General features: G+C 38.6%; 2 protein-coding genes and 2 non-coding genes across 5 annotated transcripts in view; all 4 read right to left on the reverse strand.

The window, feature by feature from the left end:
- The window catches only part of LOC108040058, a 1520-nt gene extending 1021 nt beyond the window's left edge, over positions 1 to 499 (reverse strand). Inside the window, exon 1 of the mRNA XM_017117293.2 lies at positions 1 to 499. This exon is cut by the window's left edge and continues 767 nt beyond it. Coding sequence (XP_016972782.2) covers positions 1 to 430 — 430 coding nt within the window. The 5' untranslated portion in view covers positions 431 to 499.
- Positions 500 to 19949: 19450 nt separating this feature from the next.
- Positions 19950 to 60624, reverse strand: LOC108041863 (probable serine/threonine-protein kinase yakA). Of its 2 annotated transcripts, XM_044459089.1 has the most exons (5): positions 60412 to 60624; positions 59409 to 60294; positions 59205 to 59339; positions 26026 to 26673; positions 19950 to 23070 (listed from the first exon to the last, which is right to left on the reverse strand). In XM_044459089.1, exons 2-5 carry the CDS (start codon positions 60010 to 60012, stop codon positions 21020 to 21022), a joined length of 3438 nt encoding a protein of 1145 aa, XP_044315024.1. In that variant the 5' UTR covers positions 60013 to 60294; positions 60412 to 60624; the 3' UTR covers positions 19950 to 21019. The 2 variants fall into 2 exon arrangements, with proteins under 2 accessions (XP_044315024.1, XP_016975407.2); XM_017119918.2 differs by lacking the exons at positions 59205 to 59339; positions 59409 to 60294; positions 60412 to 60624 and adding an exon at positions 30925 to 31389 and having other exon boundaries at positions 19959 to 23070.
- Trnag-ucc lies at positions 44605 to 44676 on the reverse strand. Its single transcript has one exon. It is a non-coding gene; the product is annotated as a tRNA-Gly (tRNA).
- Trnag-ucc lies at positions 44986 to 45057 on the reverse strand. Its single transcript has one exon. It is a non-coding gene; the product is annotated as a tRNA-Gly (tRNA).
- Positions 60625 to 65101: the final 4477 nt, after the last annotated feature.

Raw genomic sequence — 65101 nt, forward strand, 5'->3', positions numbered from 1 at the left:
GAAATGGCCATTGTGGAAAGCTTCTGTTCTTAGTGCTCGGCGAATGACCCCCGGAAATCTCACAGGACTCCACGTTGACCAGACGTTCAATGCCCGCCTGTTCCAGGATATTCAATTCCTCCTGCAGCTGCTCACTGCGCAAATGGACGCTCCTAAACCCAGTACACATATCCTGCAGAAATAAGTGAAGGTTCGATCCGTGAAGTTTCCACTGCATTTGACCCAAGTCCAATCGGTCGTATTGATCCCGCCACAGGGAACTAAAGGCATCGGGCACTTTGTCGAAGTGACGGTGCAGCAGTGCTTGATCATTAATATTGAGCTTCCTGAGAACCAAGTGTACAAGGGCTAGGTCCTCATTATCTGTCTCCGAGTCACTGCTTCCCACCATGAACTTCCTACTAGAATCCTCCTTAGTTGGTAAAGGCATTTTCTTGCCTTAAAGTTGTAAATTGTATGCAAAAGGTAAAAAACTTTTATTGTGTTCTATGTAGATAAGGTAAAACTAGATGCCTACTACTATAGAATTTATTTTACATTATAATAAACGACATTTTAAATAAAAAAATATTTTTTTTTCTTTAGTTTATCTTGGGTATATAAGAGATTATACCTCTGTAACACCTGAACTTAATTTAATTAGAGTAATTAATTTACTTTAATTGGCATACATTTGAAGTCTTGATGCTTTATACCAGGTTCACGACTTGGTTAAAAATTATTTGTTTTTGAAAGCTCACAAAAAATAATGGACCAACGTGAATAGCGGAAATTTCAAGTGTTTTTCCCACTACAATTTATCTGACATTTTTTCCAGCCACATTTTCCTGCAGCACTCTCAATCTGACACTTATGGCATTGCTACCACCCTGCTGAGATCGGATGCTAACGAGCCATGGATATGTTTTCATTTCAAACTGATTTTGTTTTATGGACCCAGGCATGGGGCCCGACCTGATCGACGGGGACACTCGCCCCGATCCAGTTGGACTTTTCCTAATGCCGTCTGGGGCGGCTCTTCTTGAAGCTCTCCTCCGATGATAGGCCTTCCAAACTCTCCGCTAATGAGCCCGACGAGTTGTTTGGGGTCTTATTTATGACACTTGCCTGCTCATATCTCGGCTTTTGTTTCCAAAACATTTTGCTGTGGCATCAATTAAGCGATTGGCTAGACTTGGTATTGATATAAAAACAAGTTTCACAATGGAAATGAATAGGAAAACCACGAAAACAGAGTCCAAACTTGTTAAAAGTGTGTGCAGTGTGCGTTTGGCTGCTGGAAAATATGAAAATTGAAATGTTTTATTAATAAACTTCAACAACTTTGATGCAAGTTAATTAAATAAATGTTTCTGTGTTTCTGCGGTTTATTGCTGTTGTCGACAACCGTTGCAATTCTCGCTATTTCTGACAGTTTGGACACATTCGAAGAAGGCGAATAAGAAATAGTTGCCGTTGGGTGGCAATGCAAACCCCTCCCCAGATGTGAATGTGATTAGATTTCCCAAAGATTTCCAGGCTACCAATTTGTCGGATGCGGGGTGAAAAATTATTATTAAAATGGTATGAATAATTTTTAAATTATTGGTGGTTGAATTTAAAAGAAGAAAGAGTAAGTGATCGTTGTCAGATATGATTAATTTACTTATAATTTGAATTACACTATCCTTAAAAAAACTATGTAAAATAGCTTGATCTTTTGATTGTATTCACTTCATACAATGTTGTTAGATTGTTATTAACTTATAACGACTCAAATAGCTTACCGACTGTTTTATTTGCCTAGTTTATAAAATTTATGTAATTAATACTAATTGGTCCTATTAAAAACTATATACTTTTAAATCAAATGAAAAATGTTTGCTTTAACAATTTGCTACTGATAGATAAAAAATAAAATCTGGGGATCGTAAATTTTAAATAAAATCGCCAATAGACTTCTGTATGCCTAATGAATAAGTGCTTTAAATCCTTCGTTAGTGGCATATTTGTAATATATTAATTGATTATTTGGAAATAAATACTTCTTCATAATCATTTTTTCAATCAGTGATTCTAGTTTGTCCACGTTTGCATCTGAATCTTCTTTAAGCCAATCAACAAGTGCTTAACATTTTATTTCTACGTTTATTAACTATCTTTGGACCGTCTCCAGCAGCGGAAAAAATACCGTTTATGGCCTTGTCGGGTGGGCCTCAGATACAACTGCAGATACTCATAGATACACAGATACAAATTGTGCCTGCCCGCATTTGGGGCGTTTACATTTGGTTTTGGCCGTAACTCGTTTAAATGCCTTGAAATTCGGTTCGTTTTCGCTGGCGAGTTGGGTTTGTGCCTTTTGCCTGGCATTTTGGGTAAATATTTTAATTATTTTTGTTCAGCAACGCCCCCTCCGAACTAGATTTCCTCATACGTTAGATCTGGGAAAGGAAACGATAGAGGACTATGCAGAGGGGGGCAGACTATTTTGTGAACTATAACAGCATTTGATAGATGGGACCTGCAGCGATGCTTTCTCATTAGCGGCTCATTAGACTGCCCAATTGACGCCTCCTCGCCCGCAAACCAAATCGCTCAACACGGGCAGCTCGTTAATAAGGTGGCCTGGCCAACTGATTACAATGCGCAGCCAATCGCCAAGACAATCGCCTCAACTTGCCGGCCGCTGCAATTATTTGCACGCGAATAAACAATTCAAAACATCTCTGGGCGTTTATCACTGCCTCTCGACTTGGCCGGATCGGATCGACTTGCTATTTTCCAGGCCTGTTGGCGTTTAATTTTACGGCTTCATTAGCAGGGCCATCGGTGGATCGGCCAACGTGGGTAATTTGATGGCCCCCAGGGCTACCACCTGCATTCGTCTCGGCCAGCTTGAGCTACTGTCGGCCCGAAGTGTCGGCCAATATGAGAGGGCTCCTCTGCAGCACGACGGCTGGGAGGTCTTTGATGTGCTCGGCATTTAATTGGTTAAATGTCACTTATCGTTTTGCGGAATATCGCATTAAAATGTTGCCGAACTTTCATGTCTTCACAGTGTATTATGAATTCGAGTTTTTTTTTCATGTACCATAATTGTTGGTACGCTTAAATCAAGAAGAAGTTATTTCATTTTATTTTTATTAACGTGTTTTTCAGAAATTATAAGCTTATACATTGTGTGAAACTGAAATAAACATGTAGTTAATTATCTTTCAATTCTATAACTAACAAACTATGCCATATGAATTTAAAAAAAACTCTTAAAAAAGATGCAGATGCAAAGCAAAAGGCCTATAGAAACAGCCACCAAATTTATTTGTATTTTCAATACATTCAAAGCCAGGACACTTGTTACTTTGACCTTCTCAAAGTTCCTTTCTGGTCAGTCAACCCTGCCATTTTTTTTGTTTTTCATTACCTCTGCATAAGATTTATCAATCACGTTGAATCTCTTGCCATTTGGTTCGGAACTTCTTTGTTAGTAAAACTTCCTCTCGTTCTCCTTTAAAATGTCTTTATGCTCCCGCCACTTGTTGGTTTTGATTTATGCGCACAATTTGCATTATATAAAACACGTATTTATGCGGTTTGGAACATAAGAGCGGCTTACGGAATGTTATCCCAGATTATGAGCGGGAATTCAATCGGAAAATGCGAATGGACAAACATTTAGTTTGCAGCTTAATGATCGGTCGTTGACTTGGATACTTTATGCCATGCGCCAGTACCGAACAACATTCAATAATAATAATAATAATGATAGCAACTGTAGGCGCATCGCTCTATGATTTTATGGCTAAAAGTGCGGAAGAGGACGGGACTCTGGAGTTCCGAGTAGAAGGCCAAAAACCGGACCTGATTCGTACCACAGCAGGCAATTGGGATTGGCTGGGCGTGCGTGTGGCATTTATGTCGAACTGTCAGGTGAAGAAGACAGTCCTAAAGCCCAATGTCTAGTGACAATGTTGCCCTAGACGACAGACCAACCTCGTCCCCTCTGATTTCCCAGGTTGGTCCACTCTCATCACACTAATTGCCATTTACACCTAAAACCGCAATCAAACTGACATCAATTTCTATACTAATTTGGAAAAGAAATGCGGGAGGAATGGGCAATAGGTATTCATGGTACCCTGGAATATTATAGAAATATGTTGACTTTGTATACGTCTTGTTTTTCATTGAAGCTTTTAATTCAAAAGTTTTACAAAACTTCTTGGAAACTTCATGAAAGGCTTCTTAATTGTACATACAATTTTTAAATTTAATGTAACACTTAGAAAGATGTTGAATAAAGATAGGGTTTCAGTATACCCTACTGATACCTTAACTTTTTTTTCGATGATTAAAATAAAGGCATCGTCAAATGGTCAAGATGCCTTTCCAATGCTTCATTGTGTAGCATTTACCATTTTGATGGTTCCAACATTTTTATGAGCCTTGTCTTAAGGTTTACAATACGGATAGATCGTTAATTTCTCTCTGTTTTTTTTACTTCTGGGGATCTCCGCTAATGAACAAAATACCAGAAAAACGTTTTCGTGTCGCTCGCCATATGGATCTATTTTTATTGATTCCGATTTTTATTATGCAAATTTAGAAATTAAGGTAATTCGCATAAGTATAAAATAAAGGCAGGAGACAAAGGAAAAGACTTAAGGAAATTCTGGGGCAGACGCCTCAATTAATAACCATTTGGCGATAATATCGATCAGCGATAGTAAACTTTATCGCTGGATTGTAAAAAATCAACGGCACGCTGTGTTATTGGATCAATTATTCAGTCGAGGAAGATGGGAATGGCTATCGACTCTAATGAACACATTACATAAAATGTTGAGTTTTATGCCCCACTTTGAGAGCCGGGAATTTTTTTTTTTTTTATATTTCTTTACTGGACGCGCCAATTAGAAGGGCTTGGACTCGGAGACTCGGCTTTAATGGCAATGGGCCAAGCCATGTCTGGGCTTTGGTTTTATTGTCTTGCTACTGATCTGTATCTGTTGTATTACTCATGTTACCGTCGAGGAACGGCAAAAGAAATGTGGCCGCTCCTAATCAACCCGGTCATTACTTGATGAAGTTCATTTTGCGGCCCAGTTTGGTACTGTTGGTTCTCTGAATTGTTGTTGTGGAAAACCGATACAGGTAAGCGATACTCCCCGATTTTTCCTAACCATAAATGCAACGCGTGTGTGACAAGTTGCAGTTGAGCTACCAAAGCCTCATAAATCGCTAGCTTATGGTGTCTAGCATTTCCACCTGTTCGAAATGCTTAATAATTCACCACTTAATTGCATTCCAAAAATTATTTGACTGACGTATACAGAAGGAGTTATGACCAGTTACGAATCGAATTTCAAACAAACATTCAGATTTACACGGGGAAATCTTCGATCTCGGCTGCTGTCTCACCTCATCAATCAATGCTCGTAAACCGAAATCGAAAATCTATTTTTGCTAATATCGCATAATCTTGATTACTCATTTCCGGCGCACATCTCAAAACTTTATTGTCAAAGGCAATTGCAGGAAGACGAAGATCTTGAAACCAACTTCTGGGTACTCTACTGACTCAGACTCATTATTAATTCCTACTACTTTAGTGCATTCATCCGTTAGATGATTTGTTAAGACAAAAGAATCTCAAGTAAGCAAAAAAAAAAAGAAAGAAATTGCGCTCAGTCATTAAGCCGAGGAGAGACCTGATTCAGAACTACAGACAAACGGAGACCCACAGACCGTCAAGTACTCAATAATTCACAAAAAAAATATGAAAAAAACCCAGTGCTGGAAATAAAATGATCAATACGATGGACGTTTGTACAAGAGGGGGCCAAGCACAGCGGATCGACAAGTAAAAGAGCAAAACGCAACAACGAGAAATTGAAAAGCCACAAGTCATCTCAGCTGGTGGCTTAAAAGGCGCGTGCTAAGCCATTCATATTCATAAAAAGAGCCACAGCGAGAGACCCCAGAGCCAAGTCAAGCTAAGCTAAGCTAAAAAAAAGTGTACAAAAAAAGTGAAATACAAAAAAGGATTGGCCAGACTTGGACGGCGGGTGGGTGAGGGTGTGAATCTGAGGCAGCAGCAGCCGCAGCAGCAGCTTCAGATCAGGCAAGAAACTGGACTGAAGAACCCAACGAAAGCAAACGGACCTCAGGAGACAGACAGTTGGAGTCTGTTGGGGACAGCGGGATCACGGGGGAGTTCGAGAGACCCACGACCGAAGACCCAAAGACTGAATGTCGGCTACAGTTCCGCAATGTCGCCGGGCGACAGCATCAACATCAACTCAACATGCCTCTATATACTATACTATAGAAAGCAACTCACGGCGCTGAAGAAAACAGAAAGGGAAGGAAAAAAGAATGTGTATAAAAACTCTTTTACTCTTCTCATAATAATGTTATTTCTTTTATTTAATTTACCTTTAATTTGTATCTTATCTCGATGAGAAAAGATTGGTTCTTCCAGATTATTTCCAAAGTCACAACGCTTTTAGAAAGTACTTATTTCTAATATTTATTTTACTTATTCCTGAAGTGATTTATAATTACTATATTAGTAAATAATTAAACACGCAAAAATTTATTATTTATATATAAGCACATATACATATCTGTATAAACAGTTAGTAATTTATATTTTGTTATAAATTATTAGAAATTTGAGAATTATATTGGAACGTGCAACAAGGATTAGTTTGTTGTCACCGTTAATATTTATTTACCATATATCAATCACAGCTTAAAAGTAATAGTTCCCATTTAATATCATTAACATAATATTTACAGACCTAAAAATAAATCTTTTATTAAAGCTTTCTTCTGATTAAATTATCTATTATGATGACTACTTAGACTATGTTAAAAATTCAAGTGAATCAATCATTTTAGTTCATTTTTTAGTTGTTTAAAATTTTAAGCCATCTTATTAGTTCGAGATACATATTAAGGGTATTCAAGACTCTGACAAATGTGGCTTTTCCCTTTTCATATTTGTTTCTTTTGCCTTTTTAGGGATGGGCATATCCGATTTTTTGTTACAGCTAAAAACTTTACGGACGGACTGCGGCTGTGTTGTTGTGATTGTTGTGGCTGTTGCCGTTGATGTTTTTATCTTGTAGTCAGTCAGTCACAGTTGTTGTTGTCGTGGCCGTTGTTGCTATGGTTGTTGTGTTTCCCCGATGTTTTTTGAGTTACCTTTGGCTGGGCTTTTGGCTTTTGGCGTTTGGTTTCTATAGACTGGCTGTGTGATTTACCAGTTTGATTGATTGGATTAGGTACTTATGTTATTAATTTACTTCTATTTATAAACAAGCCCGTTGAACAAAGGCCTTTTTCGAGGGCTTTTGCCCCCGTTCCCCCGTGCTCCTCGTAAAATTTTCAATTTTCATTCAGAACTCGGAGACAATCGATGGCATCCAATCCATGAATGGTGAATAGATGCTCTCGGCCTGACAAATTGTGAACTGAGCTGAGCTGAGCCGAGTACAGTTGACTTGAGCTCGTCGATTAATGCTTCATTTCCGGCCAACAAGATCCACTGATCAGATCGGTCGCAGCTAATTAATTCAGTTTTCCATGTCAAGTGTAAAGAAATTAATATTTCAGTCAGTTGGTTTGACTCTTATCAGCTTCAAATGGTGTTGTGGCATCTTCCCCACAATATAAAACCAATCAGAGACCAATCAAACAATCAAATCGTTTTCAACACTTTAGCATAATTGTAAGTTATTTTGCCGCACAGACGGCATTTGCATTAATCGATTTTTTTTTCGGCATTTTTGCGATAAGCATCAGTCGAGTCGAGACAAGACCGAGATTTTCATTTTCATTAATTGAGGCAAAGAAACGGTACAGCCAAGCGATCAGATCTCGGTTGCTGCGGCAACAAAATCGCTGATAAGCATCGCCGGGGAGAGAAAAAACATCGGGAAAAGAAATCAACAGATGATCGCACTCGGCTGGTGGTCCCTCCTCTTTTGGCCTGGTCAAAATGTCAAACTTCTTCGGGCTTGAGGCCTCATTAGCGTGGCAAGTGTGGAGCAGTGTCAGCCGGCGATATCGACGCCTGGCCAGGTGTAAATGTAAATAATCTTGGCCACGTTGACACTGCACTAGACTGCACCACATGAGGGCGAGGGCCAGTGTCTCTGTCTGCCAGCCATAAAATGTCGGATTTTTAATTAATTTTCGTTGGGTATTTTTCAAATGTTTATTTCTCAACGAAATTATCTTTGGCCAAAGATCTGAGGTCAGAAATTGATTTTTGTCTTTAAAGATTGATGCAGAAGTTTATTTTTAATTTCAGAAATTATATTTTTTTCGAAAGTTAGGCGCATACACAAACAAAGACTTGTTATCATATTAACATTTAGCATTAAAAAATTGTACACACTATAGTATGTAATTTTAAACCTCTGTTTATAATTATGAGTACAAACAGAAGCTATTTTGTTTGTCAATAAAAAGTTGATTGCAAATATCTTAAAGTTAGTCATAATAAAAATAATAAAAGGCTGCTCCGAGACCTTTTAATGCGTGTCAAGTCTTGGCCATTAACTTGGAGCTATGTTCTCCACAAGTAACTTACTTTCGATGCGCTAGTAATGAACTTAGCCTGGCTAGAAGACAGAAAAAAGGTAAAAAGCACAAGCGTACACATTGGAGCGTTGCAAATGCATTTTAGCCATTTTGTTACCCGCTTTGGTGACGTGTCGGGATGTCCGCCACGCTATTCCCCCGTTGCCAGTTGCCAGTTATTGCCTTTAGGCGTCACTCCTTTGGGGATCAGCGGAAGGAGAACATCAGCATCAGCATCAACATCAACATCAACATCAACATCAGTTGCTGCAACAGCAGCACCCATTGCAACATGACTGGATCTCTGCGTTGGGCCAAACCCTTTTTCTATTTCCGCTTGGTTCTTTCTGGGATCCACAGAAAGATGGCAGTGAGCCCTTCCTATCTGATTGTTGTAATCGAAAACATCAGACTTTTTTGGCCGGAACGTGATTTGAGAACAGTAGAAAGGAAGTAAGAGATGAAAATCTTTTACTTAAGAAATGGATCATGTGAGATTCTGATTTTGGGACTAATGGAATAACTTGTAAAATCGAAAGTAAATAAAGTTGTGAATTTATGTTTATATTAAATAAACTTATAAATTTCCAAAAAGTAGATAATTCATTAAAATTTAACAAATAGGAACATCCCATACATAACCTGTTGCTATAGCTCATTAAACTCACTTTTAGCTTGTGATTTAAAGTAATTATAGTAATAATATAAAGTACACGAGTACTTAGGGTTAATGTAGGGAATACTTATAATAGCTTATATAACAGTCTCTTAAATCTTTAATTTTATAGCAAGCCCATCAAGTTTCTCAAAATATTATAAATGGAATACAAGATACACAAGACCTCCTTTTAACATTTTTCTATCCCCACCTTTGTTTGCTGTTTTGCTAAACCAAAAATTTGTAAATGAGAGCCTAAAACGGGCATAAAATTAAGGGAACAAGGCGGGAAAATAAGAATCGGCACACGGCAGTCGTAAAGTAAATGATCAGTTCAACCAGGGACTTCGTTCCACTGGTCAGCCAATTCCTCTGGCTAAAACCCCCTCCCCCCCCACACACACACACTTAAGAGACCAAAAGTTGGACCCTTTTGCGTGTCTCGCTTTGGTGACATTCTCGTTGTTGAATTGTTGTTATGGCTTTTCGCTGTTCTTGTTGCTTTTGTTGCCGCGTGTCATTTTCGAAATTATATGTCACACTTTTGGCGTTAAAACAGGCACACGACCGACCAGAGAGTCCGACCCGTTTCAGAGTCCTGATTTTTATTGTCATGTTTTGATCTTTTCTTATTTTTCCTCCTCTCCGACTGGCTTTTTTGTTTTATATTGTTTTTCATTTTTGTTCCTCCTTTTTTTTTTTTTTGCTGTCGCCCTGCTGGCTTGTTGAGCCTGGAATCGGAGTTGGAGTTGAACTTGAAGTCAAGGAATGCGCATAAAAGTTTTTATGTTGTCAGCCAAGTTAAGACGACGGCTGTTGTTGCTGGGCCAGTTCAGGTCGAGACGGTACTTACCCATGGCACAGCTCAATTGAACCGTTAAATATATATATTCAGAGAAATGATTTTCGAAGACAATGGAATCATAAATTCTTGCGTCCACTTGTTGCATTTATTTCGTTATATTTACCCTCTTTTTTCCCAGTGGCCAGTGAAGCGTTTAATTTAAAATTTGTCCCGAACGAGAGGCAGTAAATCAAAGTCTGTAAATTTGATGTGTGGGTGGTCCATGTTGCCTTTGTTTTTGCCTCTTTAAAACGTCCATCAATTTGCATCATTTTGTGGCTCACAATTTGACATTTGTATGAAGATCGCCCCCATATTTGAAATAGGCAAATGCTTTTTGGTTTCAGCTCGGGTGGCATATGCTGGTAGCTTTTGTTAACCCAAAAAACATTTAGATATGCAGTAAGGAAATCGCTTTGATTTCATTTCGTTGTTGTTTTGTCGACAACTCGTTAAAGTTGTCAATAAGTGCACCATTTTCGGCTTCTTATCAGCAAAGACACAAGATATGCACACCAGTCCCAAGAAATTTAAACCTCAGCCAAAGTGAACTCAGCTTCAAGTCTCAGCTCTCAACAATTTAAATGCTAATTCACCAATGCGGGAACTTCGTTTTGTTTGGGTATGTTGTGATAATTACCTCAAGTTATTTTTATTTATATTTCTTTAGATAGTGCTCTTTTACGCGGAGGGAGAGCCAGTTTTCTTATCTATGAGCTTTTACATTAAATACCGTTGGGGGAATTTGTAAAGAAATGCTAATTTCCTGACGCGTGTGTGGTCTCCCCAGCAAACTAATTGGTTTCAACGTATAAAAAGCGAAGACCAAGGCCCGAAAATAAATTTCTTCCTAAATGGTAGATAAGTGTAAGTAGCTCTGAAGCAGCCAAACGAGGAGGTGAAATTGGGAGGGCAGTCAGGGAGTCGGGGGACGGGGGACGGGGCCGGGGAGAGCTGCTCTTGGCCAGTCCTAAGCAAGTTATTAGAATTCTTGTCACCTGGCCCAAGAACAAATTTACATGGCAACCAATAATTGAACAGCAATTTTCCATTTTCGCCACAAATTGCCAAGGACGTGCGGCATGATGAAGGGGCGGAGGAGAGGTGCAGGTGGAAAAACTAAATTGATTTTTACACTTGAGGATTGTCTGAGTGTGTGTGCACTTAAACAAATTATTAAATTTGCATTTTTGTGGATTACATTTTTATTGAATTATCAAAATTATAAAACATTTTTATAAATAGTCTTACCTTGAACTGTTTATATATTTCCTTTTTTTAATACTCAAAAGTAATAATTTCTTTTAAATGGAATTAATAATAACAATATTACACACCCCTTTAAAGTATTATAAGTGATATGAATAATATATTTATGACCGCTTTTTAAGTTTTTGACATTTTCAAAATTATGCAACGATTTATACGAATTCAAATAGTAAAGAAAGCTTTTTTCTATCCCTCATGCAATAGGTCTTAAAGTATTCATTTGTTTGAGTGCATGGGTATGCGGAATCAACATTTGCCTAAGGACACACACCGAGAGTGGCTCGAGTTAAAGTCAAGCCAGATTAGCAGTGACCAACACATGTTGCTGCTGTTGCCGCTGTGGCAAGTGATGTTGCTGCTGCTTTTGTTGCTGCTGCTTTTGTTGCTGCTGCTGCTGCTCATCAAGGAACGACGCACGCAAGTTGTAGCTACAAGTTGTACATGGTAGCCGCCAAACCAAAGGGACAGGGACAGGACAAGGATTCAGCTCCAAGCGGCCAACAACCACATTCCCAGTGCTCTGTTCAACGGCATGTTGCAATTTTAATTGAACCAGCCATTAATTAATTTTAACGCGAAGGGATTCGGTTGGCCTTGAAAGATGATTTTTGGTAAAGGGAGCTTGAGATTCTAGACGATCACTTCTATAAACAAAACAAAAATTTAAGCTTACAAAAAATTTGATCTACGAATTAATACTAATGTATTTTTTGTTTAAAAATTCTTATTTTTTAACTGAGCTCTCTAAAAACAAAGCACATCAAAAAAATTAAGTTAAGATATTAAATTAAATTATGTTTTGTGTTTCGATAAATTTCACGCAAATCGAGCCAATTAAAACCACTATTTCTGCTCAGTTTTTAAGTCAAAAGGTGCGATTTTAAAATGACTATTACTACTTGCCGATCTGCCGATTTTCCTTTCTTACTTGAATGCAAATCCAAATCGAGCGGCAATAATTTCATGATTGATGGCCGCGTAGTTCAGTTAACGGCGGCCGTTGATCGTTGATCGTCGATCGCGGATCGCGGATCGGAGATCGCAGTCGTTCGATCCAGGCGATCGGAGCGATCAACCGTTGGCAGGCTTTCGCATAAATAATAATAGACTTCTGGACCAGTTGTGCTAACATGGCTTGTGGTTAGCGTAATAATTCATCGGCTTCTGCAATGGGGGCCATCATTAGGCAGTCGAAACGGCTACTGAATTTGCGATCGGGCCGACCGAAAATATAAATCGCCAGGTAAAGACTCATCATCGATATTTGAGAGATTGAGGATGCACCTGAAGATGAGCTCAATCGCCAATCTTCGGGTATACCTGTAAATTTGGGGCGTGTCATTCGATCGGTTGGGAAGTTTGGTCTATGCAATCACGATAATCAACATTAATTGTGAATCAATAAATGCACGCCTTGCTTTGGCCACTCCAGGGGCGGTGGGGGCGTGGCCCGGACTTAGGTAATTGGCTTAAACGTGAGCAGAACGCGTTGCCAAGTTTGTTTAAAAAACCATTAATTAGTGAACATAATTGCCGTAGCCAGATTTAAGATTAATTGGAATATGAAGATATGGGCAAACGATTTCCATGTGACAATCATTGGAAAAGTCTTGCTGAGGTGGTCGCCTTCGTTGATCATAAATTTTAAAGCACATGTTATATTTTATAGTGATAACAGCGTGACAATTACTTAAACCAAAATTGTCTAACAACTTTTAAGTATATACATTTTGTACAATAAAATAAGATCTCTTATAACAATCCTGAAAACTTTTAATAGTTGAATTGGAAATAACTTTTTTTTATATTTGGATAAAAAGTCTACAAAAGGTTGTCTTTTATGTTTAAGCAAATCAAAATACTTTGTCAATAATAATAATTATAAGATTAATTTTGATTGTAATTATACAACACTCTTCAAAATATGTTTATTTTAATAATTGCAATTATAATAAAAGGAATATTTAGATAAGTATAACCAAAACAGACGCTCAAAACTGTAAAAAACCTAATTTAAGAGTCCTGATTGGCCAATATCGTTAGCCAACCCACCAGACCATCTCTAGGTCTGCGAAATCACCGGGCAGGTATTGTTAATTGCCGGGGAGCGAGGCGATAGTGAGATGGAGTGAAAAGTCGGGGGCATGATGACGATGTGCTGCGGCAAGCAGGAGACTGAAACGATAGACAAATTTAATTGATGTCTGCGACGCGACTTGCGATATGTCAGCTATCTATTTAATGCTTCGATTTTAATTCTGTGCCACTTCCTGTCACTTTGCAATAATTACCCAAAGGAGCAGCCAACTTCGTAGTGCCACAACGAAAGAGAGAGAGGGAATCCACTAATATATATGTATGGCAATGTTGGGCATTTCTTTTATGGGAAATTATTGCTATTTTTAATGCAAATGCGCTAATTACAAACACTGATAAGGCAGGCGGTACCCGAAGGCCCGACCAATGCATTAATTAGGAATTCCAACGATCGCTGACCAGGAGCACAGTGCTGCCAGTTTAGCTTTTTACCAGTCGTTCCTTTTTTTACTTTTGAAGTTACCTTAAATGCTAAAATATATATTTTTGTTGGTATATTCGAATTTGTTTTATTTTAGTCATTTTCATAAATTTGAAAAAGTTAATCCGATATTGTTAAGATGGGAGTAACCCTATTTTTATTTTATAAATTTGAAATGCGAAAAAGTTATTCTGGGATTGTTGAGCTGGACGTATATTTTGTTCAAAAACATTTGAAGAATGAAAAAATTCTTTAAACTATTTTTTATTAATTACATTAAATGACTTTGAAAACGTTTTGAAAATGTCATAATAACGTCATGACAAATTCTGAAAAATAAACCTTTTTTGAATTCCTTATTTAGTTAATTAGTTTTTGTTCTCATTCCTTTAAAACAACTTTAAGTATTTGTCTAAAGAACTGGCATCTCTGCAGGAGTGTCCCCCAAGTCCACCAGTCCAGTATCAAGTGTCCAGCGGCGCCTTTGGCCAAATGCAAAACGCCCGCGGCACAATGCTCTGTGACAAAGTGGCACGCTTCCGCAAAGTGTCTCCAAAGTGGATCGAGCGCAGTCGAGTTCTGCGGCAAGTTGCCTCAAAAAGGTGTAGTAGAGAGTGGAGGCAAAAGGAAAAAGGAAAAAGCCGAAAAGAAATTAAATTGATCTAGTTTCTTTATGGCCAAGAAAGCTTCTGTGCATCGTGGAGCTCTCCGAGCCTGGAGTCTTTTCTGGAGTCGCGGAAGAGACAACGACCGATGACAACAGCGACGATGAAATATGTGGCCATAGATACGCGAACCGGGGAATACTTTGGGGCAAGGTAGTCGAGTGGCTACCTGGGCCGATGGCCCCCAGTGCCCGGTGCCCTTAGCAAGATGCTGCTGCTAATGCATCGGCAGCACCCATGATGAATTAGTTTTGATTAGGCCAGATGCAGATGCTGTTGGCCCGGTGTGTGTGTGTGTGTTTGTGTGTGGTTATTCAATACCAGCCACCACCGAAGCTAGTCGTCTCCTGGCTCTGCCAACTTTCGCTGATCTGACCATAATATATCAGGGCTTTTCAATTAGTCAAATGTCGCAGACAGTGCGATATGGCTGGGCTTATTAATAGCACAACGCTACTGACCACTGAGGGTCTCTAACCCCAAGTTGGCATATCTCTTAACGGGCACTCCCTGTGATCGAGAGTCAAGAGTCTGGGAATGCGGGCTTACATAAGTTATTAGAAGTTCTACGCATTAGTATTTTGTGGAATTTAGGTTTTAGCCTTAAAGGGATCTGCAGCGAATAACAGATTCATACATTTATGGGGATGTAAAAGATAATAGTGAGTGCATTGTAAAAAAAGCATTTTTAGTTTTATTAGCATTTTTAACAAAAAACTGCATTCCGCAATTTAAAAATGCTATATTTTCTAACCCCAACTAACCAAGCTGTTTTCACGACTCTATTTTAATTAGTTTCCAATTATAAATGCTACCAACATGCCAAATGTACCAACAACTATTCATGACTCATTTTATTTAAAGCCGTTAAATATGATCATAAAATTATATCATTGAACAAATTCATTTTAAATTACAAATTGCAGTTATATATATTTATTTAAAATTACCAGGCCTTAGGCCCTTACCAAGTTGGGAATTGCCAGGAGTCTGGCCGTCTGCAATTGCTATTCAACTTTTGTTTTGAGCCGATCAGTGTGTCAGGAGCTCGTGTCGATGTCGTGTGTTGCATGCGGCATGCAAAGTTGAACTTGGCTTAACTGCTGGCAATTCTATTTATTTACGAAATAAATCACTAACGGCAACTCATTAGCAGTTAAGCAAAGATATTACGCCGTGGCAGTATGGAGATTGCCTGCATGACATTCCTCCGGTCCTTTTTGTGGTTTTGAAAAAAAGTCCGGTTTCTGATAGTTTGCGGCCGGTTGTTGTTGTCGTTGTTGCTGTTGCTGTTGCTATTGAGTGACTGTTCAGCGACACCTCGCTGGCAGATAGCTGGTCCACTTCCACATCCTCGTCCACTTCCACCTCCACCTCCGCCTCCAAATCGCATGACTCTCACAATATTTGTCGTCTTCTTCGTCAGCAGGTATCTTGGTGGCGAGCGAGCGATAAGCCATATTGGTGCCCATATATTGAAGCTACCGATTGGCTAAGATGAAATGTGGCAGCTTATCAAATCGAAATCAATTTGGTGCATATCGGGCATGCCATCTAAACACCTAAACATGTCAAATAGCCGCACTTAAGACGACAACTACACATGTGCCTGGACTGCACAGTTTGCCGACAGTTCATCACCTGTTTCCCAAGGATTCACTTCTTCGGTCGGCAACTGGAACCCAAGAATGGGGATTACTGCCGCCTTCCCTGCAATATTCCGAATAATTTTGTTTGCGCCTGTCATAAGCTAAACTGGGCCCGGGTAACAACTGGCCATTGGTAGCCACAGCTCGCGGCTCAAATTGTACCGCAAGCCCACAAATCACAAGGCGAACCTCCAGCCCCCGATCTTCTCCAGCTGCTCCAGCTCCTCCGATCTTCTCCTTCTCCTCCAGCACCTCCTACTTCTTCTCCTGCTGCTGATGATGATGCTGCTGCTCTCGTTCGATGATGATTGCTGCGCAGACAAGAATTTCTAGTTTCGGTCAAGGCAGAACCGCCACAGAACCTTAACTGTGGCAGTCGAGAGGCCGAAGACGTGGAAGCCGCAGCCGTGAAAGCATTTTGCATTTCGATGCCCTGTTTGAAAGGGGATTTCGATATATTGATAGCTTTGTGCAGAGTGCTTTCAGATATCTATATGGAATATAACATTTTTTTCAAAATTATCATAGAAAATTCAATATAATTATACAAAACTCATTTGGTTTTGTACTCTATATATGTACGCCTACACAGATAAATTATAAAAAATTTGTCTTAAACTTCAAAAATAATTTATTAAAAGAATGTCTACCCATATTAAATATTCTACAAATTTTAAATTTAAAAACAAGAAAAGAGGGCGCTTCACTTTTCGTTTGTTAATTTATTCCCTTGAGTAACACTATAATTTTGTTCAGAAGCTGATATCCCATGAATTAATGAACAGAACTTGTTGTTATTTGATACACATGTTTGAGGTATTATACAAAAAACCAACTAAGCTCTGAAATGTTGATGAACGAGTTTAAAGTATTTCAACTTTGGTTATATTGATTTTAAATAAAAATTTAAAATAAATAAAATAAAATGATGAGTATACCGTTACCTTCTTTGATTGCGAAAAGAATATATTCAAATTCAAAATCCTAAAATGTGTTAGTAATGTACACTATTGGGTTAAATTTTTTGAAGTCTTTGGTTTTATTCCTTCTTCCTAGTTCTATTAATTTTTCGTTATATTGATTTTAAATATAAATTTAAATTAAATTTAGCTGCTTGGATTGTTTAAAATATGTGTGAGTTTGAAATGATGAGTCTACCGTTACCTTCTTTGATTGCGAAAGGATTAATTTAAAATTAAAAACCCTAAAATGTATTAGTAATTTACCCTGATTGAGGGTTAAATTATATTTCTCAAGTCTATGTGAGAGCATCTTGTATTCCTCTCCAGCTTCCTTAGTTTATATTGATTTTTTTTCGTTATATTGATTTTAAATATAAATTTAAATTAAATTTGTGTGCTTGGATTGTTTAAAATATGTGTGAATTTAAAATGATGAGTCTACCGTTGCCTTCTTTGATTGCGAAAAGAATATATTCAAATTCAAAATCCTAAAATGTGTTAGTAATGTTAAATCATATTTCTCAAGTCTATGTGAGAGCATCTTGGATTCCTCTCCAGCTTCCTTAGTTTAGCTTTCCTTTTTGCATTTTTACGATAGAATTGCGCTCATAACTTTTGCCGCGTCCCCGACATCGGCTGCTCGTCTTTGGCAACCAGAAAAACTGAAGAATTTTAGGCCCGACATGCGCCTGTCGCTGCTGGCAGCCCAGCCGGCCTTTTCCAGCTATATCGGTGGCAACAGGTGAGCGGTGGAGGATCCAGGAGAATCTCCACCAGGAAAGAAACGAGGAACCATGGATTGAGCGTTTCTGGTCAGTCGACTTTCCTGGCGCGCTTTTGCTGGTGGCTGCAATCGCTTTGGAGTTTGGAACATTTCATTAGTTTTGAGTGCTGGCATATATCGTCCGTGTCGTCGTCTGCTGCTCCGCTTCGGCTATTATTTTCAATTTTATTGCGCTTTTTATTGGGGCTGCATTTCGCTATATATGGCCACGATATGGCTTATTGAAACGAATGCCTAACTAATTTATATGACCAGAACGGAACCCATTCGCCGAGAGTGCGAGATGAATAAAAAGACGGGTCTTATGTTAAATTTTAAATTTCGTTTCTTTAATTTGTTCAAAAAGTGTTTTCGCCAAATTTGCATATTTTTTTTTGTGTTTATCTGTATAATATTTAATTTGAATATTGTTAATTTACTCTGACATAAAATATCAACTTATGCTTAGGGATATATTCCAAGTGATAAATTTATAAGAAAGAAATGATATAGTGGAGAAGCTTGAGCCTCCCTTTTTGGATGATAGAACCGATTCGACAGACTTAGCGATCTAAACACAAAGACAGTCTTGAAAATTAGATTTTACGAATTGAGAGCCTCTTAATATATTATTTTTCGATCGTAATTAAGTACTTAATGTGCACACAAAAAACATTAAGAAACACTTAAATTCCTATGTATTTAACGCACAAACAAATTATATTTGAACTGCAATGCGAAATCTACAAAAAACCATTTGCAAGCTTCACCATTTGAGCATTAAATGTGTTTTTGAATTTAGCTTAGCTACGAATAATTGTTATCTAGCTAAGAATGCATCAATAAAATACATTTATCCAAGTGAATTGTACATTCATTTAATTTATGTATGGAAGAAAAACTGTCCATAAGCAACTTGAGTTATAAACACATCTACATATGTACACAGTTAAATACACCTATGGTTATATTTGCAAAAGCTTTGCCCGCTTGGATAAATGACTGAATAATATTTATTTATAATTAATAACACTGAACCATGCATCAAATGAACAATATAAGTCACAACGTTTAAAATTTCAAAATCGGTTCATTAAATATAGTATTTTTTTCCACTGTATGTGTCTAAGCTTCGTTATTTTCTTGATGGCACATAAGTTTCACACATTTATTTCTATTTGGATACTTTGTGACTTATTCTCAACAATACACTAGCTAAGAAATGACCAACTTTCAATACAAATATATAGATTAATATTATTCTCCTTTGGGAAGTGTATTTTTTTTATAGTTTTGGCACTGCCCCTTATCTAAATTCTTATTATATGTTTTTACCTTTTTCCGCGATAATGCTAATTTGTGTCTGATTTTAGCGGCTATGCAAAATATATGATTACCATAAGTTTTGCTAAAAAATAGATCCGAATTTAAAATATTCTCAAACCATTCGTTACTTTCGTATTTCAGCTGTCGTTGCTCTCTACATAAATCTATGTATACATCAACAAATATATTTGTCAAGTGGCACAAGAGTTCCATTTAAGTTTCTGTTTTTCGTGTTTTGTCTACACTTTCTACTTCGTTTCAAGTTCGTTAGGCCGTAATTTTTGAGGCGTCAGACTCATTCAGAATAAGCTGAACATCAAATTTCGTTATCTTATTTTATTTATGCATACTTATTGTATAGGTATACTGTGTGATTCATAGCCATACAAAAATATATATAGCTAAAGAAAAAGGTTGTGGGAAAGGTTTGAAGGATTGAAAGCGTTTCTTGTACTGAAGGATGTATTCCTATTGTCTAACACTTACAAAACTCTTTTCTTTTTTTTCGATCCTTATTACCAACTTCTGCAAAACGAAACCATCTATGCATTCACCTTTAGTTTTTAAAGTTTTTAAGATTTTCGGAACTGAAAAAAGCGAAAATAAATAATACAAATAATATGTTTTGTTTTTTAAAAAATTGTTATATATTTTCAAGGTAAAATAAACTAATAATATAAGAAATAATTAAACTTAAAATAAACCTTTACAAACTAAGAAGAAATTGATTTCTACAGTAGATTGAACATATAATTATTTTAAATAAGTATAATATAATAAAATTTAATTTTCTTTTGCCATTTTGATTTCGAATCAATTAAGGAAGTACACTGGGGCATTTTTCAAATTTAAGTTTCTGTTTTTGTTAAACAAGTTTCTTTTCTTTTATAATTAGCACGCGAAAATTCCATTTTTCGTTTTAAAAGTATCTTTTGTTTTTTTTTTAACTTATGCAATTTATAATGCTTAGAGGAAAAAATGATATGCTAAGATTTGTGTGCTCAATTGTGTATTTTTTATGTTAAAACCTAATCTAAAGATTTAAGACAATAGTTAATAATTATAATATATATATAATTATTTTAAAATGCAATAAATTAGTGTGTGTGTTTGTGTTAACATTTTTAAAAAATGAACATTAGCTAGGCAAAGGCGAAAGGATATTATAATTTTTAAAATTATTTCTGGTTATTTGCGGTTATGTAAAGAAATTAAAATTAATAATTATTACACATGAGATCACAGTATTAGAGACATAAGTTAAATATTTTCCCATTTCAATTACATCGAATATAATTAGTAATCATCAATTTGCTTTAGTTAGGCTTTGTATGGTTAGTAACTCTGATTTGCTTTGCTTGATTTCCTATCTTGATCATTCTTGGATGTGTGTGATATTATCTAGGCTAACTGTAGCATATTGTATCTTCTTTACGATTTAATGTCTTGCATAGATTTTGCTGATAGCACAACCCCGTTTTTACGACTACAACTCAGTGTACATTAATAAATATTCAGCATCAGCGATTGATTCCGGATCTGGATGGATCACCTGGCTTAGCCCTTTTTGTTCTCCAGGACATTGTCCTTGTAGAAGAAGGGCTGGCTGGAATCCTGGCCGACCCACACGTAATTGTACTGCCTGGGACTGGTGAGGGGCGACAGGGTTCCATAGTCCGATGTCAGCTCGAAGGGAAAGGCGCTCTCGTCGAGATCCAGAGCTAAGGCCAGACTAACCTTGTGTTTTGGCGTCTTGGCCTTATCCACGCTGGATGCCGAGTTCTCTAGTCTCTACATGCTCGCACTCGAGGTGACTATGGCCAAATCGGTGGAGTGGAGCAGATGATGTTGCTGGTATTGCTGATGTTGCTGCAGGCTCAGGTGGTGTTGCTCCTGCTGCTGTTGTTGCTGCTGCAGTTGCTGTTGCTGCTGCTGTTGTTGCTGCTGTTGTTGCTGCTGCTGTTGCTGCTGCTCGCCCCGAACCTTCTCCTTCTTGATGCGCTGCTTCAAATGCACCTTGGCATGTCGCTTCTTCTCATCGGACCGTGCAAACTTCCTGCCGCAAATGTCGCAGCTGAATGGTTTCTCACCCGTGTGTGTGCGAATGTGGGTGGTGAGGTGGTCACTGCGGCTGAAGCTGCGCATGCAAATGCGGCACTGGAACGGCTTCTGGCCAGTATGGATGCGTATGTGGCGGGTGAGCTCGTCGGATCGGGAGAACCTGCGATCGCAGTTTTCCACAGGACAGGCGTAGGGTCGCTCATGCACGGGCGTCTTGCTGGGTCGGTTGGGATATTTGCGGGGCTTCACGGGCACCAGTTTCAAGGGCACCGTGCTCTGCTGATAGACCTGCGACAGGATCTCATGGCCCTTGCTGGTCGAAGGACTATATTCCGCCAATTGCACTGCTGCTGCTGCTGCAGCGGCGGCTGCGGCAGCCGCAGAACTGCCACCTGATCCAGCCGAATAGCCCGTCCCATTCGAACTGGGCTGCATATCGGGATAGTTCTCCTGTTTGGGTATTAAAACGCCCAATGCTGCATTGCTGGAACTGGCGGATGAAGTGGGTCCCGGCAGCACCAAGGTCTGTTGTTGCTGCTGCTGCTGTTGCACCTGTTGCACTTGCTGCTGCTGCTGGGCATAATCCGCTGGAGAGTCTAACCACTGGTATTTGGGCTGCGATCGCACATATTGCTGCTGCTGCAACTGTTGCTCGTGACTGCTGTGGAGGTCACCCAGGCCCGGAAAACCGGATGAGGCTCCGGCATAAGTGGGCGGCGGTTGCTTTAGCAACAGCGGTGTACAATCCATTGTCAGGCCCAGTAGCTCTGCATGTTGGGCCGCTGCCGCTGCTGCTGCACGTCCATCGTCATAGGGCGAAGGAGCTGCTCCTGTCCCTTGCTGTTGCTGCTGTTGTTGCTGCTGCTGCTGTTGCTGTTGCATGGTGGCATAGTGAGCGGGCAAACTGAACAGGGGCGGCTGGAACATGGTCTTGTCCGGACTGGGTAGACCCCAACTGGTGCCCAAACTATTCGAGGGTGGTGACATTGGCCCGGCCAAAACGCCCAGTTGTGGGGAGGAAAGTTGCTGATGTTGCTGCTGCTGCTGTTGCTGTTGGGCTGCTGCTGCTGCGGCGGCTGCTGCGTTCATCGCGTTGCCTGTGGTGGTGAAAACGCCACGATATGAGATTTTGCTAGCCTGTTGTTGTTGTTGTTGGATGGCATGTTGTTGATAGTGTGGTTGGTGTTGCTGCTGGTGTTGCAATTGCTGTTGTTGGTGTAGCGGCTGTTGTTGGTGTTGCTGCTGTTGTTGTTGATGTTGCTGTTGTTGTTGTTGTTGGAGTTGTAGTTGACTGTGATGGTGGTGGTGATGATGATGATGATGGTGGTGATTTGGCAATTGTTGTTGTTGGTGTAATATTTGGTGTTGTTGGTATTGATGTTGCGGGGAGCTCATGTGTTGTTGTTGTTGCTGCTGGTGACTGTGGTGGCAATTGCTGTTGTTGCTGGTGTTGTTGTTGTGATGCAGCTGTTGTTGCTGTTGCTGCTGTTGTTGGTGTGATTGTGTGTGGTTGCCTGGTGAGCCAACGCCCTCAGTGTTGTTGTTGTTGCTTTCGCTTGTTGTCTGTTTGCTTGTTGTTGTTGTTGTTGATGATGATGTGGTGGTGTTGTTGTTGTGTTGTGGGTACATATTACAACTATTATTACTTGATTCTTCTTTGACAATTGCCAATGCTGGCGGCGTACTACGCTCCTCTTTCAATGGACTGCAATGCGACAACACGGGACTGGCCACAGATATTACTTGGGGTTCCAAAGAGAGATCCTCTGATTCGATGGATCCTGAAATAGAAAGAAAATATATTTTTGATTAGTACTTTAGGTACTTTTTTCGGGGCTCATTCGAACAATTTATAAATATTTATTCCACGTTTACATTTTCGTATAATATTCTTTACAATATAAATATATTTCTTATAATACATTAAATATCTAAAAAAAAAGTGTCAGCTGCTTGTTGAAATTGGAGTTATCTAAAATGCCAATTGTATGAGGCCATTACAAAATGTATCTCAACAACATTTTCAATGAATCACTAATGATTAGACACTATGCTCGGCAGCAATATTTTTTTCGGGGCTTGTAAAAAATTTTTATCAGAAATGATGCTGTGAAAAAATGCTGCTCTTAAATAGTACTTATACAATCAATTGAAGCTCTTAGCATAGTGTGATAAGCTTACTAAATATGTAGGGAAATACATCTTTGCCCTGAAACTCCTGATTGCTGGTGTTGCTAAAGTTGCTGCTGTTGCTGATGTTGCTGTTGCAACGATATCAATCACAGTTCGCTTGAACGGCATTGGCACTGGGCTGCTGCAGCTGGGCGCGCTTTGATTTCGCGGAAATCGAACGACACGGGAGGTCGCATCATCGCTCATCGCTCATCGTGCCACAAGTCCAGAAGCACAGAAGACAGTTTCAGTTGGGGGCCAGGCAAAAGTGTCGGCGAGAAGACTAATTACGCGGCTACCAGGCCGAGGGAATCTCTTCCAGCTCGCTGTTCTTCTCCTCTTTTTTTATTCGACTTTTTTTTGTATTGCTTTTTACTGCTCACGATTGGCGTCATTAATGCCGCTCGGACTTGAGCTTTAGCCTGGATATTGATTGAGTTGCATTGCGCCTAATGTGCTGCGACATCAATCTGGTTTTATCTGAAGCAGGAGGGGAGGGGGAGTCACTCGTTTGGATTCACAGAAATTTTCGCGATAGCGATTCTATTGTTCTAGTCCGCGTATACATTTATTTGCAAGCCCCATTAATGCTGTCAGGGCAAATTATGTCCAAAAAAAAGGAAAAGAAAAAGACGACAACAAATTATGTTTCATTTGTGACAGGCCAAAAGGAGACGCATTCTAGTCTGGCCAATATGGAGCCTTTGTTCATCCTCTTTTTGGCTGACCATCTCGTCCAAGCCATCGAATATGAGTGAGACATGGCCAGCAGTTTCGCCAGCTTGCCAAGTTTGGCGATTAAAAGCCGCTCCATCATTGTCATGCAAATTGTTTTAATGGATTTTCATTTGAAAATTGCCCATGTCTATGATTTTTGCCGTTCTTTCTTTTGCGTTTGGCCAAAGTCTTAGCTGCTGCGTGGGTTGTGGCCAGAATTTATGGTTGACATTATTTTGGCTTCTGGCAAACGTTATAGCTAAAACATATTTTTGTCACACACTTGAATGTTTCCAATCTCTCTCATTCGTTTTTATGCATTTTCAATGGATTTCCGCGCTCTCTGTCCGAAACAAAAAAGTTGTCATTCTTTGGGGAAAAAAGAGAGCAATTAAACTCAATTGTTTTTGATAGCAGCAGCAAATCTAGTATACTTTATTTGCTTTGCCTTAATTCAATTAGAAATGCAGCTCCATATGTCTGTAGATATGTAGCTCGAATGTATGTACGAATATATGCCCAAGTCCGATATGGTTTTCTGTGTGTCCGCGTATCTTGAGGCAGAGACGCTAGTGAGAAAATTGCGCTCGAAACATTGACACTGAACGGAAATGTTTAATACATGCGCCGTTGTTGTTGCTTTTAGATTAATTAAGCGACGTTGTTGGTTTTTTATTTATTATTTTTATTATGCAGTCTTAGAAATATGAGATCGCTGCGTCGTGAGTATTGCAAAATTCTATTTTATTTGACATTAATGAAAAGTGAGCGCAAAAATAAAAACACAAATTTTATGACATAAATTTTATGAAGTCTATACCTTGATACAGCCATTGGGATGTCAACATTTTTATTAATTTATATTTATGTGACCAAAGACCACAAGTATATATGAAACTCTTGGCTGGAGGCCCCATAACTTAATAATAACAACGAAATTATTAAGACACACAAAATCACAAAGGAAAAAGAAATCAAAAATGAAAAACAAGATCAACAAATCAGAAGACGTGCAAATAAATAAATGCCTCAAAAAAATTGGTACTTCAACTTTTTCGAATGTTTATTTTTGATTTTGAACTTGTGATTCGGGGCAAGCCCAGGGAAAAAGGTTGTGTTGGAAGTCTGGAGAAAGACAAAGCCGAGATACTCGAGTGTTGGAGTGGTGCAGAAGTAAGTCAAGATATGGCCTAACATAACGACAGTTTCTGCGCTCTCCACTGAGGCTGATTTATGTTGAGACTTAAGACTGACAACGGATTAGTTGCAGACTCCATACGGACTGCAACTGGCATTGCCACTGCAGCATGTGGCAGCTGCAAGCTGCATCCATTAGCAGCAGATAAAGAAACCTCACGGCGCGAGTTTCTCCCAGCTAAGCAAAACTCTATAAATGTTTCGAGGCTTTTGTGTCCACGATTTATAGGGTGTATTATAATATTGAACTATCATGACAGGGACATATATTGAATTACATCGAGTTAAGGATCGTAATATTTATAAGAATCTAGTTCTTATAAGTCAAGTTTAAACTCTACTTTTTAACATAAAAGGTATTTATGGAATAGATTTACAACTTTGGTTTTTCTATATTTTTAGTTAGATTTAGAGATGGACATTAATTATGCTCTGAATAATAAGTAAGCAAAACTTACTGTTACAGCTTAAAAACTCGGTCAATTTAACTTGTAGGTAAATATTTGGATTTATTTAAAATTATGAAAACCACTGTTTCATATTTTTAATAGTGAAGTTTTGGTTTTCAAATAATTGTAAAAAAATATATTTTTTTGCTATTATTGTACACTATTTTAATCAATCTATTGTAAGTATATAATGTTACTCACCAGTAATGGGTGGTGGTTCCACAACGGTGGTGGGTCCGAAGAACGAGGGAATATCGCTGGACGTGGTCACCGGCGTGTTGAGATCGCCGGGCAGCGCCTCGATCAGCTGTTTGTGGGCTTCAACCTGCTCGGCGGCCGAGGAGACGGGACTGTGCTGACCGCTGGTGTTCAGCAGGCTGAGGTGCGAGGCCGAGCTGCGTCCGCTGCTGGCCGTGGCACTTGGCTGAACGGCCACGTGTCCCGGACTGCCGCCCTGAGTGGGCGTGGCCGTCTGGTTGCGGGCACGCAGCACCGAATTATTGGCGGAAGCGGTGGCGACGGCGTGAGCGGCTGCAGCCGCTGTGGATGCTGTGGTGTAGTGCAGCAGCGAGGAGGAGGACGACGAGGAGTTCAGGGAGCTGCTGCTGGTGCTGGCCCCACCGTGATTGCCCCCAGTGAACTGGGCGGGCAGGTAGGTGGCCGTCGACGGACTGCCGCTGCTCTGGGCCGCCGTGCTCGTCTTGAACAGACAGGTGTCGAAGCTCAGCACATTGAAGTGGGCGGCCGCGGCCGACTCGGTGAGCAGGAATGCGTGATGCGTTGGCGCCACCAGGGTTTCAAGCCCTTCCATGATCATGGCCGCTGATGGAGTTCCAGGGGCTACGCCGCCTGCAATAAAAAGGAAAATAACAAATTTTAATTTTATAAATTAATTGTAATATGTATAATTTATTTTTATCCACCTAAAGCTTGCAAAGGCAAACTAACTAAGCTATTCCATTACATTGAATAAAGTATCACCTGTTAATTACACTAAGCCAAAACAAATACTACAATAAAATGCTTATAATTCCCAACCAATTATTCTGAATTGGTTGTAATGAAACCTGAGCGATTTCTTAATGGTATATTTTATGGGACCTAAGACGATATGTCGAGTGTAATCAGAGTTGGTAACCGCAGATGGACTCATGCAAAATCATGCTGCGAATGCCGTGCACTTCGGTTTTCAATTGATTTGCCACGACAGCTGTTCGATTGCATAACCACGTTGGTGATTGAGTGCGTCGGGTCATCAAGTGGTGAAATTACTTAACAATTTAATTTGCCATCAAGCTGTCGTCTTCGGAAACTGTCGCAGACTTTCGCCTCCTGCGCCCACGATCTCAGGCAATTAAATTAAGATCGATTAAGCACTTAGCTCAGCCCTGAGAAGTAGAACAGGCGGTTTTCCCATGAATCCACCCAGGTTTGGGCCTCCATCCCGGGAAGTGGGTCAGGCGGTGACCTTACGCAATCCGCTGGCGCGAACTTATGCAAGTCTCAATTAGAGCCTGATCAGCGGACAGCAAATTTTTCTAAACAAATGTCTCATAAACTTGGCTTATTATTTATTTTGTAGTTTTGCCTGTATGTTTATCACAGATAAACTAACCGAAACTGCGATTGCCATCTGCAACGAGTTTCGGCACTGGGTCTGGGTCTTCCCCCGCCATTTATTTCGCTCCTCTCGATCTGCTCGGTGTGGCGTCATCCAAGCTCTCAAGTGTTGTTTTATTTTATTATTTTTATTTTTTTTTCCTGTTGGCGAAGGCTTGACCGCGTTGATTTGCATTACAAGTGCACTTGTGTTGACAGGCAGCTATGCGCCAAAATAACTACCGTGCCACGGCGTATCCGACAGATACGAAGAAGCAACGGCAACAGCAAACGATGGAAAAAAGCGTCCCGCTTTTGGCACTTTTGCTTTTTTATTTACATTTGATTTCACGCATAATTTCCATGGCAAAGTGCACTCGAGACAGGCAGCGAGTGAAATTACATTCAAAACTGTAGGCCACCGCCGCCACAGATTCAGATACACAACACGTAGATACAAGCGGCGAGCACACCCGCGGATACATTTGTGTTGAGCCAGCGCGTGCTGGGATCTTGTGTGTGCCTTTTGTGTTTTGTTCATTCATAAAATTATGCGCCCGAGTCAATAATTTTTACAGTCGATCAAAGATTTGTATCTTTTCTCTCTTGCCACATGAATCATCCGCGGGCGGCCGAAATAAAATCCAATACCCTGAACCTCTCAAAGTCTGAAAACTGGTTGGAGACCATCGATTCGACTTCCAGCTCTTTGGACTTCTTGGGCCGGTCTTTGTCTTCCCCCTGGTTCTTAATAACTTGGCTAACAATTGACACTCCCTTAAATAAGAAAAAAAAAGAATCATGAAAAACCAACAACGGCAAGCCAAGCTGTTGCTTATCTACAGTGGCAATTGGCTAAGAAGATTACTGCTGTGGACCAAAAGAAACTTCAGTGGAATCATGACTGACTACCAAGATCTTTTATGGCTTAGTTTTTCCCGACGAAGCTTTTCCGTTGAGCGTTCACCTTAGCCAATCGCCACTGTTCGAACCGCTGTCTGCGTTTATGTATATTGTAAATCTTGTCTTCGGCCCGGATCCCCTGACTTCTTTCACTCTGCATATTTTTGCATAGCATTTTTCCTGATTTTGTTTTTAGTGTAGTAGGACAGACAACACACGTCAAGATCTCTTGCCATGAATGAATATTGGCACTGGCTGTGAGCGCGAGTGAGATGGATATCCAAAAGATACATTTAACGGCTCGATGAGGAAGAGGTAAGGCATGAAAAAATTGTTATGTTGATATTATTTTAATTAAGTTTTGCCAAACCGGTTGCAGCTGTCGCTGCTCTATCCATTTTCATAGTTCCTCTTGCGATTCTATACACTATTTCTTTTTTATTTCGCCCCAGTCGAGAGTGTTAACAATCCGATAGATGTGCGCCAATTTGTTTGCTTTGGCAATTGAGGAGGGGATAGGCCATGGCCTGACCCCCAGACCCGGGTTTCGACCATTTGTTTTCATTGGCAGCATTGAAGACCTCATTGAGGATTAAATTTTGAGACGCGCTAAGCGACCTTTGGCTACTTAACGGCTCCAAAAATAAACTACACATTTGTTGTCTTCGACGATCTTGTGCAATGCTATCCGGTACTCAAATATCGCCAGATTTGCATTCCCAACCTTGGGACAGCAAAAAATACAATCATATCTCAATTAATAATAACAATAGTAATACAGGTTTTTGGTGTTTTGTACTGGTACTTCTATCTGTTTTGTTTGGTTATTAATAAGAAAAGAAATTGGAGAAACGCTTAAAGGAGAAGGGATGACGATCATTAGTCAACTGAGAGTGTGTGTGTGTGAGGAGTAAAAGTATCTTGCAGATACATAGATAGAAAACATGCAAGTTGCATGCGACACGGAGCCAAAACGAACGATGATGGAATGGCCGGGCGGCAACAAAGTCCATCATTCACCCAGCGGGAGCAGCAAACCCCCCCCACCAACAATACCGCACTCCCATCCTCCCTTCACCAGGAGTGTCCAACAAGTTAACATGGACAACATGAAAATGTATCTTTTGCCGCCGTCTTTTGCATGCGTAACACTTTGTCACACTTTTCATGCCAACAGCTCTGGTTGCCTGTTTTCCCCTCATGAGAACAATTAATGAAAATAAACAGCCGCGGGCCAGACAACAACAGCAACCACACAACAACTTGCCGAATATGTATATTTTTATAAAGTTTTTTTTTTCCCTCTTTGTTCGAAATCATTTTAGTGGGCACTTAAATGAAAATTTTCTTGTTTGACTTGGCAGCAAACGAACAAAACAACTCCCGCCGGCAACTTCAGCCTTTTGGCCACATAAAGTGGTAAATTCCAGAAGGGGAGAGGGGGTGGCGATGTCAAAGTGCCATTTGGCAACTGCGGCAAGTGTTAAATGAACTCCACGACCCATCAACAGACGTCGGCACCTTTTGTTTTGATCTCATAATTAATTTCCCAAATACGAAAATTGACGAAAAGTGATGGAAAAGCTTGAAAATTGATAAATGATCTTTAGCCTTTCCATTTCGTTGGTTATGGGAGGTTTCATGTAAATCATTTTGCTAATTGTTTTTCACTTCGTGGCGGCTGCACTAAAAACTGCCACTAGGAAATGCATTAGCGGGAAAAGTTTTGGCGTTACGAGGGCGGGTCTTCGGATATGTAAATTTGGGTTATGCAGACGGACCAAAAATTTGCCATTAAATTGTAAACATCTGAACTGAGCAGATTGCTATTTTAATTGAGCGCTAAGTGTATGACAATAATTTAATTGCAAAAACTGCAAATGGCTAATGCAGATACACTTGTGCTCGTCTACATAATTTCAGGACTACATAGTTGCAGTCGTAAATTTCTCGCTTGGCTGTCTGCTCCCAGGTGCTATCTAAATAACGTGCAGAAATTTTTATTAAGCGTTAAATGAATTTTTATATCTTTCAACTAAATCTGCGAAAATAAAATAAGCCGACTGCCAGAGGGATTGAAGAGTTCTCTTTACATTTTGAGGATTATTGTTGCATCGAATGTTTAAGTATAAAGGAGACAATGTCTAAAATCTGTTTTATTTTTCGATTACATTTATGACAGAAAAGAATAAGAAACTGGCAATGTTAATTTACAATAAGCAAGTCCACTCAGTATATTTTAACATTTTAATTATATTTTTAAACATGTAAGAAATACTTGTTAAAATTATACACTTCTATTGAATTTATTTGACAGACACATTAAATCTCAATCATATGCCAATAAGAAATCTCAGGAAACGTTTTTTGCCTAACATTGAATTTCCAATTCGACACGGCATTCATTAATCAGTTTTGAAATTTATGCTATCTTAGCGTTCTTATAAATTTAATTTGTTGGCTAATAATTCAAACCAATTCACAACGAATATTTTTCATTTTATTAAAAAGTGTATGATAGATAGAATATATTTTATGTGACACTGGGATAGCACACGTCACGAATTTAGTTTCTTTGCATCACTCTTAAACACCCACCTGGATCGCAATGGCACTTGCAGAAGAATTCAAAGGGATTTTCCTTTGGCTTTTGTCGCCTTATCGGCTTTTCGTCGCTCTTTAGACGGGCAAAATAATTTTCACTGTCGGTAGCACGAAAGTTTCGTTCTCACTGTGAGGCAAAAATCAATAAAGCACTGCTCGTGTAATCATCTTATGTGCCTGTGGACTTTCATTCATGCCGTCGTCCTTTCACTTTTACTTTAGGTTTTAGTTTAATAAGCAAGTATTTCTTGCTATATGTTTGTTGGATTTTTGTATAAACTTATTTTTTTGTTTTTTGTTCGATTTCACTGCACAAATGATTTTATACTTTAGTATACGGGATTTTCCAATAGATATTTCGCGTTGGATACCTATACAATGTTTGCTTCTGATTTGATTTCTTGAAATCTTGCTAGCTTGCTGGCTTGCTTTTTTTCTATTCCAACCGTCGCGTTTGCTTGTCCGAACACAACTGAGGCACGAGATGCGCCCTCTTTCGGTTTTTATGAATGAAACTCAACATCGCTGCCCGCTCACGAATACCATGACACATGGTGCCCCTGCTCGGGCGGCACGCGCCCCAAAGTCGAAATCGAAAAACCCGCTCTCTGGCGGGGAAATCGTAGCGCTCAGATCGACGTCACCGTGGCACTCGTATATATCTCGCCTATCTCGCATATATATGTGTATATATATGTATAGCTATATTGCATAGCCGGCCGGTTTTGCGGCCCGATGTTGATCCAATCGTAGGTCTGGTCGCCTCCCTACTCTGCAGCCATTTTCATCGCGCACGCGCATTTCAGCCAATCAACAGTTTGCCAGGCCTTTCCGCCGTGGTGAGTTTCACTCAGTCTCTCTCCCTCTCTTCATTTTCGATTTCGACTTCTCTCCGGTCTCGCTTGAGGTAAAAATAATACAACAGGTACCCCACAAAAGAAATTATACATATATATATACATATATATTTATATCTCGGTTTCTATCGATTCGTGCGCCTGTGTGAGACTTTTAGCGGCTGGCAAATGTTATGATTTCCCGAAATACGTCATCAGTGTGCGCGAAAATTGCTGCCCATTAGCCATAGCAATTTTTGCATCGACGTAAACACCGAGACCCATCCGTGAATTGTTTGCATGAGCCGGCCGCCCAAAATGTACCGATTCCTAAACAAATGATTCACTTGACCATTTATGGACAGTTTTTCGGGTCTATGTCTGGCATTGTATCTCTGAGATACTTTTCCCGGCAGCCGCCAAAGGTCAGGGTGGAAATTGTTTGGCAAATAGTTGAGTAAGTGTTTTGGCAAGTGTCTGTTTAAGATACTTTTCAGTTCAGGTGCCTGTGAAGATGGAATTGTTTGGCCGATTTTTCGGTAATTGGGGGCACTTTTATTAAGTTTAACAAGTCAGCTTGGACAATTGCGTCTGGGAAAGGTATTTGCATTTAGCAAAGGTCAAAAGAATTGTTACTTCTTTATTTTGATTTTTGTAGGAGAACATTCCTGTGAATTTTCTAATATGACAGTAAACTAAACTGTGTTCTGTTGGGAAAGGAAGGGCATCTGATTTATTTTGGTTGTTAAAAAATATTAAAAAGGAATATAAATCATTAAAGCAAGACAATTTTTTTTGAGGTACTTGCGTTGGTACGTTCTTTTTTTTTTTAATTATAAAAAATATGATGGGTGTTTTGACTTAGAGATCATAAAAATACATTTTACGTTTCATTTAATTCATTTTTGCCGTACTTCCAAATATTTTGCGTAATTTAAATTGTGTAATATTCTTATGTAATAATTGTACTGTTTCCTTGTTTCTGTGTTCTGTTTCCGTCTGATTTTCGAAATTCCATTGACAGCGTTGGGAATTTTGGTTCATATGTTTATCATTTGTTCACATTGTAAATAAATCAACAGTTTTCATATGCTAAGGACAAGGTTGCACGTCAGATGTGCAATGTGCAAAGGCATTTATTCCACATTGTTTTTACTGGAAAACGTAAACAGAATTGCAGCTAGAAATGAAAATTAAATTGAAACGATGGAAGAAGGGAACCTGAACTGAAACTAACTTTTGGTAGCAGTAATAAGTAAAGAGTAAATCCAGTTCCTGATACGAGTAAGTCACAATCCAACCACAGACACCTTTTTAGTGAGTTGATTGGAGCACACGCCATGACCTAAAAATAAACACCTGGGGAAATGCTATCTTTTCGTTTTTTGCCGGCAAAAGTTCAACACCAGACAACAACAGAGTACGTCAGACATTTGGTAGATACAGAAGGGATACGGATACAAATACATCTGTATGCGCCCCCACCCGAAAATAGAACTTTGCCTCATTTGTGAAAGTTTTTGCCAAACAAAATAAATACAAATCGCATACGTTCCCGATTATTTTTAACCTTCACATAATGCTGACCGATCGAGGCTTTTATAGGGGATGCATGAGATGGGCATAAAGTCAAAATAAAGCGATGGAAAGGGACAAGTGTAGTGGAGGCCGTCGGCCACCTGTAGGCCAACGAACGGCAATAAAAACTTGTGAGATTTTCATTAAGTCAGTGGCGGGGAAAATGAAAACTCATTACGCTAAATATAGCAAAATCTATTCAGAAAATTTCTATAATTTTTCACCGTAAATTTCTAGTGACGTGCTTTTGCTGTTTTTCTTAAGGGGGCAAAAGGTGAGGAGAGGAGCGGTTCTTGTGGCCCAGCCCCTGACAAAACACCCACGAAAATAGTTTGCACAATCTAAAAATACGTTTTTGTGGCCATTGTAAATTATTTGCTACCTGCTGACTGCCTGTCTGATTGCCGTTCATCCAAAGATGGACATGGATGGCTGGCGTTCAGGCGGGGGGCGTTCTTCGAGTGTAAGACCAGCTGAGCTTTCAGGTGATGACTGGCAGCACTGCACCTCTTCCTCAATTTGGTAGCACTGGCATCAGCGCACCCAGGACAGGCCGGGTCTCCAATAAACATGCCTTTCACAGACAAATAAATAAATTAGCTTACATTCATTGTTGGCTCTTTTGCGACTTTAACATACTAATAATGTTTTTTTGACGTTGGGGTAGGCCTTTGAGTATATACCCTGAGTAACATGGATAATAAAATGTTTTGGCGGCTTTTAATGTCAAATAGTAAGGTTAATGCAATGCAGACTAGTTAAAATGTTTTTCGTATGTCAGAAATTGGTGTTAAATATTAATATTATTATTTTAGAAAAACAAAAATAATAAGAGTAGTCTTTTAATTAATATGTTAAAGAAAATCTAAATAGAATATTTTTAAATCACAAGCATAAAGTAGAATCCTAGATATTTGTTCAAAATTCAAAATAACCTTGGTCTTGAGTTTAATGTAGCAAAATAATTTACTTTAGGATTTCTCTAGACATGAAGATGCGTATAAATTTAACGAAACATTAGAACTATTTAGAATTGAGAAATCACTACTAAAATCTTTACAAACTGAACAGCATTGAATTGGGGACTTTAAAATCAGTTTAAAGCTACAAACTTGGTTGATCAGCTAATTCATTCACCCTTTTCATAGCATAGTTCTGCTTTTGATGCCTTACCTATCTGAATATCCAACATTGTATTGATATCTATATCTGTCTATATGCCAATTTTGCGGATGAGTGTGTGTGTGCCGTGTATCGTGTGGGTTTCCTCAGCCGTGTTATCTCATTGAGAACGTTGCTGAACGTGCGTGGGTCAATTGGGAGACGGCGAGTGCTGCGACTGCTGCCACTTGATGAGGCAGAGGCGTTAGATAGTCGCAAGTCGCGAGTCGCAAGCCAGATGACACATGGCACGCGCCCAGCGCAGACACAGATACAGATACAGATACACGACAGACAAACTTGACAAACAAACAAACAAACAAACAGACAGACAAACATTGGCATCAATGCCAAGCCAGGCTTGTCTGTCTGTCTTTTAGCCAAGGTCCGCGTTTTGCCGTAAATGGTGAAAAGTTTTGTTAGGGCAACTTTTGAGTTACGGCTCGCGTAGGCTGTAATTAAAAGCGTATTGACTGGCAATGCAACAAGTTTGCTGCCATCCCGCTTCCACTCGAATCGGCGACTATATCTATGAGTTACACTTGAGCTATTGCCGTGCTTTTTTTCCCCCTTCTTTCTATTCACTTGTTATTGGTTGGCAAGTCTTTGGCTGGCCCTCGGTACTGAAATTGTTTTCTTTTGCCCTGCCAGCTGCCAATGGGGGCTTTGTAGAGTTTTCACTTCGATTGAAACGCACTTGATTGCTGCGCATTACGCAAGCCAACTTCATTTTGGTTTCGGCCATAGGTGAGAGCCATAAACCAATCGCCAAGTGGGCGTCATCATCAGCTTTGGAGTTGAGGTGTGAATAAATTTATATATGTACAACTTTTGTCATACCTATAAATTTTACATATATTTATTTCGGATTTATTTTTGCTGCGATCGATTTGATAGTGCTTAAATTTCACCTCTTGTAAATTGTCAGGGAATTAAATTTAATTCAGAGCAGAGAAAAAGTTAGATTTTATTTGCCGTCCGTCTATGCTGTTTTCTTTGTAAAATTCATAAATAAATTGTTGATTTTTTTCTATATTTTATTTCATTTAATTTATGAGCATCATAATATGCTTTATGATCTTGGCATGTTGTCGTAAATTGCTGCAGTCAACAGCAAAAGGGGGGAAATATTGTTGTTCAGAGACACAAATTAAAAATTTAAACATTTGGAGACCCCGAAAAAATATTCCATTGGTTGAAATAGAGCAAAGAAACGAAGTGGGCGGAGAATCAGGGGACACGGACACGGAAAATCAGAGAAACAGCTTCAGCGCCATTTTCCCCTGTGTTGAGAGCTCGGCGAAAAATGAGGTGAGAATTAAATTTGATTTTCGGTTTTTTATTAGTTGTCAGTATTCCAAAACAAGTGCATAAAACTTAGAAAATTAGTAAGATAATTAGAGGTATTAAATATATTGACCAATGTTTCTTGAAAAAGTCTTAGCTTGATTAGAGGGTGACAATTTATAGCCGATAAATTTGGTAAAATAAGGATTTATTTATGTCATAACTTTGAAGACTTTCAAGTCTAAGGTTTATTTATGTTCAATATTATTAGAAATTCGATAAATTATTAAATATATGTAAGCAAATATGATCAATATTTCAAGTTCGTTAAAAACAAAAATTAAAGTTAAATAACTAAAATTTGTCATTTTAGAAATCTTAAAACTGTATATTGTAAATGTACTTTCAGCTTAATAAATAAAACAATTTCTTGCAATAATTTCACTTTTTACACATTCCATGAAGCAATCATGACTTGATCCGATGGAAATTTTATGCAGGAGCAATGTAGCTTACACTTTCTCTGAACTGTCTGTTTGTCAGCTTCAATTTTTGAAAGCGAAAACCCAGATATCTGGCAATTGTTTAGCAGCTGCCCACTGCCCCATTGCTTTTGTCTAATTGCAGACTCTATGAGTTTTGGCACAAACATGAATATTCATAAATAATAACTCAGCGCAATCCCAATTAGGAATAAGCCGCTCGATTCAGCCTGTTTAGCCTGGTGAAAGTGGGTCAAATTAAATGGCATCAGAAATAGATTGCACGAATGTGTTTGATAAGTACTCATGCTCTATTTATGTTGATCTCCTGTTTGGCCGCACACACAAAACATGGCAATCATCTAAATATAAAGCGCGTGGCTCACTCGAACTAATTTTAAAAACGATTGCCGTTGAACATATTTAGCCAAAACAAAAAGGAACCCAAACCAAAACAAATCAAAATTCGTTCGTTCATCTTTATTTATTATTATTATTCCCAGGGCAAAGACGCAGAAAAGATTGACGGCAGCTGGTGGGGGTAAAATTGGCTGAAATGCCCAATCAGCTGGCTGAAAATAGAGAGATTCGTGTGCCGGGAAACAGGCAAACAAGACCTAAATTGGCCAAAGTCAGCAGGCGGTCTGCCGGCGTTCTTTTCGCGTATCTCTCTATCCGCTGGATACGTCAGTAAACAATTAACTGCAAAGAGATCCAAAAGAGATCCAAAGAGCCAAATGGCAAATCCCCATCGATCTGAGAGATGACGTGAAAAGCGCCGCGTGCAAATAGCAAAATAATTACAATATAAATTTTCCACGTCAAGTTCATAAATTCTGTGCCGCTTAATCAGCTTCGCTTGCCTCAGATGCTCACGTACATTTTTTCGTCTATTTATAGGTTTTTGTTATTTTCTGCGCTCGGTCAAGGTAAATTTAGGCACACACTACATCTCTAATGACGTTCAAATTTTTGGCGATTGTCGAAAATTAAAAATAGATCAACAATGATTGGCAAATCACATGGGTTGAAAAAATAGATTTTGATGCATTTTTCGTGCTTTTGTTTTTTCTATCTTTCTGGTTTTGATGGATTGGATGTGTGTATGTGTATGCATTTTCCCGCTCGCTGAAAATTCGTTGAATTCCATTTTAATGGCTTTATTTATGGGGCGTGCATGGGCAGCGCTTTTTTTTCGCCTTTTGATATTTATGACACTGCGTCTCGGCCACAAAAAGTTAATCCCACTAAATGCCGTTGATAGTTTATATTACGATTTGTTGTGCTGGGGAAATGAAAGATATTCGGGCATTTTAATTTTAGAATTGTGACAAATGCGCAACTTTTTACGGCTGCATATGGCCGAGTGATCCTAGTTTTCGTCTTATGATTGATTTTCATTGTGTTCAATTTAACTTAATGAGATATTTTTCTAAGAAAGTGTTTCAGTGTTTTCAGTATCTTATTTGTATTTTTTTAGTTTAAAAAATGTTTTTCTTCCTTTTAAGACTTTTAAGTTGATCGAGATCAAAACTGTGTTCTTAATATTTGATTCTAGGGGATTTTCGATCAGTCAAAACTTTTATTTAGAATCTTAATAAGATATAAGCCTAATATAATTTTATATTTTTATAAATATAAAAATGCATATAGTTATTTTAATTTTGTATTTAAAATATGCGCAGAAGTGAATGGACCCACTTTCTATAATATTGAGCAAGTTCCCTTTCACGTTGAACTTTTCTGTGTGAGATTCCTGACCCAAATTTTCCCCGTTTAATTTGCGAATATTTAGCGTCTTTATCAATTGGCATGAACGTCACAGATTATGGATAACAGATAGGAGATAATATTGCGTACGTGTAACCATATAGAGATAAGTCGGGCAGCGTCACAGAACCCGCTCTCAAAGGCATTGTGCGTCAATCAGCATAATATACACGGATATATAGATGTCACACGGCTAAATATAGTCAAGGCGAGTATGTAGTATACCTTATAGCTTGCGATATCGGGGAAAATATATCCGTTTGATTAAAAGCACAAAGGGGGCCCGGCAAACCGGGCAAGCCAAATGTGAACCAATTTCCAATATTGTCAGCTGCTAATGAGCAGATTCGTTTGCCTTGTGAGTGCTAGGAAAATATCTGTGAGGAAATCATTTTTGGGTTCTTGGTTTTTGGCTTTCTGTTTGGGGCATCCGTGACACACTTCTCAGTTGCATCATTAATTTTCAGTTTCGTTTCGGCTTTTCCATCTCGGCCATATGGAATGGCAGTCCCTCGCATCTTGGGCTAATGACACAAAACTATCTGGTTTTGGCTCTGGGACAATGGGCCAAGGCACACGGCTAGAGGCAAGAACAAATTTTGTCGTGTTTACGCCGCCAGATTGCCATTAATTTTATATCTATATAGATATATCCCAATAGCGAACGGGGGGGTGAGTGGAGGTGGCCGAGACATTCCTGATATATCTTGTAATTTTTAATGTTCGCAGTGTTGTCGAGTGGAATTTTTGATTCAAACTGAAGTGTGTCACGTCGTTGGTGCCGGGGTATTTATTGATTTAGTGGCCCATTTCACTGTTTCCTCTTTTCGGGGTATTTTTAGATCCTCTTTCCTCTATGACGAACCAGAAATTGCAAGCCTATATTTAGTCCAAAATCTATAGAGCATCGACATATATATAGGCCTTGTTTACTTCGCTCCCCCAAATTTTTCGGTGTGTTTGGATTTGTTTAGTTGGAAGCGACGTCATAGTTGTGTTTTGCTCGAGACTCTCAAATTCTCATGAACTTGACGTCGGCAAATAATTAGCTGAAAGCATTTTTGCTTGTTGTTCAATAATAATCAACAGCTAATACTCGTTACGTGAAATGATATAAATAGCTCGGCTGGTTTATATTTAGACACAGATACGAATACGCGGGGCATTGGAACTATAAACGTTTTTCTATATAGTTTTGATCTTTTCACTAAGCCAAACAAATTGGGTGGAAAAAGATAAGTAGAAAGTCTAGAGAATGTGCAAAGATATATTTTTTGGATAGGTGATTCTCCTCCTCCTCCGCTGGCTAATACATTTCTTAAGTATATTCTGTTTTGGTTTCCTCGGTTCGTTTTCGTCATTTTTCATGGCAGAAAGTCGGGGTGGATGTGTCGTCGTCTGCAAGTCAGGCAGGTCTCATTGGGGCCACATAAATCCCTTCAAATGCCATGACATGTAAATATTTTCCGAGTCTTATGGCTGCCACAGCAACAGCAACAAGCCGAACAACTCTCTTGACTTGCACAGCGCTTATAAAATATAATTTCATTCTATAAGAAAAATGCAAAGTGACAACATAATTCGCCAGTTTATCATAATCAAAATACGCCTACATTGTTCGCCTTATTTTTTGTAGTTGTAGCCGCTCTTTTTTTTTTTTTTTTTTTTTGGTCTTCGCTGTGGCATGCAAACACTTTGCAGGCACGCTTTAACAACAAAAACCACACCACGTACAACACCAACACAACAATGACACAGACGAGTGTCAGGCCAAGTTGTGCGAAAATAACTTCAAATAGTTTTTTGGATCTCAGTGCTCTACTCTCCACTTCTTTTCGCCCCTGCAGTATTTTCTCTTTCCTCCAAGCAGTACATGCAATTTCTTTTTGCCGGCTGACAACTTGCATTTTCAAATGGTTCTTATGATACCTTATAAAAGGGTATAAAGAATGCAATAGGAAATTAGTATCCCCTTAAAGAAAACATTAGGATATAAAGATTTGTTTTACTTCATCTGTTATTATTATATTATTCCCTTGCAAAGGGTATTATAATTTTTTTTTTTTTTTCAATCTTGTGCCAATGAAGCAAGTATTTTTGATTATTTTTGCTTGCTTGTTTTTTAATTTCGTAAAAGAGGAAAATTACATGAATTACAATAAACATTATTTAGTAAACAATACTTAAAATTATTTAAATAGAAGTAAACTGGTAATGTGTAATACGAAATATTTTTTATTGGTCTCAAAGTTCATATTTGAATACCAATATTATATATTTTAAAATTAATTTAAAAAATGTGTTCTTTTGTTTTGAAATAATTAAGATTTTAACAATTTATAACCAATTCTTGACCATTTTTAGAGTATTCAACTTACGACCTAGTTTTACTTCAAAGATCCCTCCTTGATGATTTAGATTTGATTTTGGACACTAATCTGCTTGCTCCTGGTCTAATGTTAATAATCTCACGGCAAATTAATGCTGAACACGAAGTGGAAAAGTCTTAACATGCATCAGTATGAATCATTGTGAACGTTGTTCTTAATTAACAGCGAATTGTTGGCTGCACCTAGAAGCGAGGACAAGCAATATAAATGTGTCTCAAGATCCCACTTGATGCCATTCCATTCAAGAGTTTCGAGTAAAAGCGGTGAAAAAACCCCAAAACCTCTTTAATGAAATGTCAGACACTTAAAAGTTTAATTTTATTTTGGCAATCTTTAAGTCGAAGCCGAAAAACAGGTCAAGTAACAAAGTGATTTTAATGCTGAGACAATGTATATGAGCATATTATACAATTCATAAAAAATACTCATCCAAATTTGGTCAAAAGTAGGCACCACAAATTTAGTGTCTGCTTTTTTTTCAACCATCATCGCATCGTTGTTTTGTATTGTTGTTTTCGGCTCTTTCGGTTGTTTTGTTTGGCTCCCTTTGACTGGTCTTAACCAATTTTGGGCAAACTTTGTGATTTGTGCTTAATTGCGGTTTTCGCTTCTCTCCCTCTCAGCGCACCATTTATGGTAACATTTGTGTCGAGAGTCGCGAAAACAAGTTAATAATTTCATGGCTGGCTTAATCATCGTTAGCCACGTCAGGCTTCTGAGCCGACTATTTTTAACAAAACATTTCACCATGGAAACATGCAGCGATTCCATCCGATCAGCTTCTGATATCGAATTCGCTCTTGGGTTTTTGGATTGAGTTGGGAGTACAACTAAGTTAATTTGGAACTTTCAGTTATAAATCTTCAAAAATTTTCAAAATTTAATCAAATATTAAAGGCTTTGGTATAGTTATTGTATTAAAACTTCTTCGTTAGCATGAAATAAATAACCTTTGTTACCAAGTAAAATCTATAAGTCAAATAAAATAACAGTATCATTTGATATATTTATATTTATTAGACATATTTAGTCATGCTTAGATAATTTATATAAATTTATATATCATATTTAAAATAATCTTTTGGCCCAAGACCTTCATGTAATTAAACTATCAAGCAAGAAAGTTATTCCCGCTTGTTGGCATTTAATTACTGGAACTATTTTTATCACCCGTGTCAACTGTACAATAGTCTAATGAAAATTTACGAGTCGCGCAACTTTGTTCGCATCGCAACTACGTCAAACGGAATCGTGTGAAAGTGAAAATGGGGGAAAAAAACCGGCGCAGACACAGACATCTTTAAAATTCCACCTGTTGTGTGAAACTTTCCGCAGTCAAGGACATTGTGGGGCCTTGCTTTCGTCATAGCAAACTTCCGCAAACACACCGATACACACGCACACCCACAAAATGGCAACGCAGGCGCCCTGCTAAGTATGCTATAAACCACCATATTCATTCATAAAAATTCACCGGGCCCACAAAAAGTTTACGCAAGCAGAGAAAACGGAAGACTTAGAGAGTTGGGGAATTTGCAGGAGAACAATGCCGGCAATTTTTAGCTCTATCGATTTTCGAACTTTCTTCGTCGAAAAAATGGGGAATGGGGTGCCGTTTCCTCCTTGACTTTGAACTGCAAAAAGTTTTCCACACGTGGCGCTTGGTTCAAAGTGCACCAGCCGTTTTCCAGGGACAGTTTTTACTTCATTATATTTTTGCGTACCGGTTGACAGACAAAACCGGTAAGCATTTATCATCTTTGCCGTCGTCGTCTCCGTCGCTCAACCAACCCGATCCCTGTGCAGAGGCCTTGCCAAGAAGGCGTTCAAAATTAAAAGTCGCTCAACTGCGGCATAAAAAAAGTGAAAAAAAAAACACAAAATGCATTGCGCAAATGCGAATGATATTAAAATGAAAAGTTTGCCAAGTAATAAACTGATAAAGAGGCGACGTCTGCGTCTGACGTCGACATATCGCAAGAAGGTAACTTATTAAACAACATGGCGCTGGCTTTTGATACCCTCACCTGAAGAGACCTAAAAACGGGTGGTATTCTTTTTTAGTTGTCATGCTTAAATAAACTCTGATTTTGTAATATAATGTAGGAATAAGGCATGAAACCACACAACATTTTTACTGAAACCTATTTTAGTTAATCCTTAAATGCTTTAAAACAATATAAATTAAAAGAAAGATCTATATTCTGATGCTAAAAATCTCTGGGATTAAGATGTTGAATAGAACATAAACATTTATATCGAATCTTTTTATAAAATACTTTGTATAGCTTGTATACAAATATTGATTTCTGTTTAATGAATTAAGAATTGTTTTTTTGCCCTTGCAAGGACATTTTCACTTCGACCACAGGGTATTTGACTTTTCCTTTCTTGTTATTAATACACACACGCACTTATACCGCGATCCAGTTGTTTTTGTTGCTTTGGCAGTGTGACTGCCTCGTTGCAGCAGATAAATGTAAATTATTATGTCGTAAATTTGTTGACTGCCATGTTTGTGGCTGCAGCCTCACACTGACATGGCTGAAAGAAAAATAAAAAAGCCAACAACAATGCGAGCCGACTCTGCGGCTCAACCAGTGCAAATTAAAACCCCTGAAAATGCTTAATAAAATGCCTTGATTGAGTCGCCGTTTGCATAATGCGCTAAAAACAAAAAGCGAATAATAAATAAATAAAAAACCGAAAGGTAATAAGAAATATTGTGTAGAAATATGTATTGAGCCTGGGCGAACCGGATGCCTAAGATAGGCAGCAACATGTTGATTTATTTGAGTCGGCACACGACCACCAGACGACAATGACATACGCATCTAGAGTGGAAAAAAGTGCAAGTTGCAAGTTGCAAGACGTGGGGGCCAAAATGGCGAAGAGGCGTTCCAGATCGAAGCGTGCCAAGAACGCCTCCGTTCGAATTTCGCATCGCATAGCCTGTGGCGTGTGCCAAAAAGGTTTGCTACGCCCTTGAACTCATCGCCATTCTGCTGCTCTCATGACTGACCGACATTTGGCAGATCGGCGCCTCAGGTGGGTGGATTGTGAGAAATACACAAAAGCAACCCCCGCACAAAAAAAAAACAAACTTAAATCGTCCACAAACATTTTTGCGACCAGACATTACGACGTCATCCGCACGTTTCCTACACTTGTCGATGCCAAGTTCGCACGCAGAATTTTCGCTTTTGTGTGGAGGTGGAGGAGGAGTAGCCCCACGTGATCTGCGATCCGCGATCTGTGGCCGAGTCGCGTGCCACATTGTCCTACACAAAAAAGCACACACATGGGTCACTCAACTGAACTTGCTCCATAAAAAGAAGGCAGCTGAAAACGTAACCGATCTACCCAGAGAACGGAGGCGTTTGCCAATTTGGCTTGGAAAGTGGGTGCACTTAATATGCACACTTCGCTTAGGCGCGATCAATTTTCGTCTAGTGGGGGTGTGTGAACTTTTTGGCATACGTCGCCTGCTGGTTTTTTTAAATTATTGCACATAAATTTCACACACAAAGTAGTTTCGCCCGGCGACTAAACTGCACCCGCCCACCCAACATAACGGACCCAAAAAGCCGAACCGATCCGGAACCCAAAGACCTGGCGATCGCCTTTAATTTAATTAGTTGCGCGTGCGACAGCCTCTCCCGATTTTGTGGGATCTTCGAGATGCCGGTCTCCGGTCGCCGGTTGCTGGTTGCCAGTTTGCCATTGCCAGGTTCCATGCTTCAGTTGGAACGCCTTGTTATTTATGCGTCGCCTTCTTTATGGCTTCCCATATAAATTCTCATTTCGCTTGTCATCATTTTCCTTTTTTCTGGCTTGGTTCTCGCTTTCTGGGCGAGGGCAACTGATGCGTTAAGTGCATGGGATTTGGTTCCGAGCTGATGAGCGCTTGAGGAAATTATGTGCATTTTGGCCGATCAGTTGGGGGTTGCAAGTGGTCAGTTCTGGCAATTGAACTTGACACTAAAATTGGGCCATTTATTGGTGATTGTTGTATATTGTTAATTTTCAATAAAGGCATTCGTTTGACTATTATGATCATGGGAATATTTTAGAAATTTACGAACATCTTTGGCTGATAAGACTTTGCTTATTGATAAGAGAACATATTTTTGTTATTCTTTTATAAGAAAAAAATAAAAAAATTGACAGTGCGTCGGCCGGGAATCGAACCCGGGTCAACTGCTTGGAAGGCAACTATGCTGACCATTACACCACCGACGCCACATATTTTGACAGATTTTTTTAGGGATCATATATAATTATTTGATTGGTCTTAAATTTTGTGCAATGTTAGATACTTGAGCCTCTTATATTAAAACAAATTATTAAACATATAATTTACTTTTGATTTTCTAAGGTACATATTTTTAATTTTACGTTACAGTGAATTAATTTAAAAAAAAATACTTTTGAGTGCAATTAATTTATTAATGAAGTATCTTAAAAAACGCCTGAGTAAACTTAAAAAAATTGTTTAAAAAAAAATTAAAAAATGTTTTAAAAAAATAAATTAAAAAAAAAAAATTCAAGTGCGTCGGCCGGGAATCGAACCCGGGTCAACTGCTTGGAAGGCAACTATGCTGACCATTACACCACCGACGCCACATAATCTTCGGAGGCTAATCACAGCTCAGAATTTTAGTACTCATTAAGTAGTTGAAATCTGTTGACATACATAAAATTGTCTTAATCAATTTAACATTTCCCTAGAAAGCAACTAATCTAATTTATGGGTATTCCATTCATGGCGTGGCTAACCTTGCCAATATGCTGATTAATTTCTTTTCCAGCCTTTTTAATTGGTTCTGTTTCGTGTACTCTTTCACCTGGCGGCGACAGGAAACAGTTTGTGTAACTATAATTCTTATGAATATAATTAAAACGCATTGAAAATGAATAAAGTAAATAGTCGGCTGAGCGGTTCACAAAGGCAACAACATCGGCTTCAACTTGACTTGAGTGTCTGTCGCTGGTTGTTATGGCTGTTGTAATGGACGCCCACCCAGTAAATGTCTTTTGCTGTAATAATTTATTATCACATTTACGTCTTGGCATCGCCAGCAATTAATATGAAAAGTAAATGGTGGAAACAGAAACAGAAAATAGAAAATTAAATGAATGAATCAACGGCGAACGACGAACGAGAAACGAGAAAAAAACAACAAGTGATCAATGAACAAATCCAAGTTGTAGCTCCATCTCCGAATGATCCAAAGGCAATATCTATCTGTATCTGAGGCCGTATCTTTGTGTTGGCGTCCAAAACCGCAGAAACAACAATCGGCAGCTTTTGACTGTTGGCAAAGCGTTTGCCAATGCAGAAATCAAATTAGCCGCAACACAGTCGTAGTTTGTCTTGCGTATCTTACAGATACAGATACACTCATACCAAAATTAACCCTAAAAACAAGAAATTCGCCTTATTTTTGACTTCAAAGACATCGCACCTTAAATTGTAGGGTAAATTTTCCTAAAATTAAGGGCGTTCTTTTCTAAAATCTAAGGCAAAGAGCCCTAAAAACAAGAAAAACTTTTCTAAAAAATAGAAAAATATTTCTTAAATGTAAGGAATTTTTTCCTAAAAATTAGAAAAAATGTGCCTACATTGATCATGATGTAATTTTTCATTCAGGATTTATGTATGTGTATATTATATGTACATATATGATTTAAGAACTTCGCTTTTCATTCAGAAAAGTCACCAATTTTGTATTAGTATTGCACTAATGAATTGCCAATATCGACTTCAACTGTAATTCTGTGGTAAAGAGAGAGAGAAATTAGAACAATTATGATTTATTTAAGTTCTTACAAGTAAAATCCGATAAGTATCTTATCCGAAAAAACTTTTCATTTTATTGGTCCGTCGGTGGGATTCGAACCCAGGTCTCCCGCGCGTGAGTTCAAAGACATTGAATGGAGCCACGGTCGCGCGCGAAAAGCGCATGGCAAACCAAAGACTATATGATGGGGCGTTTGCGAAGAATATTAGGTTAAAAAAGTTTTTAGAACTCGTTAAGTCGCAACTGTGAAAGTCGAAATATTTAAAATAAATTTTCTAAGATGATATTTCATATGACAAAAAATATTTTAATTACTTTTCCATAAAGGGTAAAACATTAAGTCGTTCTAAGCATTACTTCTCATCTGTGTTTATAACACAAGTAAAAAAAAGAAAAAAAGAAAGATGTCGGCAGCTGAAATTGAACTTGCGGTGCTTAGATTTCTGGTCAGACGTTCTAACCCTAGGCTACTCGGACAGGGTTAGAACAATTTTCTGGTCATTTTAGAAAATGTTTCCTATGTTATAGAAAATATTTCTATATTTTGGGATAAATTTCTATTTTTTAGAAAATATTTCTATATTTAAGAAAATATTTCTATATTTAAGAAAATATTTCTATATTTAAGAAAGCGTTTCTATTTTTAGGGTTATCGTATTTTTTATGGTTAATTTGAGAAAATTTTTCTATTTTTTAGGGTAAATAATTTTTTAGGGCAGAATTTCTAATTTGAAGAAAAATATTTATAAAAATAAGTACAATTTTTACTAAAATATAGAAATTTTTTCTTGGATTTAGGGTGAGTTCAGTTTATGGCGACAATTTCTACATTTGAGAAACACTTTCTTGATTTAAGAAAAGTTTTCTTGTTTTGAGAAAAAAATTTCTTGAAAATAGAAATCTTTTCTTGGATTTAGAAAAAATAAAGTTTTAGGGCGAATTTCTAAAATTTAGGGTTAATTTTGCTATGAGTGTACTTGTCGCCTTGTGTGGGTTGCCACTGTGTCCACTGTGTGCGTAGGTCGAAGAAGTCGGGCAGCAGCACCCTGTATCTGCGGCGCAGAATAATAAAATTTAACAATTTATTGCATTTGTTGCTTTAATTTGTTGTTGTTGCTTGGCCAAAAACGAAAACAGAAAAAAAAGTGAAAAAATAATTTTCATTCACAAAACGGCCGCCGTTGTATGCAAATTGATCGTACCTCGCCGATGCTGTTGTCGATGTTAACTTTAGTTTGGCTTTTTGCAGTAGCTGTGCTCTGCCAACGTCGACGTCGACACACTTGGCAAGCGATGTTCGATGATTGCAACAGCAACAGTAACAAAAACACCAAACAGAAACAGCAACAACAGCACGAACAACAACCACGATGCCGCCAAATGAATGAATTGGGTTTGTGCCTTGGGCCAGGGCATGTTTGCCGTTTCGCCTGTGCCTACGTGGCGGCTACGTGTTGGCATAAATTATATATTAATGCTCTTCGAATGGTGGATTTGAATGGTTATTCAATGGGTTCGTAATAGCTTATGAAAGATGGAAGCTCGTGAAGACTTGATAGTGTATTTATTGCTCTAATTGGGACTGCAGTTAAAGAGGATATCAAAAGTTATTCGATTAACAATATTATTGCATTTATTATACTCATATGTTGTTCACAGCTGAAAATAATTTATAACAAATATGAAGGGTATATGTGTTAAGTAAGAAGGATACTTCTTGTTCAAATATTTCATCAAGGCAATTTAAAAGAAACTAACTTGTTTTTCAATTGTTTCAAATACCAATTATTTATTAATAACTTATTTCAATGGTTTTATACGGTTAGGGTAACTAACAAGTATAAAACATACAAAAAAAAATGTAGTGTAGTAAAGAATTCATTATATTATGTATATTTTTTGAAAAACATTATCAAAAGCATTTAATATGTAAATAGAGACTATAACCTTTTCAATAGCATTTATTAGGGTTTTTTTTTTAATAACAAGGAATTTGATTCTCATTTAAATTTAAATGGACCAATCTATGTTTATTATGAAAATATCAAATAGAATAAAAAATATATATTTATAAGTGTTTATATTTACGTTAAAAACGCATTCTAAAATATAAGGGCTTTGTTGTTTTTAAGATCCGAAAATAAACAAATACTTTTTAACAGGGTATTTCCAAACCCGTTGACTCGTTTTTTTTAAATCTCCTTTCGTTTTTTTTGCAATTGCATGCACATTTTATTTATTTAATGCATTAAACAAAGACATAGACATATGTTCAACCATGGTTGTGACCGTTGTTGTTTGTGTTTCACTGGCGACATGCAACAAATGTTAGACATTCAATTTGTTGTTGACACTTCATTAGCAAACAAAAAATTAAGCGAACGAAGAAGCAGCAGCGGCGAACCGGCCAAAAACTGGGTTAAATGTTGCTAAAATTAAGCGAGGCAAGCAGTCGAGGCGAAGGAGCGACAGAAGATGCAACCAGAAGCAAATCATGATATGAAAATTGAAACCCATTCCCCTGATTCAGGCCTCACCAAATAAAAGCAAGTATTAAGTTACTAACTGGCCAAGAAGTGAAAGAGATATTGGGAATATAGGTTCAGGGCTGGGCACGCGTTGCTAATGAAGAGTTTTTTTATGAATGAACGAACGAACGCATCGTAGTAAACTGCGCCCACATCGCTCGATGATGAAATCATGAATGAAACGAGGCCCAAGACGAAACTTTGTAACGAAACCCCAGGTGCCAAAAGGGCACGCGAGTCGTAAGTGTGGGCAGCAAATGCAAATTGATGGCCATGGCTAAGATGTTGATGGTGAGATGCTGCCTCTTGGCCATTAGCCAGGCACACCGGAACCGCATTAGCATGTCCGAGATCCGAAATCCGGGGGACCGGAAAATGCCCAAACTTTGTCAATGCAAACAAATTAACTGTCAAATGCTTCGACATTCATTCGAGATGCATTCAATGAAAACATTTCGAAAGAAATCTCTTCCATCAATGAAATGTTTGTTCAAAAGCTCAGTGGGTAGGAAACGAACTAATCGTCTGGAGAACCGTTTCGATCGGAACTATCATATTTCAGCCGTTTGTCAACGGCTACCATTGTTCGATTTTCTTACGACCTAGAATCATTTCTATAGTCGTTTGGTTTTCACAAGAAAGCGGGAGAGTAAGTTGTTAAATATGTGAGAAAACGCCCATTAAATGCGAGGCTTATCTTAACGTATCTTTTCCGTCTATAAAAGTATCTTTAACTAGTAAAATCTTGGCTTAAGGTTTTTCGTAATTAATTTGCACTTTTGTGCTATTCATTATGGGTCGCAAAATCTTATCCGTGAATGGCTTATTTCCCACTCCTCCACCAGGCATATTTTTTTTGCGGCCATTACAATTTTACGACTTGCCACAGCTGCAAGAACAGTAACAACAACTTGTAGCCGTAACAACAACCACTGCTAACCACTTCCCATGGTCAGGCTGACGTCATAAATGCATAAATGCAAGCAACGATGACATAAATTGCATTTGAATATTGGCCAACAGCGAGAGCGAGAAAAAAAAAGGAAAAACAAACCATAACGTGGACGGTCGCTCTAACCCCCGTTTTAAGCTTGGGCTTTGGTTTCGCCGCTTGTCACGATGTCTGACAGCTCTGGGGCACTGAACGATTTTTTCTCCTGTTGCTTAATTTTACGGGGTAGGTGGGGGGAGGGGTGTTTTGCCACTTGATGAATTATTACATTTTTAAAATTGCCGGCAGTGTCTGAATGAGGCCAAGAAAATATTGAAATATTTGATTTATTGGAAATACATTTAATTAATTCGTCGTGATTTTGGGAAAATTAAATATTAAAGGTTACTAAATTACTAAATTTGAATGTAAAACAATAAGCCGGAAAATTAAAAACGAACTAGTGTAGAGACTAGAAATAACTACAAACTGATATCTTTAACTTCAAGGTTACTTATTTATTTTAACTTAAACAGATTTGTTAAGATAATTAGACTCTAAATATTTAGAGTTAAACAAATCTGTTTAAGTTGGAATAAAATAAAATTGCTTCGTCATGTATACTTCCAATTAATATTTAAATATATTTAAATTCGTTTTTTATATTTGTCTGATGGGTTAATAATGTGTCTCCCATATCATTCCTAATATGAAATTTTAAATAATAATTTAAAACTACTAAAAAAATATTCTATTTATATTTGAACTTTTTTTAACAGACCTTATAAAAGTCTACTTTCTTTTTGTTTAGATCTCTTTCAGTGTTAATCCCATAGCTAGAATATAAAGGTGCATTATAGCCAACTGCAGTTGTCAACTGTAAGAGTAACTGCAACAACAACAACTGCAGCGGCAAGAACAACAAGAGCCACTTTGGTATCGACGCGTGGGTTGCTCCATTCATAACGACCGAAAATTTTCGCTGAATGAATTGCAGTTTTGTATCTTTCAGATACACACGCCACCAAACAGACTTGGGCCAAGTAACGGCACCGAAAGCAGCCAAAAAAGCAGGGAAAAAAGCAGAAAGTCTGCAAGTAGTGCACAAGAGGATTAGGGAGTGGTGGGCGGCTGAGCGGGAGCATTCAATACGCTGATTGGGAACCACAGAAAAAGTTAAATAAAACTCGTCGGCGATTTACATAAATCAGCTGCAAATTTGTTCCACTGTTCAAATGCAGTGTCGCCCGTGTGCGAGCGAGAGGTTCGAGGAAGTGGCAACAGCTTCCACCAGAAACTCACAGACGGCCAAAAACGACGGACGGCCGCAGATCCGAAGTCGCTGCCGTGGCCCAAAGTCAACGCGTGTCGCATTTGGGGAAAACTTGCTGCTGGCGTAGCGAGACTTCTTTTATTTTTATTTATTTTATATTCGTTTTTTTTATGTGCGGGGGCCAGTTGGCAAAGTTAGTAAGTTTGGTAACAGTTTTGTTGGATCTAGCCGGGTAGAAAAGGGAGGGGGATAGGCGGAAATGACAGCGATTGCATTCGCATATGCTATGGGACTTTTTTTTAGGATTATCTTTAACTCTTTGTGTGCACTTAAAAGCTATTTAGCGACTATTTTCTATAAAAATGTTGTAGCAACAATTTTTATGTATAATTCTCTTGATTATTTTAATGTTTTTATTTTAAATAATCAGTTTTATTTTAATTAATCTGTTTTATTTTAAATTGGATTAAGATATTTTAAATTGGATTAAGATATTTTTTCAACACTAATAAAAATTTAAAAATCAAATATTTTCAACAACTTTCCGCAGAACTACAGTCGCCATTTAACCCATTGACAGATAAACGACTGAGATATGTTTGTTTTGTCCCCATCCTCCCACTAATTAGCCCTCCTGTCCACTTTTCGGCCGGGCCACAAATTGTCGCATCTCTCAACGTTTGACATGGAACCGAAAATGCCGGCGGACAGTTTTCGGCTTTTGTGCTAACGATATGTGTCCGTCCAAGCCATCAGTTGGCACCAATTGCCGGGGATGAGGAGCTGCCGAAGGGGTTGGTTGCTGTCGTATGGAGACGCATAAATCTTGGTGCCACCACAGGAAAAGACTTTTCTTTTTTCCCAGAATATTCTTTTTTGTTTTTTTGTCGAACGTTCCGTGCTAGCTGTTTGGTTTCGAACCATAGCGATTTGCGGCATGGTTGAGCTCATTAGAAAATATGCGCGTAATTTGTGAGTTTCGGTCTCTGAAAATGGACCGGAGAACGGCTATTTTCTGATTTGTCTGCGTCCCTCCATTGAAATGTGTCAAGTGGCGTGAGCACCGGCCCCTTGATGATTTTGTTTATGGCGAGGGGAGGACGCACTTGAAACTTGGCTACCAGACATTGACCACCAATCGAATTTCTCGAAGTCGGGAAAAAATATACATACCACAGCAAATACGAAACAGAAATCACCAAACAAAAAGCGGCACTGAAAAAGGCAATACCCGAGTGGGCAGCAAGGCGCGCGCTACGCCCACTAAAAAGTCAAGAAACAACTAGAAGAGCAATAACATAAAACTTCAAATCACGCTAACTGCAACAACAACAACAGCAACTATAAAAGATATAGCGACAACAGCAGGCAGAACAATAAAGAGCACAAGAGTTGATGTAAATTATTTGGCTACCATATTTAGTTGGAAATCTTGTGTGATCTGTGATCTCTGGCGATGATGACGATGATGGCTGCCCCTGTTTATGAGTGGAGTACCCTTGATATGCGGCAAGGGTATGTGACGGACAGCCAAGATCTCAATGAAGTAGAGGGGATTTTTTGAAAGCTCGATTTTGAATTTGTTTACAATTTATAAAAGACACATCAAAAATAATAATTAAGGGGAAATAAAGGGGCTTACTTTTAGTTCATGGGACTTTTGTAATGATTAAAAAATTAGTTTTAAAAAGTTGGCTTTTGTTTCAATAAATTAAACATACCAATTAAAATACTTATCAAGAAATGTAATAAAAGTAATTTATTAAAAACATGCCAAAATCCAATTGCGTTTTATAAGCTTTCAAGAGAAATGAAAGATATGTAAAGTATTTTAGTGTTCCTTTTAGTAAAAGTTCCAATGAATCAATCTTTTTGAGCATATGATTTATTTATAAGGAGACCAAATAGGTTGGCTGATCAAAACACTTTTTTGTTCTGATAAGTATTAAGTACTAAACAAAATTAGTGGACATAAAATCATAGAGTTGTACCATCAAATTTTTAAATTTTGTGATATGTTTAGGAAGTCCCTTAGAATATTGAAATGGTTTTGAATGGGAGTATGTTTTGATTAAAAGAAATTGCATGTTATATTTAGAAAAACAAGTAAAAGGTTCCACACTGAAACTCTTTGGTATTTTACCAACTTGCAAATTCAAGGGCATTTAGAATTCGTCCGCCGACACTTTCCTTGTGAGCTTTGTCTAGGCCATCTTGGGCAACCCACGGCGGTAATGGCCGCTAACCGCTAACCGCTAACCGAAACCCCAGTAAACCACCATCAGCGGCTCAAGCGCTCTAGACTGAAGGCCGGCGATGGCGGGATGTTGAGCTGTGACTGACATTTCGCTTCAAAATGTCAGATGGCCTGGAACTTGGAACTTGCTGGCCCGGGCATGACAGTTCAAATGTGGCCAACACGCGGCTCAGACGAGACCATTTTGTGCCGAATGCGCCATATTTGGGCCCAGCTGTGTGTGAATATCCATTGAGGTTGTCATGAGAGGACCCCCGCGCCGAAAACAACAAAAAAAAAAATAGCGTGATGAAGTGCAGCTGAGCCAAAAGCTGGATCTCAAGATACTACAATTTTTTTGGGGACTCCGCAGCCAAAGTTTATTTGTGCTGCAACACATTTGAAGCATCGCAGCAAGATCATCACGAGATGAGCGGTAAGAGTGGCTGCTCCGGAGAAGGACTGACTTTGGTCGTTAACCGGAAACCCCCAGCGACAGCCTATAATTTGCAAATTTAATTTGCAACACACGCCAACATGTGACCCCAAAACGGCAAAATGTTATAAATAATGTGCAGTTGCAGTTGCAGTTTTTCAGTCTTGCAGTTTGCTGTTTGCAGTATACAGATCTCCATCGGATCGTAGGTGTCCAGTGTGGCTTACCTTAAACTAGAAATGCTCGGCTTATGAATGGAGCTGTGCCTCATGAATGAAATCAACTCTGGGGCTTGGTCTCGGTCTTGGTCCCCCAACACTCGTCTGTCTTTTCGTCTGTCTGCCGCATGTTCGATTGCCTGGCACAGACAATTTTTTATGCAAATGAAAAACGCGTTTTGCGGTTTTTCAACGAAAATCCAACCAATTTCAACTGAACTCTGCTTATAGTCTTTTTAGTTTTTTTTTCTATCACTCGTTTGATTTCGCTATATTTAAATGATTGTGGTTTTTGATTTGGGTTTATTGAGGGGTTTTATTTTGTTGGCTTCATGTGCGTGGGTTGCCACCGAGTTCCACCACACACCGTCGACAGGTTGACCCCCAAGCTGTGGGCGTTATGTTCTGTAGAGATCAAGAAGTCCACTTAACCGATAGTGAGAGATTATGATCTCGGAAAGGAGTTTACCAATTTTTATTGTGCTTAAATGGTGCAAAATCACAATGAATGGCATTTTAAGAAGAGAATGAAGGAAACTAATATTACTGATAAATAACAATGGGTTAGATTATCTGAATTATGCAAATGATAAAATCTGCACATTTCTTACATTTTGTAGTGTACATTTAAATGTCCAAACTTAAATATGATTGTTTTAAGAACGGCAAGTAGAAAAGTTCTGAACACACAATTTTACATATTTACTTGGGAAATAACTTTAAAATAACATAACATAACACAATCCTAACCAAAAGTTAATGATAATACTTGTTTGTGTATAACATAAAGTAAGCATTTTATGGCATTTTTAATTGCAATAACTTAGAAAAGTACCAACGAATGTCATTAGACACACTATACCCAATTGACATGTTATAAAAGTCAACAGAACTGCCTCATTCCCTTAATTCCATTTAAGCCGTATTTAAGATTTAATAAATACCACGTTCAGCTTCTGAGTTAAGCTTTTATTTTTAGACCCGTGATGGCAATTTATTCCTACTTGAAAGTTGTCAAAAAGTTTACACAAATTATAATTTAACTCGAATGCAAACCACAAAAACCAAGACTCAGCCCACATGGTGCGGCTTTCGATATATACATTTTAGAGTTCCAAATCGATTTGATTTGATTTGGCCAGCGGCGCAGACTTGGCGCCAACTACCAGACCGCAGACCGTCAGGTGACAATGCAAAAAAAAAAAAAACATAATAAATAAAATAATAATAATCAAGTTGACCTATACAAAGCCATTTGTGGCACACTTTTTCGACCCACACGAATTATGCTAATGGCGAACTTAACGCAACTTTTGATTTTAACCAGTTCAAGTCGATTATGTTAGCCGCTATGACGAATCTCCAATGGCATCAAACCATTTGCATAATGGAGGGGAAATGGAGGGACGAGTGCAATCCATCAACTGCATTGTGCCACCAACAAAGCCTGGCCGGGAGCAATCACAATCTCGGCTTCGCCTCCCATGTAAATGGCAATTAAGTTGCCGTCGTCGCAGTCGTGAACTTGTGAACCATTCCAAAAGGCATCATCATCATCAAGTCTGCGTCTAGGAGGAAGTTCGGTTCCATTTCCATGTCCACTGGTTCCTGCAATTAATCGCGGCTCAAGTGGCTCGCTGATTGCAATTAATCTTCATTAAGGCCAATGCTGCTGCTGCTGGCCGTTTCTTTTTTTGAAATGTCCTTTGGCCCAGGCATTTGACACAGGTCTTTTACTTTTACCTCTCCCAATGCTGAACGGCTTATCCTTACAAACCAATTTGGCGATCGTGAGGTGTTGTTGTCGTTCGCCGCAACCACAACAGCAACAGCAGCAGCAGCAGCAGCAGCAACACCAAATGCAGCAGCAGCAACAGCAACAGCAGCAGCAGCAACATCGCCAGGTGACCGCACAGCAATCACCTTAATTAAACATTAGGCAAGCCTCGCTGAGTGCCAAGCTTCTGGAGATTGTGTTTGTGCTTGGCTTGGTTTTCTTGCCTCGGCTGGCTTCGCTCCGACTTGACTGCTGTGGTGTGGTCCATGTCAGCGATTTCCGTTCGGCACAGGGTAACAAAGGTTGTGCTGCCGCAGCACAGTGGTGCTAGTCTTGACAAGAAAAAATGGGACTTGCCAAATGCTGCAGCTTCAGCGATCCTCACTTGCTTTATCCCACTTTATGGTAGGAAAATAACATTTATTGAATTTCTCTTCCTTCGAAAAAAGCCACCCCTTCTCATCAGTTAACCAGTTTAGACAAGGTTTAAAAAAGGTAAACTCAAGGAAAAGGATTTCTTTTAATCAACTAACACTTCACCTCATCAGCTTCCGAAATTTTCTTGCAACCTTAGATGGAAAATTCATATGGAGGCCTCTCTTCCTCTTTAAATCATTACATTAATAATTCATTGTTGGGAATTCAAGAGTAGTTTAAAGGACCCAATTAAGAGCAAAGTTGAAGAGCTTTGTTGGTCAGAAAGCAAATAAAGTCACTTCCGCACATCAGATACCAATTCTGCAGGGAAAGACCAATAGTTCTATTTCAGAATTCGTTCTTAGGAATATAGAAAAATGTTTAAGACCAGTGTGCCATGTGTGCATTGAGCCCGGATGGTTGCCTTAATTTTCTTGCAGTTTTCTTGGCTGTTGGCTTTCATTCGTTCGTGTTTGTTGTCGGCGGTGTCAACGTCGCCTCTCGTTGACAAATGCTGAAAGGCTTTGTGTGCGAGTGTCTGTCTGCGATTTCATTGGAAAACGTGGAACGATCACCCAGGTTGATTTGACAAAAGGAGGCGAAAAGCGGAGTGAAATAAAATAAACGGGTCACGTTATTAATTGGTTAACCCTTGCCAAGAGATTTATGAATATTGATTGCAAGTGAAGTGCAGCAGCAGTCGCGATCGCGAAAAAGTGGCAGCTGCATTTGGCCATGGGCTGCAAAATTGCTCCCAGATTGAGTCAGCTTCCTGTCGATTAGGGTCACTCAGCTGGCTGAATGCTAAATGCTAAATGCTGAATGCCCCTCGGTCAGCCGGGGTCATTTCCTGGCTAATTAGTTGCCATGAGAGATTTGTTTTTCTTTTGCCTTCTCTTGCTATTGTTTTTTGCTGCCTGCTCTCCATCGGCAATTAAGCGCCGTCGCATATTTATGATATTAATTAATTAAGACAATTTGTGTGGCGTGTCTATATCTGGGAAATAAGAGAGCTGCGATGGGCTTGTCTTTAATTTGCCATATATGGCATTGGATCCCAGGAGAACGGAATTGTGAGCGATCTAACTTTGCATAAGAACTTTGGTCGCCTTCAAATCACTGAAGCAGAACACGTTTCGATAAACGTTGTAAACGTAATGACCTAAATATTATTAAGACAGAGTTTCAGTCGGTAACTTTCTAAGAGATCAAAACTTATTCATTAAGCTTTAATATAGACCTATACTTGTAAATTTTTTAAAACTAATAAATCTCAATAACTAAATCTCAATGACTATATTTCACTAAAAGAAATCGTAGTTAAAGCTCTAACATTTTTAAATCCGAATTTGACTTAATAACTTCATTAAGTAAGAATAAATCCGACCCATTAGATATATTTCAGTTAAAATTATATAATATAAAAATCAAAATCATTTTGATAGCTTTTAAAAATATGCATTATTAGTGATATGAGTAAATTAACAAGTGATTAGACGATATACAAAATTTCTTCCTAACCTAAATGATTATGATTTCCTAAATACTCCACAAAGTGAGCTAAGAATCATCACAGATTGCAAAAGTGCAATCCCTTCCGCTTCATGGTGGACACTTAACTGCATCGCAGCCAAAATTTAAATTGAATTTGAAGCGGAAATAGCACCGTTAGGCCTCGATCGGAGCCACAATATATAATTTAATTTGTACGCACTGTGGCGCGCTTCCCAGCGCCAACATTGACACACATTGGGTGGTCTTGGCGCGCTGACTTCATTTTGGCAGGCCGGCGAGTGAAAAACCAAAGCCAAAAACCGAAAACCAAAAACTAACAACCAAGAACCAAAGATCCAACCGCACTCACGTCGAATCCGAGGCGAGTAATCGATGAGACGTGCGATGGCAGCCCGAATGCGGCATGTGCACATGTGCCACCTGTTGAAAGGGCGCAGCCGGAGCAAAGTCTTCGAGTGCCGGACGACGCACTGCATCATTTGCAGCTGAAATTTCAATTTCAGCCTTTTGGCAGCATTTCAAAAGAGCGACTGACTTGCGGGCCGAACAACTCAAGTAGACGGCGGGCGCCAAGGCGCCAGCGAAAAATTTTGCCAGCGAACGGCATTAAAGTGCGCGAAAATCTCATTTTATTTCTATTTTATTTATTGAGCCATTAGAGAGGGGCGCAAGGAGTTCGGCTGTCAGCTCATTCACAGATTAATTTTGGCAATTTATAGCCGGCGAGATAGTTTTTGAGTAACTGCATCATGGACATATTTGCAACATGGAGTGCACAGACCGTGAGTTATGTAATGAGGGGAGGGCAGAAGCGGGTAGCCCGATCGCCAATTTGACTCCCATGTTGGCGACAGACTAACAGAAATGTCACGATACCCTGGGAAAATGAGCCGTTCGGTGTGAGTTATTGATTGGCTTGGGGGGAAAATTGGTAAATTTTTACCCATTAAAAATATTTGAATTGAAATGCAATAGCTTAAATGCTTGATTGACACCAAACATGGAAGGAGTTTTTTTTTCCTACAATGAATGTACAATTTAATTGCATTTTTGACTAGTCAACTAACTTAAGAGGAAACTACTGCTTTAAATGACCTTTTTATTTATTTTAAATACTAATCAAATCAAAATATTTTATAAGGAAGATTGAAATGTCTGTTCTATAAGATAATTCAAATATACTCTTTGGGGTTTAAAATCACCTTAAAGAAATTTTTTGTTGTTCGAAATTATTTTTTATAAATTTGAATTTTTTTTATAATGTTGTGTTTACAACGAAGATAAGTGAAAAACTATAACTCCACAAAAAAAATATGATTTATTGATTGGCCCACCATACATTTTCATTTAAATATAGATGTAGAATTTTTTAAGTATCGTCTATTTGACAACTGGGTAAATTGAAACATTTATAATATATCTAAGCTGACACATGACCTGGAGATGACCTTCTCAATACCGAGTAGAAAGGTCGCCAAACCTGCGTAGGTATACAAAGTAAAATATTTTAAAGGTCAAAGCTATCCTTTCTTTTAGGAAAATTTTCTTGCGAAGCCTAGCAGCTTAGCATAGCTCATCAATATTTATGTTAATTGCAAGCAAAATTCTTTCGGGGCAATTGAGGTGACGACTCACCTGTGCCATTGCTGCCGAACCAAAGGGCAACTAGGTCCTCGCTAGGCGGCGTATGGTGGTGATAGGGATTGCCGTATAAGTAGGGACTCGGATAATCGAGCAAAACACGACGCGAGCCGGGAGATGAGGACTCGGCTGCAGGGTTCAAATATTGGAGTAATGGCTGATCTGTGATGCAATAATGGGTGGGATTTAAGTCCTTACCCTGAGCTAATTGGGCAGCATATTCCGTGGCCTTTTGCAGATTAATTCGCGGTCGTGGCTTAGCAAGAATTTGCTGTTGTGGCTGAAGTACCACCGAATGTGGTTGATGCTGTTGAACGGATTGTTCAGTTGTCGGGGTATTATTCGCCGCCGCTGCTGCTGCCGCCGATGAGTCCAAAAGCAATTGCTGAACTTGCAATATGTCTACGTACTCATCCAATTCCACTGGATGTTGTTGTGGAGTATCTTCAGTGGTCGACGGCCGATGATGCGATGATGGTGGTGCAGCAGCACTTGAAGTCTGATAATAGCCAAAGGCAGGTCCCGAAGCCGGAGCACTTTGCACTGCGATGGGTGGTGCAGGTGGTGGTGCAAATTGCAGGGGGTTTCGACTGAGACCCAGCAATGGAGTTGTGGGTGTGTTCAGAGAATCCTGCGTTGCCGTTGCCGTGGAGTTCGCTGTTGCAGGAGGCACTAAGCTAAGATTTTGTCCAGGTAATCCTGATGGAGTCACTCCAGTTACAGATGACGAAGACGTAGTGGCTGATGGATGCTGTTGGCTACCTACAATCAGTTCATTTTGACGCCGCATTGTCAGCAACATTTTTGTGGTTAGGCGCGTTGCACGTTGATCGGTTCGAAAATAAAGCAAAATATTTGGAAAACAAAAAATAGAAACACAAAAAAATTAACCGAGACTCCATTTGTTTGCTAAGCGATCACTTTTCGGTTAGTTTAAGTAGAACTGATACATCTTTTTGTACTTTGTTCGCGTTTTGGTTGCGGTTAGCTTGATTGGTTTTCACTGTATTCTTTAAAAAGATCAAATCAGTCTTAGCTAATTCACTTTGATTGTATCTTTATTTGATTGAAGTTTTCGCAAAAGCTGAAATAAAAAATATGTTTATTAATAATATTTCTATAACAGTTCAAGAGCTTAGCCTATCATTAAGTATATAAAATTATATTCCCAAAATAAAAACTAATGTTTTTGAAATATTACCTTTCTTTATGTATTTTTGATGACTGCTTTGTATATGTATAATTCACCTTATTTTATTGACTTTTAATTATATGAACACCCAAAAACATGTATAAAAAATGTTTACAGTAAATACTACAGTAGATAAACACTCAGATTTTAGCAATCACATTAAGACACTAAGATTTAAAATGTATGTATGTATATATATATTTTTTAAAATTTCACACACAAAAATATACATTTAAAAAGATTTCAAAAATGTTGACCAAAAAGATACTCAATATATTTTCATTTTGCCGCCGGCAATTTATTTGTTTTATTTTACTTGTGTTTATTTTCTGACATCTAATCTTTGCCAAAAAATTTCCCGATCATTTTTCACGTTGTTGCTTGGTTGTTGCTTAATTTTAATAATTATTTTTGATTTCGTAAATGATTTTGATTAATATGTGTTGGCCAGTCGCGCGCGATTTATCTATTTCGGCGTTTATTTTTCGGTTATTTTGGCAAAAGTTGCGAGACGAGCCGTTGAGCCGTCGAAGCGCTACTGGCGCGAGCGGTGAAAATTGAAAATGAAAATGGGAAACTCGGGGCATCGGTGAAAAAATCATGAAAACAGCGGCAAATCGGCTGCGTCGGCGTCGATAGCAGCGCTGCGGCGTCGGAAGCATCGGAAAATGCCTGAAAATATGTGTTTAGCTTTTGGCCATCATCTATTTGCCGAACGAACGCTGTTGCTTCTCTGTCTGCGAGTAACTTTGATTCTTATTTGTACTGAAGCATCATACTCTCAATCCTGGCCCACACACATTTCTCTATTTCTCTCGCCCAATTTTCCCGGCCGAGTGTGTGTTTGTAAGTGTGTGTGTGGGCGGCTGTGCGAGAGTGAAAACCCGCATTTCCGATTCCGAGCAGAGCAAATGTCAACAATTGTGGGTGGCGGTTGGGAGCGAGTGTGAGAAGCGATGAGCATGAAAGAGAGGGGGCATATGAAAATGCCCCAGCACTCGGAGAGGAGCGGAAAATGTGCCACTGAACTTGCCAAAATCTACGTAATTGTTGTGCATTATTGCATGTGTGTATTTGGCCAACGTAATTCGCTTATCAGCAGAGATAAGCGGTTCGCATTTTGGCTTTCACTTTCCGTGGCCATTGGCGTCATCACAGGTCGTATGAGTAATTTATGGTAAATATCCATACGCCTAGTTGTATCTTGGGCCCCTACGGAGTTCAGACTTCAATTTTCTGACTTCTTTTCTGAATATTTGGAACGTTCCAGACTTAGCTTTTATAATTTCAGAGAATTTCTATTCAGAGAATTTGTATAAATATTAAATTATTTTACTTTCAAAAAACGATTATTAGTTTTTGACAATTTTTTAAAGTTACTAGCTTCAGTACAAATATATTTTGAACTGTTTAAAATTGTTCTTGCCTTAAGGCATCTACTTAAAAATGCTACATCTTGACCTTAAAATATATTTTTTCTTTCAAAGCGATTTTATTTATTAAAGTTCGCGTGTTCTATCAAAAAGAAAACCATTTAAAGCTATCACCTATCTACTGACATTTCGCTTAAAAGTTGTGGGATTCCATGAAATCCAAACACTCGAAGGGCCAAAACAGCGAATTTCAAAAACCAAAAAAGACAACATGCTAAATGCTAAGCCGCCCCCGTTTGCTCCACGGTGGCAGCATCGCAAAATGGCAATTAGAGTTGCACAGTGGAAGCTTCGTCCCTGCGATGACATTTAAAGGTTAGAGGTTGTGAGCATCAATCAAAAGGCAGCTACAAATATGAAAGTCTCTCCCCATTACCCCTCTATTACGCTAGGTGAAACAAAAGAACAATAATAATAATAACGAAGGGACTGTGACCAGCAGGTGGAAAAACATAAGGCTTATTTTTGTTGGCTGGGGCCTTGGCACATGAAGGTTATCCAAGCTGGACCTGTTGATTGCCTGCCTTTATTTCGCTTAATTCTCCACTTCTACTTCAATTTGCTTGTAGCAGTAATTTCCGGTGTGGGCGTGTAAGAAAATGCTCGACTAGGATGCTAATAGATGCGATTAAACGCCCACATTATCTAGGAGACAAGGATGAAGTGAGGGGCAGAAGGGCAGCAGCATAGTAATACAGTGGGTACATTTCGCAAGCAAATGATTTGGATTTAATATTTTCATTACTCCAAAAATATGTTTTTGAGGTAAGCAAAGACAAACTGTCAACAATTTTTTATTGACAATGCTAAGGAAATAATTTCCAAAGAATGTTTATTTTGTATAAAACAAATGAAGTTAAGCTTATAAATAATTTACAAAACTGTTCTATAAAATCTAAAATAAATGTTATTTGAGTGTCTTGTTTATCCCGGGAGTAATAATCCACATAAATGTACACAAATGGGTTTCATCTAAAGGTGTTGCCTTTATTTCTTAATTCAATGTCATAAAATTATAAAATTTATGGTTAGACAAAAAATGAACCAAATGTTCGCTGGGATTTATTTATTATTTTATAAAGTTACATTTTAAGAATTAGCTATATGGCTCTTTAAGTGTTGTCAAAGAATTCAATCATATGAAGTGCTTAACATAATTTTTTTATTAGGAAAAAGCTGGCAAAGTTTGTTAAAATGCTAAAATAATAATATGCTCATTTTCCATTGACCTAATTATGGCACTTGTATATTCGATGCACTGTGCGGAGAATAACTAGGATCTACTCGAACTTTCCACTTGAGAGGAGCATCGAAAGCATAAATACGCTGGTGCTTTGCCCTTTTCCCAAATGCGTGCCACGCGTGGCATGTGGGAAGTCCTGTTGCTAGTCCTGTTGTTTTTTGCTGCCTGTGGACCGATGGCAGGCAAAAAGTTTCTGGTCGTATTCGGAAATTATTTGAATGACTGGGAAATGAATTGAGCCTATCAATGAAAAAGCTCCAGTGATGACTACTCTCGGATCCCATTCATGAATCGTCCTGCGATTTAACAATGGAATACAGAAGAGAAACTTGCGCTTGAACTTTGGTATTTGAGGAGTCCTGCTTTCGTCTTCTCGACTATTTCTCTGCTGCTCCTGGCGTCTCGTTTTCGGGTTCACTCAAATGTCAGCTGCGACTCCATTTCAACAACTCAGTTTTGCTCGGAGCTTTAGCTGGGCTTAATTAGCCAGGCAATATTAACTTGTTCCTGGAAATTTGCGGCTGCCGATAGCTGGTTGACCTTTAGCAACAGGACCCCCACACATATTTTTGCATTTGCAGGAACATGTGTGCGCGACTTTTAACCTTTTAATGTGGCAGCGCTAATTGATTTGTTTTATTCACGTGTCGAGCTTCAGTAGGGAGGAGTTCTTATTTCATGGTTTCCAACATTAAAAACCTAAGCCCATTAAGCCATATGGTTGTAAAGAAAATGTTTGTGGTTTTCGCCATTTAGGCAGTGCCAATTACGACAAATTATTACATACAATAATGTTCTTTAAAAATGATTAAAATCTGTTTTAGTTTTGGTTCCTTCCAAAATAAGTATACCTTTCCTAAATAAATATAAAATATTTCATATAGGTTAGTTTATTATTTTAATAAATAAGACCTTATCCAAATCTATCAATAATTTCTCAGAGATTCGAAGTCTCCGAAAAAGCCAGGTTTTTTTTTAGTATTCCAAATGGAGTCTATTCGCAAATGGTTTTTGGCAAAATCCGCTCTTAAATATTTGAGGAAAGTGTCAATGTTTTTCTTGGTAAATGATCTCACTCAATTGTTAATCGGTTTGAAGTGACATGTCATTAATGCAATAAAGTTCATGTCATTTGAATTTTGTTTTAGCTGCTTATAAAGTCGATTCCAAATGCATGCCATAATACCGATCTCTTCTTCCAATAACAATATAATTTTCAGTTCGAATATGCCTACTAAAATTATTAAATAATGACCAATATAAAACTAAATTACCCAAGACTCTGTTTAACAGCATGGAATAATAATAATAATTAATTAAATTAATTTAATAAGAAAATACAAAAATATGAGCAATTATGGCACTAGTTTTTATAACACTTGACTCAAAAGCAAACAAATAAAATAATTAAGATATAGAAATGAACCAGAAATTTATTGATCAATTACAAACATAGCTTTATTGCTTTTATGAATTGTTTTTCCCGCCATATTTTGAGAAATCTTAATATTTCCCCCAATAAAAGGCCATTATAGGCCATAACCAACGAACAGCTGTAATCGCAGAAAACCCCCTGCCCAGCGGCAACCATTAATATACTTGTTTAGATGTCGATGGTGGAAGCGCGGGCAATCTAGGCAGAGCCTAGCTACTTACCAGCTATAAAAAGGCAATCAGATGTCGTCGATTCAGAGAAGAGCCGGCGACAACGCAGCACGCAAGCTCAGAAAGTTAGTCCAAAGAATCAAGATTCGGGCGCGTAAATAGGCAGGATCGTTGGAGTTTTCCTCAGCAGTTTTGCCGGCCAGGGAGGCGGGTGGTGAGGGGGTGGGGGCGGCGGGGTGCGCGACTGCGTTTGTAATTAATTACGAGGCGGGCCAAAAGGCGAACGCACGCGCGCGTCTTACTCGTACTGCAACTACTGCAAGCTACTGCCAACTGCAACTGCAACTGCTACTGCAGATGGCCAAGGAGCGATAAGAGCCGGCTATAGAACGTGGCCAAAGTCAAAGGAAGCGACCGA

This window comes from Drosophila rhopaloa, unplaced genomic scaffold (genome assembly GCF_018152115.1).
Source record: "Drosophila rhopaloa isolate 14029-0021.01 unplaced genomic scaffold, ASM1815211v1 contig_178, whole genome shotgun sequence".
Taxonomy (NCBI): Eukaryota; Metazoa; Arthropoda; class Insecta; order Diptera; family Drosophilidae; genus Drosophila; species Drosophila rhopaloa.

Bases quoted from the DNA above. Each gene is read 5' to 3' on its own strand.
- LOC108041863 (XM_044459089.1), bottom strand. From the start codon at position 60,012: ATGTTGCTGACAATGCGGCGTCAAAATGAACTGATTGTAGGTAGCCAA. The intron at 59,340-59,408 runs GTAAGGACTTAA...TGAACCCTGCAG, and splicing joins TGCTGCCCAATTAGCTCAGG to CCGAGTCCTCATCTCCCGGC. The intron at 23,071-26,025 runs GTGAGTAACATT...TTTCTATTTCAG, and splicing joins GGAACCACCACCCATTACTG to GATCCATCGAATCAGAGGAT.